Consider the following 70,770-nt stretch of genomic DNA (forward strand, 5'->3'; position numbering starts at 1 on the left):
GTCTAAGAGTTTGACTGCTTTAGATACCTCTTGTAAGCAAAATCATGAAATGTTGGTCTTTCTGTGACTGACTTATTTCACTTGGCATCGTGTCCTTAAGGTTCACTGTGTCATAGCAGATGACAGCATTTTATTTTATTTTTTTCCCTGCAAGGCTGGGGAACAATAGTTTAGTGTATGCCTATGCCCCATTTTCTTTATCCAGTCATCAACTGATAAATATTTAGACTGCCTCCACCTCTTGGCTATTATTCATAATGCTGCAGCAATGAACACAGGTGATGAGTACCTCTTCCAGATTTAATTGCTTTGGCAACCCTGACTCAGAGTAAAGTGAATGACTAAAGAAATTTCTCGATGTGGTAATATTGCCATTTGGGGTTGAGAACACTGTTCCAAAGAAACACTCAAGGGCCAGTATAGGTAGGACTCAGGCTGCTGGGCTCTGGAGAAACACAAAGTCTGGCGCGCTCTATAAAGAATATCCTTTTAAATTCTCAAAAATGGCAGAGGTCAGATAGATGCCATCCAGCATAAAGAAGAGAACTAGACCAAGAAACTGCAAAGCTTAAGGTTCCCGCGATGTAAGCAGGGTTCTGAGGTCCGGCCGCACCGATGCCCCGCCCCTCCTCAACGACTTCCCCCGCCTCCCGCGGGACCTCGCAGTGCATGTTGGGGCTTGCAGTTCCGGCGTGAGGGGTCGTGCGCGCGCATCCACCGCCGGGCGCGACTTCCTCCCTCCGCCGCCTGCCGTCGCTCCCGGAAGCTGAGCAGGTTAAAGTTTCAGCCCTTCCTTTCCCCTCCCCTTAGTCCCGCAGACTGCCAACCCACGTAGCTAATAGGTGGCCGGGCTCGCGCTTTCTCTTATCTGATTGGCTTAGAGTCTTGTAGCGTCTAGACAAACTCGCCGGGGATTGGTCGAATCTTCAGTTTTGAAATTTCGGAGGTTTCGCCGCGCTGCGCGGCCCCATTGCGTCTCTGAAGCGGTGAGCCCTGGAGACCCAGAGCCGAGAGTTTTGGGCCGGCCGGGGGCTCTGCTAGGGAGGCCGCCGGACTTGGATCGGAGCAGCCCTTAGCAGACGCGGTGCAGTCGAGTGAGTGCGCGGGGCGGCCGGCGGGGCTGGGGGTGGTTGGCGGTTCTCTACCCTCTCGCCAACTCCGGACCGGGGGTGTGACACCCCCCGCTTCGCCCCGCGGCCTGGAAATGCACGGGCCACTTCTTCAGGTGGCGAGGTGATCTGCCTTGGTCCTGGGGCCCGAGATGACCCCTTATCCTCCGCCTAGGTCATCGGATTCCGAAAGAATAATATTCCTCCCCCTTTCCGGTCGGGTGCCTTGTTTTGTGCTTGGAGACCCTTTGTTGACCTGCACGCACATGAAACGCACACCAACCCGGGATTATGCCAGATGGCATTTCTGTACAGTTAACCCTCGCTCAACACCTCCCCCACCAGCCAAGCCACGTTTTAAATTGGCCATTTCCGGAGGCCAGGGCCGCCCCTCATTTGTCCCTCCGCAAGGACTTTCGCAGTCAGCGAGCGGTTCGGTTCCATCCCGCCGCCGTGGTCTTCCCTGCGGGTGTCCAGGCCCAAACCGGGCGCCCACCCTTCAAAGACTGAAATCGAGCCGGCGGCATAGATTGTGGTCAGGAGCACGGTTTAAATCCAGGCCCCGCCCCTGACTTACTGGGGGACTTCGACTTCTCTTTGCCTCAGTTTCCTCATCTGCACACGGGTGTCCTTGAGATCATGGTGGGCGGTAAATGGGATGATGCTCTACCTGAGCACTGAGGCAGGGCTCAGTACGTGGGAGCAGCTATTTATGATCGCTGAGGTGTGGTAGACGGTTAAGTGCTCCACTTCCTGCACCTCAATAAACGGGCCCCTGTCTCGTGGGTGGTGTGAGGGAAGCACTGGGAGAGGAAGGTGCGCTCCCTTTTCCCTTGGTGGGATGTTGGCTGCCCTGATTTGTGCACACAGGTTCTTCACGGTCAGAAGAGATTTTCTTACTGTTCTTTCCAGGAGCCTCTGTGGTACACTGATCCTTTCTTAGAGTCATCTCTCTGTTCTAACTTACAGTGACCCTTTTTAAAGAGCCAAGCTGAGGTCTCAAAAAAACACAAAAAACAAAAAACAAACCACCTTTATCATGGAAGAAGCCTAAATAAACACCTTTTTTGCACGTTGTGAAAGAAGCAATTGCTCTATTTTGAGCAATTACTTAAAAAAGAAAAAAGATAGTATAATGTTGCTTGCTGTGGCTCTTCAGCGAACCTTTGTTTTGGTTTTGGCTTCTTTAAACAATTTTCTCTTTCCTGGCCTGGAACTGGGGTCCTGCAGTTGGCCAGGGCTGAGCTCTGGGACAGAGGGTCTGAGGGGAGGGATGGCAGCACAGAGGCCATGCCTGTGATCGGCTGGCTTCAGAGCTGTTACTGCCCAAAGCTTCTGCAGTCCTTCCTAACTGGCCCTACCCTGATTAGGGCTGTTCCTGGCATCTAGGAGCAGGAACCTAACCTGTGTATGGCGTGCCCTAACCTGTGTCGAATGGTGTCCCTGTGTGTTGCCTGGGCGGAGAGGTACCTATAGGACGTTTATTTCTAGGTGTAGAACTGACAGATGAATTAATTCATTCAATAAGTAGTCCGTTTATGCCAGGCACTGTGCCAGGCTCTGGGCTTTCATCTGCAAGCAAGACAGACAAAGGCTTACAAGTGGGGGAGCAAATGTTTAGTGGGCAGAGACAGGCAGTAAGTGAACAGGTAGATACACAGTTACCCAAGTGCCCTGCAGAGAACTGAAATCTTTAGATGGGATCTTGGTGGTGGTCGGGTCCTGCCTGTGTTGCTGAGATGCAGGTACAAATCGGAGACAGAAGTTTCCAGACGGAGGACAGATCTTGCTTGAGGAACAAAGGCTAGCGTGCCCTGGAAATCAGGCCCCAGGAAGTCTTGTGAAGCTGCAACAGGGCCTGGTGTTAAGCTCTATGAGGTGTCAAGGGATCAGTGATTTAGAACCTTCTTCTGGGAGCTTCAATTTTTTTTTTTTTTAATATTTATTTATTAGAAAGAGAACTTGTGCAGAGTGGGGGAGGGGCAGAGGGAGAGAGAAACTCTGGACTCCCAGCTGAGAGCAGAGTGACCCTGGGGTCATGACCCAAGCCAAAACCAAGCCACTTAACCGACTGTGGCACCCAGACGTCCCAACCAGGGGCTTCCATCTTCAGTGGGAGGCTGAGCTCTGCAGTTTCTTGCTTTTAGGGGTGTAGATCAGGGTGGTGGGTCATTGTCGTGGCATGAGACAGGAGACATGCCGTCTGTTATGATGGCTGATGTCCATCTCTCATTCATTCCCCTGTAAGGATGTTTACTGAGCGCCTGTTGTGACTGTAATGAACACTTCTTCCTGGCCTGGGGCTTTGATGATGATTTTATAACTGAGCCTTAAGGAGGATACCTGAGTTGCTGGTTTGTTTTAGAAATGAAGAGACATTGAGTGTGTGTTTTTTGTATTTTCTGAAAATTAAGATATTGTTTATCCACTCCCCTCATTCTCTCTCATTCATTTCTAGGGCATTTCAGTTTAAGGGAGAAGGTGGTAGGGGGCTCTTTGGAGAGGAGCATGTCTCTGAACCCCTACTTTCTTACCAACTCCCGTGGAATGCAGAACCCTCTGTTCACTGACCTTTTGAAGAAGCTGTTAGAGCTGATGTTCTTTGGCCTGATGCCAGGGGTCAGCTTGTGTGTAGCTCAGGGTGGCTGTGTCTAGCCCTTGCTCACCCCTAGGTAGTAAGAGGAGAGCCCACAGGCCTGAGGTTGTGCAGGTAGAGAGGGGCCCTGTGCTGCCTGCAGTTTCTCCCTGATCCAGGAAAGCAGTTGGCCATGTCTTGTCATTCTAAGCCCCAGAAAAGGCCACTTGTAAGGACTGTTGCTACCGGAATTGGCTGGGAAGTGTGGACTTAAGGGGATAGTGGGCCGGGGGTTGGGGAGTCAGCTGGGAAGGCATTTGAACAGCAAGAAGGGGGGCCCTCCTTTTTGCTAAAATGTGGTTAGTGGATTGGCATTTGGGATTTTGCCCCTGTGGGGGTGGCTGTGAGCAGGAAGGGGATCTGATTCAGTTATTGGGTGATTGTGGCTGAGGATGGGAGCTGGGCCCGGGCAGGCTCTTCCCCTGGGGGAGCTCCTAGCCTCCAACCCTGAGCCCTTGGGCTTCTTGTTCGCTTTCACCAGCCAGCGCCACCATGGGGTCGACAGCCCCAGGGCCCATTCACCTGCTGGAGCTATGCGACCAGAAGCTCATGGAGTTCATCTGCAATGTGGACAATAAGGACTTGGTGTGGCTGGAAGAGATCAAGGAGGAGGCCGAGCGCATGTTCACCAGGTAAAGGCAGGCGTGTGCTGGCAGGAGGAGCCTTGGGAGCACAGCAGCCTTCATCCCTACCTGACCCGCAAGACAGGCTGCCAGGGTTCCCTCCAGAGTGCAAGGTGTGCTGGGGGCTCCCCTAGGATAATGGGAAGAAGGGGAGGTGGTCCTGGGCTAGGCCTCAGGATGGGGCTGCAGAGGCTCGCCTGGGAGCCTTGCTCCGCTCTGTGTCTCTGGAACGAAGCCCCGAATGCCTGGCAGGGGGCTTGCAGGTGGCCTACAAAGCGTGGTGTGGGTCACCCGGGCTCAACCTGTCCCTGCCAGGAAAGGGGTGGGGCCAGGCTGGGTCAGGGAGCTTGTGGTTCTGGGGCAGCTTCAAACATCATTGTCCTTGTACCAAACAGAGAATTCAATAAGGAGCCTGAGCTGATGCCCAAAACACCTTCTCAGAAGAACCGACGGAAGAAGAGACGGGTTTCCTATGTTCAGGATGAAAACAGAGACCCCATCCGGAAAAGGTGCGAGGAGGGTCAGCTGGGCAGGTGGGGTCTGTGGAGGCTTGGCACCCGCCGGGAGGCATTGGTTCGCGGGCATTGATGGGGAGCAGAGGCCGGCAGGGGTAGTGGTGGATACCATGAGGGCCATGCTGGGGGGTAGAATGTCCCAGGGAAATAAAGCGTGACCGAAGACCCCTAGACTGTGGAGTCCAGAGTGTGTGTGTGTTTGTGTGTGTTCTGGGTCTTGGGGGATGGGAAGGATTTCCAGAGGTGGGAGAAAAAAGAGAATCCAAACTTCTCTGCTTGGGAGCAAGGAACCAGAGGTGTGCACCAGGGTTCCTCCTGTTGCTGGGTTTGACGATGCCCATGGACATGACTACGGACTGCAGAGTCCTGGGGGAGAGAGGCTGGGTCTTGGGGTCAGGTAGTCCCTCACGCACACACCCTAGCTCTGCCCCTTCTCGGCTGGGTTAATTTTCTACCTTTGAGCCTCAGTTTGCTTGTCTCTAAGGTGAGGAGGGTGGTCCCCGCCTCTCAGAGTCTTCTTGTGGATTTAGCGACAGCATGACTAGATGCGTGGCACAGTGCGATCTCAGTCAGCGGGAGCTTTGTGTGAGTTTAATCTTCCCAGCAGTTCTGTCCGGTCTGCCATTGTCCCAGCTTTATAGGTAAGGCGGCTGAGGCTCAGAGAGGAGCAGCTGGCGGTCTCGGCTGGTGTTTGGCCTTGGTCTTCCTCCTGCCAGCCCTCTGAGTCATACTCCATGCAAGCTAGTGGCTCTTGGGGAGATGGGTGTGCCCCTGCTCGATTGTGGGGTGCCCCTTGCCGTGTGGGGTTGTCTCAGCTTCTGCTCCGGCTGCCTCCGGCAGGTTGTCCCGCAGAAAAACCCGAAGCAGCCAGCTGAGCTCCCGGCACCTCCGCAGCAAGGACAAGGTGGAGAAGCTGGCCACGGTGGTGGGGGAGAACGGCTCTGTCCTGCGGCGGATGACCCGCGCCACGGCCGCAGCGGTAGCGGCCACCGCTGCGTCCGCTGCCCCCTCGTCCAGCCCCGAGTCTCCCACAGCGCTGACCAAGAAGCCCGCGAACAGCCCGGCCGAGGGCCAGCTGGTGCCGGTGGTGGAGATCAGCGTCAGCGAGCGCCGGAGCGCCGAGCAGCACCTCCGCGGGATCAAGTCTGCCCAGTCGCCTCCTGGGGCTCCGTCCCCTCCAGCCGCAGCTCCTGCCTCCCCTAGCATCTCGATGTCGGAAGAGGAATCAACCCCCAAGAAACCAGAGGCCGGGAGACTGGAATCTGTCACCGTGACCTCCCTAATGGCCACACCCCAGGACCCCAAGGGCCGAGGGGTCGGAGCAAGCCGGTCAGCCTCCAAGCTCAGGATCGCGCAGGCTTCTCCCGGCCCGCAGGACCTGTCGGGCTCTCTGGCGTCCCCGTGGCAGGAGCGGGTACTGGCTCCCATCCTGCCGGACAACTGCTCCACGCCCACGGGCACCCGCGTGGACCCGCAGTCAGTGCGGCGCAGCCTGATCGCGCCGTCCTCCCCTGGCTGCCAGGTGTCGCTGGCCGAGAAGTACTCGCTGGTGGACCGGAAGGAGAAACCCGTCCGCAGGTCTAGCAGAAGGATTGGCAAGAAAGCGGCGGAAGAGCCGGCGGCCTCGGCCCGCATCATCTGTGAGTCTGGGGCGTGGGGATCCGCAGCGGGTCAGGGCGCAGTGGAGGGTCCTTGATGCCTGGCTCAGCCAGAGGAGCTCCGGGGAACCATCTAGCAAGGCGCTGTCCCTAGAGCTTTCCTCAGCCGAGTAAATGTGCCATGTCTGCTGTCCCCTACCATAGCTGCTGCTAGCCCTATGTGGCTGTTGAGCTCCCCCAAAAGTGGCTAGTGTGATTGAGGAACTGAATTTTCAGTTTTATTACATTTTACTTAATTTAGATTTAAACTAGTGGCTCCCATACTGGAGAGCGCCAATCTTGTCTGACACTCTAATTTTACAGATGAGGAAACTGAGGTCCAGGGAGGTTGGCCCCAGTGTCCCTGTGATTAATGGCCAATGTTGAGGTTCAAACCTAGGTCTTTTATCCAGAGCCAGTGTGTTCCACTTTCTTCCCACAGAGGCTCTAGAGCCGGGACGGGGGTGGGAGAGAGACTCTAGACAAGTCTTCCGCACTCTGAGTGCGGGGCTGGTCCACCTTGACGTGGGAGGAGGAGGGGAAGGAGGGAGATGGGGAAACCTGGCAGGGAAGCCCTGGAGTCACACGGAGCCTCGGTGACTTTGGGCACAGCCTCTCAGGACCTCAGTTTTCCCGTCCGCTGAATGGTGAGAACCACTTGCCTTGAGTGTTGGACCTCATCTTAGTGCGAGGGGAGGGTACCGGCTCCGTCAGTCTTAAACCGTAAGACCGCAGAAGGCCTGTGTTCCTGAAGCTCCATCTGGGTGTGGCAAGGCTGACCTTGACCTGAATTGGGCTGCAAGGGTGTGGAACAGTGAGGAAGAGAGGCTTCCTGGAGGCCTTCCTGATGCCTAGGCTCTGGGGCTTGGCTGACAGGCAACTTGCGGGGGGTTGTCTTAGTTTGTGTTCCCCCAGAAGCAGCCTTGATGTCAGGATTTGAGTGCGGCTTGTTAATTTTGGAGGTGCGGGAAATGCCTGCAGCGGGCTCGTGGGGAAGTGAGACAGGAAGGCCTGCCCGTGAAGGGGCCTGGTGCTGCCGGGGGCGGGGTGGGGGGCACCCCTGGAAGTCAGGTGGGGCACTGAGGCGAGGGGCTGCCGGGCAGGGGCATTCATTCCCTGCGCTCTTGGCCTGGTGCGCGTTGGCCAGAGGGAGCCACTGGGCTGGCGTGGGGGGGTAGGGGGGGTGGGACGTAGTTAGGCAGAGCCTGCTTCAGCGTGTTTGGAGGGTCCTGCTCCTTGGGCCAGGCTCCTCTTTGGGGTCCCCCAACCACCGCTGTGTTGGGGAACAGCCCATCCGTCCCTTGGCCAGGACTGATGCCCTCTCCCTGCCACCACACCTGGCCCGAGGCCCGAATGGCTTGGAGATGGCACTTAACATTCCAGAGGAGTCCTTGCGCTGGCGGAAGTTGCATCACGTGGTGTCTCCTCATCCCTCGGCTCCCTCAGCGAGCGCTGAGCTGGGATGGGAGACGAGGAGGGGAGCCATAAGGCTGCTGGCCCCCGCAGGTGGCAGCAGGCCCCCCCTGTGACTGCGGGCGGGCTCTGTCCCAGGCCCCGCTACACTCCCGGAAGCAGGGTCCTGCTGCTCTTCTCTCCGTGCCTCAAGTTTGCTGCTCCAGCCCTTTGTTCTTCTTCCCGCCTTCCCTTATGCCCATGGGCACTGCCTGGCCTCGCTTCGACTGCCTCTCAGCGTCACCTCAGGAAAGTCCGCCCTTTCGGGCCTCACGGCCTTCGCAGGTGCTGTTCCTGCCGCCTAGACCAGCAGCTCTCAACTTTCGGTCTAAGCAGCTGCTTCCAGTCTTAAAAATTATGGAGGACCCCAAAGAGCTTCTGATGATGAGGGTTCTTTCCATTGATAGCTACCATATAAGAAACTAAATCTGAGGGATGTAAAATGTTTCAGTACTATTGAATGTTATATTCTCTGTAGTCCTATTACTTATTTCGACAGTAAAGATTAAGAATATTATTCAATACTTTGATATGAAAAAAAGCCCATTGTCTATTGATGTTAGATTTTTTTTTTAATGAATAGAATAAGTAACTCTTTTCTAAAACAACTGTAAGGAGGAGACTGGGCACGCTCTACGTCTTGCAGATCTTTTGCATGTGTGGCTCGAAAAGATGCATCTGGGTTCTGTACTCCCATCTGCTGGCTTGTGTTGTTTGGGTTAAAGCCTATGAAGAAAAGCTGGCCCCACGCAGATACGTAGTTGGAAAAGAGAGGAGTACTTTAAAAGTCTTTTCAGATAATTGTGCACATTCATTTTTTTTTTTTCCAGATAATGTTGTGCATTCTTAACACAAGTGGTGGCTTCTTAGAAGCTCATTGCAGTGGAGAATCAGAAACTATCCTTGATCCCACCCTGGTCTGTCTTCCACTTTGAACGGAACTTTTAGCCATGTCTGATTTTGTAACCTCGTGCATCGATCATTTGGATAATACTGTGTTACTGAGTTATGTGGATCTTCTAAATGTTGACACCCTTTATCATCTGTTTCTTCAAAAGGAGCATATTTGCTTTCTGATCTTACCAGAAAAGTCTTTAGGTATTGGGAAGCTATGAAGCTCATGGTAGTGCATACATATTTTCAAAATTCTATTTTTGGCCTTTTTTGGGGGGGCCTTGTTTTTTGAATTGTTGGCAACAAATATTTATTGTTTCATATTAAGTGACAGGCTCACTTCATTTTTTAAGATACACCCAGCCGGCCTGGGTCCTCCTCACAGGAGCCCCTCCCTACCCCATCAGATGCACTGGCCTGGGTCACAAACCCACAGTGCCAGGCAGGCCAGGAGGACAGTAGCCAGAGCCAGCAGCTCCCTGGAGTGGCAGTACTTGGGTACTGCCAACTATCCAAGACTGAATAGCCATGGTTTGCCAGTTGCCTTTTCAATGAAAAATAGTTCTGTGAAAAAGTGGCTAGTTGAGCTGGGTACTTAAACATGGGCACTTTCCGCAGAGACAGGGCTGTGCACTAGAGGGCACTGTGCAGACTTTCCACCCTCCACACAGAGGGTTCAGAAGACACACACTTAAGTTTAGATTTGATAAAATTTATAGTTTTTACTCCTTCATTGAGGACATTCTTAAGGGAAACATTTCTGTGCTGAGTGTGGCGTACAGCTGGTTTCGTGACTTCCGTTGAGCGCTCACGCTCCAGCAGTCTCACCTAGTATTGCTTTTGCTCTTTCAGGGCAAACCCCAGCATAGTGAGAAGGGAAAATTGTTTCTGTGTTGCAATGGAAACAGGACTTCACGGATCCTGGCTGAAAGGGTTGGGCACTTGACTTCCAGGGATCCGAGAGTACGCTTTGGGAACCACTGACCCGGACATCCTTCTCCCTGCCAACCCTGCCCCGTCGTGTCCTTGTTTTCCTTCATGTCCCAGCCCCTAGACCAGCTCAGGTCCTGGCCCCCTTATAGTCTTTCAAAATCCTCTGCTCTTTCCTGTCGTCACACATACCACCCGTCTTTCACTGCATTGTTTGATGGTTCTGTAGACCGGAGAGTGGCTCTGTTTGTTTTGTTCACCATTGGGTCCCCAGGGCCCGGCTCAGGGCCTCGTACATAGTAGGCCCTCAAAGAATAATTGCTGAATGAATGAGCCGCTTTTTGTTGGGCCCCATGCTGGATGTTGGGGGCCTGGAATCAGATAGTCACTAGATACTCCTAGGCCTGTGAAGGAGCCAAGACTTGCCCTCAGATGGGCAGGTTGCCAGCTAGGGAGTAGTAGGAGACATAAGCCAACAGCTCTACTGAGGGCACTAGGAGCAGGGAGAATGTGCTCAGGACCTCTGCGCCCAGTGAAGGCTGGGGTCTCTGGGATGGAGAGGGTCTGTGTTTAGTGAGAAAGGTCTCTGAGGTAGAGAGGGCCTGGGTCTGGTGAAGAGAAAGGTTTCTGAGGTGGAGAGGGTCTGGGTCTGGTGAAGGGAAGCCAAGCCCCAACCAGCACCTGGCTCTCTGGGCCTATTGGAGTGGCACCTGGCCAGTTTCTGAGGCATCATTCGTTCTTTGTTTTCCCCTCAGGTCACAGTTACCTGGAGAGGCTCCTGAATGTTGAGGTACCCCAGAAAGTTGGGTGAGTTCAGTTCTAGGGCCTGGGGACCTTTCCAGGGCTGGGCAGGGTACATGGATTTCTGTGTACGTGAACTCCAGGCTAGAAGCATTTCCTGTGCCTGAGCTTTCCCTCCTGGTGGGGACAGCCTATGGCTGTAGCCGCACACATTTGTCAGCCTTGGCCTGGCCTTGACTCTTCCAAGCCTTACCCTAGGGGCGTGGGCTTCATGGGTTGGCAAATCCAAAGGGTCTGCCGGCCCTTCTGTGAATGGAAAAGTGGCCTCACAAGACACAAGAGACAGTGGCTTATTGGGACATGCGGGATTAGGGTAGAGCCGGGAAGGGGCTGACATCCCCAATGCAGCTGAATTCGGAAGCTGACCATCCTCGTCTGCCCAGGCGGCAGCCACTCCAGGGAGCTGCTGTCTCTGGCTACTGTCCTCCTGGCCTGCCTGGCACTGTGGGTTTGGGACCCAGGCCAGTGCATCTGATGGGGGGGGAGGGGCTCCTGTGAGGAGGACCCAGGCTGGCTGGGCGCGTCCCACATGCTTCTTGCTCTGCTTTCAGCCCTGAGCAGAAGCCCGGCAAGGAGGCTGAGCCCGTGGAGACAGCTGAACCGGAGGTAAGGCGAGCAGGCCAGGGAGAGGAGCGCTCAAGGGCCTGGGAGTCCCAGGTGAGACCCCAAAGCCTTGGTTTCTCCCTCAGGTCCTGAAGAACGCGCCCCGCAGTGCCACCAAGATTGCCATTAGCACACCTGGCTCGCGACCTGTGGCTGGTGGCCAGGAAACGCCCTCTGAGGGGCAGCAAGGTGAGTCTGACCTGCCAAGTACGTGAGCTCCAGGGCCGCGTGCTGGTCCAGCTCCAGCACGAGACCAGGACCATGCTGGCCTTGGTGGCCTTGGCCTCACTCTGTCTGTCTGTCAGAGTCTTGTGCCCCCCCTCCTGGAGGCAGTGGGGGGAACCCTGTGCTGGGGTGTGAACACCTGGCCTTGTTATGTCTTGGCCGCTGGCTCACTTCTCACCTTTGTGGGTCCCCTGTGTGAAGAGGACAGGAGAGCTCTGGGCTCTGGCACCCCCAGACTAGCTGCCACGGGCGTCCAAGGCCTGGCTTATGTCTTCTCGGTGGGAAGAGCATGAGAACTATGAGGTCTTTGAATATGGCTTCCCAGCTTTATGCGGGGGTCAGGGACAAGGGCCGTGCCAGCCCTGCAGCCCATGGGTGAGCTGTAAGGTCCCTTTGGGGGAGAGTATTAAGCAGGAGGGGGAGATGCTTGTTCTCCTTGGGCAGTGAAACAGAAGGTACTACCCCCACACCGCGTGTGAGGAGCCCTTCCCTCCTCCCGGCATGCCAGCCCCGGCCCACAGGCCCTGGAGGAGTGCGGTTTCGAAGCCGGGTGAGGGGTCTGTTAGAGTTTCCAGTTTCCACAGGCTTCTGCTCCTGAAGTGTACCCACCCCCACCAACTCTCAGTGTTGGAGGAGAGACATGGTTGGGGTCACCTCGATAGGACTGTCCTGCCGTTCTTGTCACAGGGCCAGGCTGGGGGGTGAGGGAGTCCACGGGCAGGGCATAGCATGCTGGGCTCCGGATGTCCCCAGATGTCTTGAGGCCATTCGGTGCTGAGGCTGATGGTGTCTGCCACTGGCCACCTTGGGGTCTTCCAGGAAGAGAGCCTTGCCCCTGTCGTGGCTTCTGCTTGGGGCGGGGGGTGGGGGGGCTGGCCCCTCCAAGCTGACCCTGCGGCCTCACCAAAATTGCTCTCTTCACAGAGCCCAAGACTGACCAAGCAGATGGCCCCAAGGAGCGCCCCCAGAGTGTCAGGTTTGCATCCAGTCAGGGCCTTGCAGGCAACAATTCTGAAGGGCCCAGAGGGGCATGAACCTGGAGTCCTTGTTCGGGAGGGTGGGCATGGGGTTGGGGGCCTCGGTTTCCTCTCAGCGGGGAGGTGAGGGGGCCTAGTACTCTGGCTGAATGAAGGAGCTGGCTCACTGCGATGACACAGACCTGGTCCGGGAGTGGATGACCCGATCCCAGACCCTGTCCTCTGCACCCTCCTGGCTGTGTGACCTGGGACAGGCCACTTCCCTTCCTCTGGGCAGCAGAGAGTTGGTCAGGGAGACCCCACCTCAGCAGAGCTTTTTAGTCGGGCACCCTGTGCTGGGCCCACTTCTGTTCATGGGGGACCTCTTACAGGGTGAGGTTGGGGCTCTGGGGAGGGTCCTGGGCTCAGCCCTGCGCCGCGCCTCTCGCCCCGCTGCGGCAGGAGGAAGCGCAGCTACAAGCAGGCGGTCAGTGAGCTGGAGGAGGAGCCACAGCTGGAGGACGAGGAGCTGCAGGCCCCCAGGAGCAAGACCCCTTCCCCGCCCTGCCCTGCCAGCAAGGTGAGCAGGCGCCTGCCTACCCTCCCTCCCTCCCTCGGTGCCCTGCCCCCCCGTGGCCTTGTCCTTACCTTGGTCCCCTCCCGAAGGTGGTGCGGCCCCTCCGGACCTTCCTGCACACCGTGCAGAGGAACCAGATGCTCATGACCCCGACCTCGGCGCCCCGCAGCAGCGTCATGAAATCTTTCATCAAGCGCAACACTCCCCTGCGCATGGACCCTAAGGTGAGGGAGCCGGTGGCCCTGGCCGAGCTTTGCCCCAGCCGGCTGGTGCGGCCGGAGGCTCCAGTCCCCTCGGCTGCCGGGAGGAGCATGGGTCTGGACCAAGGCAGCCGAGACCTGGCCCTGGCCAAGGGCCAGCTCCCTCCTCTATGGCCACTGGAGGACTGTCCTTGCTCCCTGGGCTCTGCACCTCGGCTTAGAGGCTTAGTTGGCTGCTCATGATACCCGGGCCTTGGCTGCGGGGCTGAGAAGTAGTAGAAGTGGCGTAGCTGGCCATGGCCATGACCATCCATCCCCACGCCCACTCTGGGGGCTTGAGTAGTTAAGGTGAGAGACACACGTGGACGCTGTGCTCGCTGGGGATGGGGGCTGCTGAGGAGAGGCTGCGGGCCCCACACCGATGCTGGCATGGCCAAGAGGGTGGCCGGCTTTCAGGGTGTCCCCCAGCCTGCCATTAACTCCTGGCTTTTTCCTTGTCTCCTCTTCCCCACAGTGCAGCTTCGTTGTAAGTAAAGCCTTTTCCTGTCCCGGTAACCTAGCTCCCCCTAGCACTTACCTGCTTAGCCCTCCTCCTGCAAACCCACCAGCGTGTGTAGAAGCACTAACTGGGAAATGGAGGGGTGCGGCCGAGGGGGTGGGGGAGCCGGAGGCGCTGGGTGGCTGCCTGGAGACGCTCAGCCCTTCCGGGTGCCCTCCCCGTGCAGGCCCCATCCTCTCTGCCCTTGTCTCTGCTCCCGGGAGGACGGACGTTGATCTCAGAACCTCCCTGAAGCCGGGGGGGGGCAGAGGGGGTGCGGCCTGCGGCCGTTGGCGGGGGCCACAGCTTGGATTTCCCCACAGCACCTCCCTCCCTACTCCCCAGCCCTGGGCTCCCCCTCAGGGTTTGGGGCTGTGAAGAGAACAGATAGGTTGTCTCTGGTCCCCAGAGCCACCAAGATGGATTGGGTCACAGACCTTCGCTACTGCCCTGAGGGGCGGAGCTATGGGGGAAGCCAGAGCTCAAGGCTGAGTATTGTGGGCGTAGCCGTGGAACTGCCAATAGCAGCCTCTGGAGAGAAGGCCACCGAAGCTGTTCTCTTCCCAGATACCTCAGAGTTGAGCCGGGCCACGGGCCCTGAGGAAGGAGCCCCAGATAGCCAGGATCGGCTTAGCCTGGAGTCTTGGCTTCCTGGGGTCTCCTTGGTTCCCACTGGTGCTTTGAAGGGCCTACTGCTAGCAGGGCTTCTGCCTCTTAGCAGAGGGCCTTGGGCTAGACAGATCAGGGGGCTTCCCAGCAGTTAGACAGGTCGGCCCTGAACTTGCCTCTCCTGCGAGGAAGCTGGTCCCCTTCAGCTGAGCATCTGGGGCTGGTGGGCCGTTTCTATGTTCGGAGACAGTGGGCATAAGTGGGTCACAGGGACCTCGGACTCCTTTCCTAACCTTTGGCTGAGTTTCCTTTGGCTACAGAATGAGATCAAGGTCGTTTCATAGAAATGGATGTGCCAAAGTCCTGTGTCCCAAGCACCCAGCACAGGGCTTGGTACGAAGTGATTTTGAGTAAAAGGCAGAGAGAATGCTTGGTTGAGGCTCCTGGAGGCAGAAGGGGCTCAACAAGCTTGGTTTTCTCCCCTGCTGCCTTGGCCTCAGTGCGGTCTCTGGGAGCAGGGACAGCCCAGCCCACGTTGGAGGCATGGGACAGAGGGCACACACGGATTCTATGACACGGACAATTCTTGCTTTCTCCTATAAAGTTCACAATGCCCAGAACAGTTTCCCTGACCTGTGTTTGGCAATTTTAGCACTCAGACTTCCAGAACAAAACTGGTTTTGCTGAGCCCTGTGGGAAGCAAGAGTCTGCTCAGCCCCTGGGGCAGGAACAGAGGGTGGTGGGTGCTCCAGGTACCACGTGAACTTTGCCTCCCAGGTGTGTTCCTCACCGGACAGCTGGGGATGGGAGTTGACTTCTGCCTGGGTGACCTTGAACCTGCAGAGTTACATCTTTGACCAAATGTGGAGTGTTCGCAGCCACTGTTGCTAAGAAAGTTTTAGTATTACGTCCTTTCTCTCCATCGTGGGTGGCGACGACACCCATGCAGGCGGCAGGCCTTCCTGTGTGTCCCGCAGTACTTTGGGCTCCATTCGTTTCTCTTCATTTCTCTCTGTTTGGATCAGATGGCGTTTCATTGACTTATTTTCACGTTTATTAATAACTGCTTATCTTTGCCATTCTGCTCTTGGACCTAGGCACTGAGTTTTTATTTATTTTTTTTTTAATCTCCGTTACTGTATTTTGAGCTCTCAAATTCCCAATTTCCTTTTTTTCTGGATCTTCTGTCTGCTGAGATTTTCTGTTTTGCCAGTTGTCTCAAGAACCTGACTACTGTCGAAACATTTTTAGAAGAGCAGTGTGATAGTCAGGGTCCTGTGTCTGCGTTTGCCTCTCGCAGCTGAGCCTTGGCATTCGCACACAACCTGACAGTATTGTTTTCTCCATCCATACTGTGCGTTTCCTGTCTCTGCGGTTCTCCCTCTCGGCCTCCCAGCCAGGAAGCTGAGGCTTTATGACCCTGCCATGCCTCGTGCTTCCACAGCCGCATCGGAGTCAGCTGCTGGGCGGGAGAGGCAGGCAGCCTTGTCCCAAGCTTCCGGGATCACAGCCCCGCAGTAGGGAGGGGAAGCTTCTCCTCCCTCAGGGTTTTGACGCTGCAGGTTCTTCTAACTGCGGCTGTCCCCACTGTCACAGGGTTTTTCATGGCCTGGGGCACGAGAGGACGAAGAAAAGGACAAACCAAGATCGGGCTTCCTGCATACTCTGAGCATTAGACGTCCCCTTTCCGCCCCGAGCCAGAACGAGAGGGCCTTTCCCACACTCTGTCTGTCTGCACTGCACAGGGCCCTTTGGGGTTTCAGACCTCATTGAGTTTAGATGAGAGGAAAAATAATAAACTTCCTGTGGATTCGGTGATGCTCTGAAGCCTGCTCTTCCCCCTCTGTCTGCCCGCATAGCCCTCACACAGCTGCTCCATGCAGGCGTTTATGGCCACGTTGAGTGGGAGAGGCCGCGCGGAGTGTCTGCTCTCAACTGGGAGGAGCCCTGCTCTCCATCTTTAGGGCCGTATTACGTTGGGCGCAGATTTCTAGGTGGGAAATTTGCAGTGAGGAGCAGAGGCCAAGGGGAAATGGACAGTCACTCATGCAGGGAGAGGGGCCTCTGGGTGGCCGAGCCCAGAGGTGAGAGAGCCTGATGGGAGGCAGGAAAGGGGTCCAGGTCCCAGCCACCACCCTCTTGCCCTGGCCGGCAGGGAGCAAGTACCACTCTTGTCCTTGGCCAGGGAGTGCTCCGTGTCCCCACCTGTGACCTGTGCTTGCCCCCTGCTGTGCCTCTGGGGCTTTCGGGGGGCACGCGGAGGAGGAGGGTCCCAGCACTGTTCTGCTGAACAACCAACTAGTACTTTAAAAAAGTGGCAAAAATCATAATGTTCCTGTATCACAGAGACTGCCATCCTTAATTTTATCTCCCCAGCCTATAGTAATCTTTGTTAGCATTTGGCTGTATTCCATTTTTTTCAAATATTGAGAAACACAAAAGAGTCTGTGTGTGTGTGTGTGTACACATAGCATAAAAGTGACAGCCTAGTACTAATAGATGAACATTGTGTACTCACCATGCCCTGTGTAGAACGTTAACCGCAATTTCTACAGCTGTCTGTCTCTTCCTGATCTTATCCTTCCTTCGCTTCGTAAGTGCACTTTAACATAGTTGTAATCAGAACTTAGATCCAATTTTGAGCCCGATTTTTGTGCTGCTGCGATGTGGCAGGTTTTAGTCAAGGGCAATCAGGAGGCCTTAGGGCCCCCCGGAAGGACTGTGCAGACTTCAATCTGATTGGGGAGGGAGGCATGTTTGGGGGCAGCTCTGCCTCTCTAGCAGTCTGGCAGGGGCCCGGGGGGCACCCCTGCTGCACCAGGGCCTCACTTACCCCCCCACCCCGCCTCATCCCGCCCCACCCCACCTCGCCCCAGGAGAAGGAGCGGCAGCGCCTCGAGAACCTGCGGCGGAAGGAGGAGGCCGAGCTGCTCCGCAGGCAGAAGGTGGAGGAAGACAAGCGACGGCGGCTGGAGGAGGTGAAGCTGTAAGTGCTCTGCCTCCCGGCCCCGGCCCGGCCCCGGCCTCGGCTCCGCTCGGCTGGGCTCCCCACCACTGCCCTGTGCCCGCAGGAAGCGCGAGGAGCGCCTCCGCAAGGTGCTGCAGGCCCGGGAACGGGTGGAGCAGATGAAGGAGGAGAAGAAGAAGCAGATTGAGCAGAAGTTTGCTCAGATCGACGAGAAGACTGAGAAGGTGCGAGCCTCGGGCTGGTGGGTGGCTGCGCTCTGGGCTGGGCTGCACCCTGGTGGGCCCCAGCAGGGTGGTGGGGGGGGGGCTTCCGGGTGCCCCTCCCTTGGGTCGTGGGGAGCAAGCATGTCTTGCAGGGGCAGGGGGCACAGAGTTCGGCGCCCGTTCTGCAGGGCTGACTGAGGAGGGGTGTGCTCATGGACACATCTGGGTGGGCTCTGCAGGCCAAGGAGGAGCGGCTGGCTGAGGAGAAAGCCAGGAAGAAGGCAGCAGCCAAGAAGATGGAGGAGGTGGAGGCGCGCCGGAAGCAGGAGGAGGAGGCGCGGCGGCTCCGGAGGCTCCAGCAGGTATGAGGGCAGGTGGGCCGCCGGGCTCGGGCTTCAGGAAGGGAGGGGAAGGCTGGCATGTGCCTCAGTCCCCCGGCACCGCTGGGCGCACCCCACTTGGTTGGGCTGGTCTTGGGGGCTCCCGTGGCTTCAGCCCCGGAAGAGGTTCAGCAAATGCCTGGGAGACGTGGATGGTGACAGACACTTCCCTCCTGTTTGCTGTGGAGGTGACAGTTCGAGAGTTAAGCGTACAGACCCTGGAGCCAGACTTCCAGTCTTGGCTCTGCCACTTAGCTGTGTGACCCTGGGCAGGTCACTTGACCTTGCTGGGCTTCAGGTCCTTCTGGTAACAGTGGTATCTACTTGATAGGGTTGGTGTGCGGATGAACGACAGGGAACCCAAATCTGTCACTAGGGGGTTAAGTACAAATAACTATAATTTATTTTTTATTTTATTTTATTTTTTTACAGATTCCATTTATTTATTTGACAGAGATCACAAGTAGGCAGAGAGGCAGGCAGAGAGAGGAAGGGAAGCAGGCTCCCTGCGGAGCAGAGAGCCCAATGTGGGGCTCGATCCCAGGACCCTGGGATCATGACCTGAGCCGAAGGCAGAGGCTTTAACCCACTGAGCCACTCTGGTGCCCCAAATAACTACAGTTTAGTTATTATCTGCTACATGCCAGACATCGAAGTATGTTCGGTGTATGAACTCGGCAACTTCCTGAGGTTGTGGGTATTACTATTGTCCCCATTTATTCATGAGGAAACCGAGGCCAGAGAGCTTAAGCCGCTTGGCTGGGGTCAGACAGCGGGTGGGTGGTCTGGCTCCGGTCTCTGCCCCTGACTGCCGGCTCTGCTGCTGCACAGCAGGCACTTTTCCTGGTGATTCTTGGTGGAGCTCTGCCCGGGCTCTCGCCGCTGGGAGGGAGCAGCGCTCCGCCCACACTGTCCTCACTCCTGCAGCCCCGTCCCCTCGCCGGCCGGAGGCTGGCCCGAGGCCGGCCCGAGGCCCCCGACCTTGCTCTCCCTTCACAGGAGGAGGAAGAGCGGCGGCACCAAGAGCTGCAGAAGAAGAAGGAGGAGGAGCAGGAGCGGCTGCGCAGGGCGGCCGAGGCCAAGAGGCTGGCGGAGCAGCGGGAGCAGCAGCGGGAGCAGGAGCGGCAGCTGGCCGAGCAGCGGGAGCAGGAGCGCCGGCGGGAGCAGGAGCGGCTCCAGGCCGAGAGGTGAGGGGCCCACGCCCCGCTGGCCCAGGCGGCGTCCTGACCTCGCGCCTCCTGCTTTCTGGGAGCGTGTGGAAGGGAGACGCGCGCAGCTGTCACCAAGGTGGCTGCCCCCTTCACTTGGGGTCTGCGAAAGGGCAGGCTCTTCTGGTACTGGGAACTGGGCCAGGACTCGGCTTCCAGCCCTGACAGGCTCTCGTTTGGTCCTCAGGGAGCTGCAGGAGAGGGAGCGCGAGAAGGCGCTGCGGCTGCAGAAGGAGCAGCTGCAGAGGGAGCTCGAGGAGAAGAAAAAGAAGGTAAAGGAGAGCGGGCCTGGGGCTCCTGTGGGGTCCCTGCCAAGCTCCGGGCCGACCTGGGGGTCACCGGCGCAGCAGATGCCTCGCCTGCCTGGCTGTGTGGGGTTGGCGTGGGGGAGGGGGCGAGGGCACGCGGCTTGCACGCGGCTTGCACGCTCGGTCTCTGACACCGGCCTCCATGCGCCCCAGGAAGAGGAGCAGCGCCTGGCCGAGGAGCGGCTGCAGGAGGAGCAGCAGAGGAAAGCCAGGGCAGCGGTGGCGGCGGCCAGCAAAGGCCTGAATGTGACTGTGGATGTGCAGGTGAGGCCGGGCACCCGAGTAGAGAGGCTCTGGTCCCTGGTCCTTCCCTTCCCAGTAGCTGGAGGCACAGACTATGTACTAGGACCGGAAGAAGGAGGAAGGATACAGGTGGCCCAGTTGTTTTTACCACTTTCTTACTCTTAAAAGTGGAATTTGTTATGAAAAGAAAAAAAAAAAAAGAAGAAACTAAATTCTTTTAGAGAGTATAATGTGAAAGAAAGGTACCCTTACAGGAGAGAGATCATGACTTGAGCCAAAATCAAGAGTTGGACACTCAACCGACCGAGGCAGCCAGGCGCCCCTCGTACTAGAATTTCTGTAACGAGCCCTTGTAACAGTATAATGCTCTTACAAACAACGTACGTGGAAGGGTTTTCATTGCAGTATAGCTTATGAGGATGCATTGAGCCAAATGTTCATCTATAACAGATGGTTAAAGTAAGCACCAGTTATGGGGTTCCCAGGGGGATATTCCTGGCTGCTGGAGACACACTGACCAGGAAGAATGTTTGCAAAGCACTTTAACTTGAAAAAGGAAGATACAAAGAATGAGTTCTGGAGTACTGAAAAGAAAGAAAAGAAAATAAAATGGAAAAAAAATTTTAAAAAGGAAAGGAAAGGGAAGATACAGTCATTGTGGTATGACTTTTTTAAAATTAAAAAGTGAGCCCCTGAACCTATCTTACTCCCCATGAAATGAGAGGTGCTGACTAGAGCCCCAGCAGCCCTCGGCGGTGAGAGAGGCAAGAAGGCGGGCCCGGGGAACTGACAGCCATGTTCGTCTTCTCCAGTCTCCAGCTTGTACCTCCTATCAGATGACGCCACAGGGCCACAGGCCCCCCCCCAAGATCAACCCAGATAACTATGGGATGGACCTGAATAGCGACGACTCCACCGATGACGAGGCCCATCCCCGGAAGCCTATCCCTACCTGGGCCAGAGGTAAGCAGGGCTCAGAGTTCCTCAGGAGACCTAGGTCCTCTCTTGTGACATCTTGGATCCTGGACATAGTGGCCTGCCAGCTGTGGGTGCCAGGAGGCTCTTGTACCCATGAGCTGGCTACTCGCCCAACAAGCCTGTGGTGGACCTTGGGATGTGCCAGGGGAGGGCGGGCACTGTATAGCCAGTGGGCTTATCTGAGGACCAGTTGGGGACGGTGGGGGGCGCCTCTCTTCTCAAGAAATGAGTTAAATTATGGCTGGCTGCCCGCAGGCCTGGTGCTGGCTGTTTCCGCTTGGCTCTGTGCCCCCCCCTTGGAGCCCTACCCAATGGGCCAGCTGGAGGTAGACCCAAATAAGCAGCTTCGAGTAGGAGTAACACCAAGATGGGCTAACAGGTTTTAGGCAGCACCCCAAGAACTGGAGCTGGCAGTTCCGGGCAGCTGGGGAACACCTGAGGCAGGGACGCTTGAGCAGGATATGGTCCCGGAGTAGACAAGCTGCGATGTTTAGACAGGAGCGTGGGTGAGGGTGACCAGGCCACTGAAGACTGGGGTGCAAGGCCTACTGGGAAAGGGGCGGGGCCCGTGCGTACCGTGGGCACTTTATCGAGTGAGCTGAGCTGGGCTGAGGGTGGAATGCAGTCTCACTGCCGGGAGAGAAGGACCCAGAGCCCCATAGGGGTGAGCTCTCTCCAGAAGACAGCTTGCTTTGGTGGCACCTTGCTTGAGCTCCATGTTGGCTAGAATCTGATTTAGTCTCCTTAACGTCTGACATCAGGTCATTTGGGAGGTGGCAGCAGGCAGGGGGGTCAGCATGCCCGAGGGGCCCCTAATGGTGCTTGACCTTCACCAGCTTAACCTGGCTCGGTTTTCTCATCTGTGAAGTGGGGGTGATGCCTGCTGAGAAGGGTTATTTAGGATGAAGTGAGTTAGTGTTTATAAGTGCCAGGCGCATGTTTCACTTCCTGACCTCCCCCAGGGACCCCCTAACAGGGCTGTGTGCCACCCATAGCCTTGGCCCAGGGGCCCCATTGGTGAGCTCCCTGTGCCACGGGACGTGGCAGTGGTCGGGGGAGGGGGGAGAAGCACCCGAGCACAGCGGTCGGGGATGGCAGTATGTGCTTACGTTCTGGAGCTGGACTGGTCTCCAGACCCCAGCTCCCCCCAGTCACTAGCCGTGGGCCCTTGGGCAAGTCTCACCATTATCAAATGGGGAGGATGAGGGAGCGGCCTCCCTGGTGGCTGTGGGGATAACGAGGTCATGCAGTGACCCAGGGCCTGGCCCACATGAGCACCTGGGGACCCGTGTTCAGGTGACGCTGCCAGAGGATGGCGGTGGGAACAGGCAGGAAGAGCATTTTCAGGGAACGAGGGCCCCGAGAAAGGAGCCAGTGTGGCAGACCTGGGGGCATGCTGGGGCGGAGAAGGAGAAGGCGACAAGGGGCCGGGCGTTGGAGAGACTCACGAGGAGCCCCAAGGCAGTGACCTGACCCTCCGTGTCCCCCCGCAGGCACTCAGCTAAGCCAGGCCATCATCCACCAGTACTACCACCCCCCGAACCTGCTCGAGCTCTTTGGAAGCATCCTCCCGCTGGACTTGGAGGACATCTTCAAAAAGAGCAAACCCCGCTACCACAAGCGCACCAGCTCTGCTGTCTGGAACTCGCCGCCCCTGCTGGGTGCCAGGGTCCCCAGCAGCCTGGCCTACAGCCTGAAGAAGTACTGAGGCCCCCGGGCCTGCTCAGCGGTCTCAGCCCCTGTGTGTGTGTCTGCCTGTCCGCCCCTCTGTCGCTCGGTGCCATCCTGCCTGGTGTTCTGTCTCGGGGGGTTGCCGTGTGTATATAAATGTCCTCTGTGTGCTGCAGGCAGAACGGGGCCCAGGCCTGTTTAGAGGCTGCACTGGGTTGGGGGTTGGGGGAGAACCAGCCCAGCCCCGCCTGGCCTGCACACAGCACTCTGTAAATAGGTTGGTAGAATTCAGCGGAATTTTAGCCTCTAGTGTTCGAGAGCTAGAATAATAAAGTCTGTTCCTTCAAGCCTGCTGTGGGTATTGTGGGATGGGGGGGCTTGGCAGAATGTCCCAGACCCTGGCTCTGCCGCCCCGTGTCTCAGGCCACTGGTGGGCTGGGGGCCAAGGCACTCTTCTAAGGGCTGTGCTTCCAGGTCAGCTGGGTCTCCCATGTCAAGATGCTGACACAGTGGGTGATTCTGATTCTGTCCTTGGGCAATGCTGAGACTCAAGTCAGTTACCTGCATGATGGGGCAGGTGAAGCTAAAATAAGCTTTCTTATTTTCTGGGGAGCTCCTTCCTTGTAAAGGGAGGCTTGTTCAGTGGGAAAGACGTGGAGGTTGAGGTCACGAGGACTGGGCTCTTTACACAGCTCTGCCACCTAGCCCCACAGGCTCCACCCTTGCTGCATGGATAGTCAAAGGACTTGACAAGGTGTGCACACTGCTAAAGCAGGAATTCTGATTAGAAAGATGTCTCCGGAAACCACGCTGGGACCAGTGCTTGCAAGCTGTTGAGGTTTCTCCAACAGTCCAGGCAGCTACTCGTTCATTGCTTAGTGCTTGACACTTGGCGGCTGTGGTTGTGCCCCAGAGCTGCCTGCTCAGCTCCTTCTCATCTGTTCCAGCCTCTAGGACAGGGGTTGGTGAACTATGGCCTCATGGGCCAAATGAAACCTCAGGCAGTTTTTGTAAAGTTTCACTGGAACCCACCTAATAGAAACAAATATCTGTTGTCTCCGGCTGCTCTGCTGAGGGCAGAGTTAAATAGTTGTAACAGAGGCCTTATGGCCCCCCAAGCTGAAAATACGATGGCCCTTTACAGGAAGTTTGGTGACCCCTGCTCTAGGATCCCTGCTTTGCTGACCCCCTTGAATAAAGGCTAAATTCAAGAGCACTTGAAAATGAGGAAATAGTGAGCATACACAATAGACTGAAGTTCAAAAGGACTCCACCCATTTAAAAAAACAGATAACATTGGATGGTTCATTCAAATACCGTGCACAGCTCAAATTGGTTCCATATACTCTTGGACTAGAAACTTGTGTGGAGTCCGTTGGCGAGTGTGTCTTTACCTAGGACTGATCAACTATTTTGCTTTTATGGACTGAACTTGTGTCCCATCTTCTACATCTTTGTCTAGCCCCAGTTGTCAGAGATTTCCCTTATATTTTCTTCTACATGTTTTATAGTTCTACCAATATTACATTTAGGTTTATGATCTACTTTGAGTTAATTATTTTTGAAGCATGAGGATTATGTTTTTGGTGTATTTGGTTTTGGGGGCATATGGTTATATGTTCAGTGGTTCCAGGACCATTTGTTGAAAAGACTTTGTTTTCCTCTGAATTTCTTTTGCATCTTTGTCAAGAGTCCGTTAGCCGTTTTTGTATGGGTCTATGTCTGCACTTGTGTTCTCTTCCACTGATCTGTGAGTCTCTCCTGTTACCAGTACCACATCATCAAAGTTACGGTAGCTTGTATCCATCTTAAAAATCTGTCAGTGTGACTCCTCTAACTTTATTCTGCCTTTTCAAAATTATTTAGACTTGTCCATCAATTTTGCCTCTCCATCTAAATTTTAGAATGAGCCTATTTATACAAAAGCCCTGCTAGGACTTTGATTGGAATTACATTAAATCTATAGATAAATTTGGGGAGAATTCACATATGATAGTGAGTGTTCTAAACCATCACGTGTCTTGTCTCTTTGTTTATTTGCATCTGGGGCTTCCGTCTGTGGTTCGTGGTCTCAGCATACAGATTCTGTATAAGTTTTGTTGAACTTACAGCTTAGTATTTTATTTTCTTGGAGCTACAGTAAATGGTATTGTTTTTCTAATTTTTGTTACCAGTTGTTCATTCCTGTATATAGAAATACAATTGATTTTTGTGTGTTGACCTTGTATTTTGTGATGCAACCAAAGCAGTATGTGGGGGGACATTTATAGTACTAAATGTCTGTTAGATAAGAGGTGTTGAATCCATAACTTCAGCTGCCACTTTAAGAAATTAGAAAAAGAAGGGCACCTGGGTGGCTCAGTGATTAGGTGTCTGCCTTTTGCTCAGGTCATGATCAGGGTCTCTGGGCCCTGAGATCAAGCCCTGCATCAGGGTCCCTGCTCGGTGGGAAGGCTGCTTCTCCCTCTCCCACTCCCCATGCTTGTATTCCCTCTCGCTACCTGCCAAATAAATAAATAAAATATTTGAAAAAAAAAACTAGAGGAAGAAGACCAAATAAAAGTAAAAGCAAAAGAAGGGACAGAACAAGGGTGTAACAGAAATCTATGGCACTGGAGAAAGATAATGGAGAAAATTTAACTAGACCAAAAGCTGAGTCTTTGAGAAGCTCAAAAAAAAAAAAAAAAAAATCATAAACCTCTAACTAGATTGATCAGGAGAAAAAGAAGAAAAATGGCCATTGTCAGGAATGAAAGAGGTACAAACCAGTATAAAGTCTATAGATAGTAAAACAACAGAATATTACAAGCAATTTGTAATAAATTAGACAATTTAGATGAACACAAATTCCTTGGAAGATCCAAATTATTTTAGTTCACTCAAGAAGAAATAGAAACCTAAATAGCCCTACTTAGGAAAGAAATTGAACTTGTAAGAAGAAACTGAATTTAAAGAATTTGAATTTAAAATATCAATTTAAAATTCAAGAAATTGAATTTAAAATCTCACAAAGGGGGGGTTCTGGGTGGCTTAGTTGGTTGAGCATCTGCCTTTGCCATGAGTCTGGGGTCCTAGGCACCAGCCCCATGTTGGGCTCCCTGCTCGGGGGGGTGGGGTCTGCTTCCCCTTTATCACCCCCACCCCAACTCATGTTCTCTCTCTCTAATAAATAAAATTTTAAAAAATCTCACAAAGAATACTCTAGCCTAGGTCACTTTAGTGGTAAATGCAACCACATATTCAAGTAAGACATAATACCAATTCTACATAACCTCTTTCAGGAAATTAAAGAGGAAAGAATACTTTCTCCCTCCATCAATGAGGCCAACATTGCCCTGATCCCAAAACCAAACAGACTGCAGAAGAGAAAATTAGACACCTATCCCTCATAAACCTCAACACAAAAATTCTCAACAAAATTGTAGCAAATTAATATAAGTTCTATAAAGACAATAATACAAATTAAACAAATAGGGTTTTTCCCAAGAATGCAAAGTAGTTTTACCATTTGAAAGCCAACTAATGTAATTTTGTCATATTAATACAGGAGGAAAATTGTGTGATTAATAATAGATACAGAGAGTGCATCTGACAATTCAGTGCTAATTTGTGATAAAAGCTCTAAGCAAATTACAAACTTTTTTGGTATTCTAATCAATTCTGTGCCCAAGCTGAAGGTATGGTCAATAATATGACTTAAAGTATCTCAAAAAATAAATGAGTGAATGAATTAAAACAGCAAGTTAGAATCTAGAAGGAACTTTCTCAGTTTGATAAACCACATCTACCAAAAAAAAAAAAAATCTCCAGCATCACGGTCAATGTCTTCCTAACACGTCTAGTGCAAAGATGTCCACTGTCATTACTTCTGAACATTTTACTGGAGGTTCTAGCCAGTGCAATAAGACAGAAAAAGAGGCAGGAGAGAGGAAGGGTTACAACTATATTCAGAGATGACTTGTGGAAAATCTGGTAGTGTCTACCAGGATTAATAAGTGAGTTTAGGGACGCCTGGGTGGCTCAGTTGGTTAAGCAGCTGCCTTCGGCTCAGGTCATGATCCCAGCGTCCTGGGATCGAGTCCTACATCGGGCTCCTTGCTCCACAGGGAGCCTGCTTCTCCCTCTGACTCTGCCTTCCACTCTGTCTGCCTGTGCTCGCTTTCGCTCGCTCTCTCTCTGACAAATAAATAAATAAAATCTTTAAAAAAAAAAAAAAGTTTAAAAAAAAACAAGTGAGTTTAGCATGGTTGTAGGATACAAAATTAATATGAAAAATCACATGTATTTTTTAAAAAGATTTTATTTATTTATTTGACAAAGATCACAAGTAGGCAGAGAAGCAGGCAGAGAGAGAGGGGGGAAGCAGGCTCCCTGCTGAGCAGAGAGCCCAATGCGGGGCTCAATCCCAGGACTCTGGGATCATGACCTGAGCAGAAGGCAGAGGCTTTAACCCACTGAGCCACTCAGGCACCCCGCATGTATTTCTTTTAAGTTCAACATTTTAATTGGAAATAGTTCATATGGCCCATTCAGTGTAAGGTCAGATAAGCCAAGTGTAATAATGAAATATGAAAATTTACCCTAGATATCTGAAAAGGAAAAAAAAATATAAAATAAGTACAGTGAGTCCTTTGTGAAACTTTTTTCCCCTTAAAGTACGTAATAGTATTTTTTTAAAAAGATTTTATTTATTTATTTGACAGAAAGAGAGACATCACAAGTAGGCAGAGAGGCAGGCAGAGGGGGGGGGGAAGCAGGCTTCCTGCTGAGCAGAGGGCCCTATGCTGGGCTGGATCCCAGGACCCTGAGACCATAACCTAAGCCAAAGACAGAGGCTTAACCCACTGAACCACCCAGGCGCCTCTATGTAATAGTATTTTTGCAAATATTGTTTTGTAATATAAAACAAAATTGATGATAATGTTCAAAACATGTACTAAATCACTTAATCAATGCATTTCTATATACTTACCTTGCAAAATCAGAAATCAATATTAAGAAACATTGCAATTTATGACAATGCCAGAAATTATCAAAATCTTAGGAATAAATATGACAAGAGATGTGAAAGACCTATACATTAAAACATTAAAACTTTCCTGAGAGCAGTTAATGGAGACCTAAATGGGACATGCATAATGTTTGTGGATTGGAAGCAATTTTCTTAAGATGTCAATTTCCTCCAATTTGACCTATAAATTTAATGCAATGCAATCTCAAAGCTCAAATAGGATTTTTTTGGGGGGCAGAAGTTTATGATAAATTCAGTTTCAAAATGTATATTTAATTGCAAAGGACCTGCCATAGCCAAAACATCTTTGAAAAGGAAGAACAAACTTGGAGGTATTGCTACATACCTTCGAGACTCACTATACAGTTACAGTGGTAAGAACGGTATTGGTGTTGGTGTAAGGATAGACAAATCAGTGGAACAATACGGAGTCCAGAAACAGAACTACACACATGGGATCATTTGGTTTTTGACAAAAATGGAAAGGCAGTTCCGTGTGGGAAGGAAAATCTTTTCACAAATTGTGTTGGAGCATTTGGATATGTTAAAAGAATCTGCAACCCTTCCTCACACCATATATTAGATTTAATTCATGATAGATCATAAGCCTAAACGTACCACTCCCCACAGCTGCGTGTAGTTCTGCTTCCGGACTCTGTATAGTTCCACTGATCTGAACTTGAGGAGTGTACTTGTCTCTGAATTGCAACTTGAGAGTAGAAAGGCAGGGGTCCTCTGAGGGGCTCTTATCACATGTGCACCTGGGATCCCTGGGACTCTAACGAAACAAGCATAGGATCACCTGTGAGGGCTCCTCTACCTGCTCAAACTCAGAAGCCCCATGAGGTGCTGGGGTAGCAGCAAGGGCTGAAGATTCAGTCAGTTCTGAAGGAATGCAGGAAAACAGACATCAGCTTGGAAGGCTATCGCACGGGGGACATTGTCATGATGTTATTTGCATGTTTATGATGCCACTGGACTAAAGTGGACCGCAGATGCTGTGGCCGAGAGTGAGGTTTGAGGAGACGCAGGGAATTACAAGCTCGGGCAGTGACGGTGGCTTCATTCGGTCAGCATTTCATCAGCGATCCCCTCAGGGCTAAAAAGGACCCGTTTTAATAGCCACGTGGGCACCCCCGGCTTGATCTAGGTGCCTACCATCTTCCCTGGATGGACAACTTGTGTGGCTCCCAATCCTCTCCCTCTTACCCCGGTACCCCTGATTATTTCAGCCGCCATGCCACCCTCTTCCACCCACAGCACCCAACCCTCACTGGCTCCACCTCTGTAGGAGAACCCAGCGGGGAAGAGCCTTGCCAAGAAAGCAGTTGCATTGTTTTTATTGAAAGGAGCTGAGAAAAGGTGGCAGTGAAGTGTGTCCAGAAGAAGATCGTGGCCCTTGAGGGAGCAGGACTGTGTCCCCACTCAGGACCAGCCTTAGGAGCTCCAGTGGGAGGTGCATTTTCTGCGGAGCTGCTGTCCTTAGGACTGGGTGCCACTGCCCCTTCACCAGCTGTGTCACATTTTGCTGTAATAGACCAAGAAGAGAGACTCAAGTGGAGAACACAACATGGCAGTAACTCATCCAGTAAATTCACTCTGTCGGGGCCCAGGACATGGGGTTTTCATCCAGTCTCACCTAACTCCTCCTGGGGAATAGTGTAGGAGTGTGGATAATAAGGCCCCTACTGTGTGTGAGGCAAAGTGCAAGGTGCTTGGACTTGGCTATGTTCTTCAAACACATCTGCTCCCCAAGTTGGGGGCGGGTATTATTTTCATCTTCCTCTTAAGCTCACGGAAAGTGAGACTGAAAACGTTCGTCGCTCGTTCAAGGCTACATAGTGCGTGCAACGCCCTGGGCAAGTTATAGGTTTCAGTGGGGACACAAAGGTGAGGTTGGCCAGTCCTACCCCCTGTGTCCTATCCCCCCCCCCCCGCAAACTACCTGGGTAAATCAAGGCATGCTTTGGTGGGGGGGGGGTTCCTTGAGCTGAAGCTTGAAGAATGCATCGGAGTGGGTCAGGTAGGTGAGGTGGGGAGCAGCATGTGGGTGTACAGGGGTTCTGACCTGCACAGCGGATTGGGTGAGGGATATAGGAGTGGTTCCTTACCCTCCAAGCAACCTCTGTGAGCTTTATCTGTCAGATGAATGTAAGAATAGCGCTCTCACAGCGAGAATTAAGTGAAATCCCATCACCATGCTTCCTGTAGAGCTCAGCATCAAGGACTTTGCTCATTCTGTGTTTATGGATCTGGAATCTGAGGAATGGGGGCTCCTGCTTTCTGGTTTGGGGGTACTTCCAGGGTCTCAGAAGAGCCATCCATATGCAGTCAACAATTGTCACTTTTTGGCTGCTCAGCATCTGGCCCCTTCCTATTTGATAGGAATCTGAACACAGGGGGGTGACAAGACCCACTCCCCCTCCCCTTTTGGAAGCTTGAGAAGTGACAGGGTCATGTTTCCTGCTCTCTGGCATAGAGTGCTTAGTTAGACACGTGGCCTGGGTTTGCCAAGGGCATGCTCTTGTCCAAGACTTTCAATTTTGAGGGAATGACAAGAAGATTCCCGAGCAATATGATGATTCATGGCGGCCATGAGCATAAGAATCTGGAGCCCATGAAATCCCGTGGGGTGACCAGGAACATTTGATGATGCCATCATCAGGGGCATGCATAACCCTAACCCAGCCTCACTTGTTCTGGTGTGTAGTAAATCTAATCCTTCCCCTTCTTTAGGATTTCCCTCTTTCTTTCTAAACAGCTTTTGGGGAATACAAATCACGTACCACATAATTCACCCATTTTTAAAAAAGTAAGCTCTATGCCCAGTGAGGGCCTTGAGCTCACGATCCTGAGATCAAGCGTCCCATGCTCTATTTACTGAGCCAGCCAGGTGGCCCACCATTCAGCCACTTAAACTGTAAAATTCAGTGACATTTAGTGAATTCAAAATGCTGTGCACCTAGGGCTACTAATACATTATATGTTAATAAAAAATAAAAAAATTTTAAAAATAAGAAAATATAATGCTGTGCAACCACCACCTATCTCTGGTTTCAGAATATTTTTGTTGCCCCAAAAAGAAACCTCATACCTGAATCCATCTCCCCTCAAGCTTTAGCAACCACTACCTTGCTTTCTGTCTCTATGAAGTCTCCTATTCTGGATATTTCATATAAGTGGAATCAGGCCCAATATGGTCTCTTCTATCCGACTTCTTTCACTTAGCATGTTTTCCAGGCTCATCCATATCATAGCATAGCATGTGTTAGTATTTCATCTTTTTATTGAGGTATAATTGACATTTCACATGATATTAGTTCCAGGTGGACAACCTAATGATTCCATATGTGTACATATTGCAAAATGACCACCACAATCCGGTTAACAAGTCACCATACACAGTTAGAAAACTTCTTTTCTTGTGGCGAGAACTTTTAAGGTCTATTTTCTTAGCAATTTTTCAAATATGCGATACAGTACTACTAGCTAGATTTACCATGCTGTATGCTATTTCCCCATGACTTATTTATTTTATAACTGGCCGTTTGTACCTTTGGGTCCCCTTCACCTTTTCCTCCAACCCCCCCCCACCTTTGCCTCTACCAACCTGTTCTCTGTATCTTATGAGTGGTTTTTTTTTTTCTTCTGATTCACAGGTAAGTGAAATCATACAATATTTGTCTTTTTCTGTCTGACTTATGACTTATTTCACTTAGCATAATGCCCTTAAGATCCATCCGTGTTCGTTGCAGAAGGCAAGATTTCATTCTTTTTTTATGGCTGAGTAATATTCCAATTTATATATTTATCTGGAACAGATAGAGAGAGAGAAAGAGAAAGAGACTTCTCTCAAGTTCTTTATCCATTCATCCATCAATGGACCCTTAGGTGGTTCTATATCCTGACAACTGTAAATAATCCTGCAATGAACATAAGGATATAGAGAATCTTTTCAAGTTAGTGCTTTCATTTGCCTTGGATAAATAACCATAAGTGGGATCACTGTATCACATGGCGGCTATACCTGTAACATTCTGAGGAATCCCATACTGTTTTCCACAGCACCAATATACATTCCTACAAACAGTGCACAAGAGTCCCCTTCTCTCTACATCCTCGCCAACACTTGTTGTTTCTTACCTTTTTGATGATAACCATCCTAATAGGTGTGAGGTGATAAATCATTGTGGTTTTGATGAGCATTTCCCCAGTGACCAGTGATGTTGAGTATCTTTTCATCTTTTTGGTCACCTGTATGTCTTCTTCAAGGAAAAAAAAAATGTCTGTCCAGGTTTTTTTCCCATTTCTAAAGGAATTACTTTATCATCATCATCATCATTATTATTATTATTATTTTTGCCACTGAGCTATAGGAGTTTGTTGTATATCCTAGATAGGAAATCTCTTATCAGATATGTGATTTGTAAATATTTTCTCCCATTCAGTAGGTTGCCTTCCATTTTGTTAATGATTTCCTGTGTTATGGAGAAGTTTTTAGTTTGGTATTGTCCCATCTGTTTATTTTTGCTTTTGTTGCCTTTGTTTTTGGAGTCAGATCCAAGAAATCATTGCTGAGGCTGTTGATTCAGGGCTGCCATAACAAAGTACTATTACCTGGGTGGCTTAAACAGCACAAATGTCTTGTCTCCTCATTCCAGAGGCCAGAAGTCTGAAATCAAGGGGTCAGTACAGCTGATTCCTTCAGAGGCTGTGAGAGGGAATCTACTTTGTGCCTCTTTCCCAGCTTCTGGTAGCTTGCTGAGAATCCTAGGCTTGTGCTGCTTCATTGCAATATCTGCTTTCAGTTCCCATGAGGTTCCCCTTGTGTGTGTGTGTCTGCCCAACATTTTCTCCTTTTAAAGACACGGGTTATATGGATTAGGACCCATCCTAATGTCCTCTGACCTCTACAAAGGTCATTATTGATTACCTCTATAGAGACCCTATTACCAAAATAAGGTCACATTCTGAGGTACCAGGAGGTTAGGACTCCATCACCTTTTTTTTTTTAATTAAAATATTTTTATTTATTTATTTGACAGAGAGAGAGGGATCTTAAGTAGGCAGAGAGATGGGCAGAGAGAGAGTGGAAGTCGGCTCCTCGCTGAGCAGAGATCCTGATGTGGAACTCGATCCCAGGACCCTGAGATCATGATCTGAGCCGGAGGCAGAGGCCTAACCCATTGAGCCACCCAGGTGTCCCGCCTTTCTTTTTTTTTTTAAGTGGGACTTGAACTTATGACCATGAGATCAAGGCCTGAGCCAAGATCAAGAGTAGGATGCTTACCCGACTGAGCCATCCAGGCACCCAAGACTCCATCTATTTTTGAGGGGACACAATTCAACCCATAACACACCCTATCATGACATTTGCTCCTCTGAGGAGGATTGTGGTATAATCATCTCTATTTTAGAGGTGAAGCAACTGAGGCCCAGAAAAGTTGGATAACACGTCAAGGTCACACAGCGTGTGTCGGCTGATTTGAACAGCAGCTGGCCAACTCTGAAACCCAGGCTCCTACTCACTATGGTGTACCATATTGGCCAAGTTACTGGAACAGGAGCGTTGGTGGAAGCAACAAGGATGAGGGCATTTGGGGTGGGTGTGTGGGATAAGCATGGGCATAGCAAGTGGTAGGGAGTGAGGAGAGTAGATCACCTGAGGGACAGAAGAGACTGGGCAGTGTGGCCACTTGTATTATCCATGGCTTATGGTGGTCTGAAGGCTAGGGAGAGGTATTCGGGTTTGATGAATAAAGGCATCAAGTACGTGTATAGGTTCTGGAAAAAGGGGGTGCCCAGATGAGAGGTGATCTCCAGAAGCATAAGTTGTATCCAACTAGAGGTCAGGTCTGCTTCATTCATCTCTGTATCCTTAGGACCCCCTCCTGGGGGCAGCCCAAGGAAAGTTCTCGATTAATCCTGTAGGGTGAATCAAAGAATACAGGCACAGTATCAGAGTGGGTTAGGACATGAGGCAGGAGGACATCCAGAGATGCTGTTGCGTTGAGATAGGTCCCGCCATTTTTGTTTCCTGCGGGGATCTGCACCCTCTGCCCCACTCACACTCTCAGTCCCAGCACTGGCTTCCATGAGGGGAGGAAGAGGCGGGCAGAGGCACCTGGCCCAGACCTGGCCAATTCGAGCATCATATTGTCAGTTGGCACTATGCATGCTGAAGTCTATGGGACTCACTTGTAACATTTTGTTTCAGCTCCTGGGAAAGACTTTCTCCTTGGACAAAACAGTGCCAGATGTGAAGGAGCTGCAGGGTCATCGTGGGAGAACAGGAGACGTTGTGGGACAACCAGGCAATGGCAAGAAAGCAGAGCAGAGACATGGAGAGATAGAGAGATAACTGGGCCCTGCTGCCCCTGGACTCTGAACCAACATGAGGCAATGAAGTCCCTTTGTGCTGGCCATGCATCCTGGACCACAGGAACCAGGAGGGGGCTGTTTAGAGAAGCAGGAGAGCAGCATCTGTGTCAACCCCTCTTGAGTATGGGCCATGGGGAGCAGGCTGGCCCCTTGAGCTTGGCCCTATGATGAAATCTTGCTCAAGAGCACTGGACTCACACAGAAATCAACGCTGGCCCAGAGATCCCTCAGCAGGGTCACACTGACTGACCTCTTCCACAGAATCACAGGGCTCTTGGCAGTCAGACCCAAGGAGGTGTGTTGTTCCTAGCATTTATTTCCCACCATTTTTTGTTTGCTGGTACCTTGGGGCCTCAGCTTCTGACAAGCTGTACCTTGTTGCCCCATCCACATGGGACAGTGACTTGGCTTGGAGGGTCTGATTTGCTGAGGGTCTCAGCTTCAGAACTTAGGCCTGAGGCTGAGAAAAACCCAGAAATCTTGAATCAGGCCATGAGCACATGGCTCGCTGTGGTTACCACCCTTGACCAATCTCCCCCAAGGCTCACCATCAAATTACAGTGCACCCCATCACATCGATCTTCCTGGACCCCATCTGCTTGCTGAGCACCTGTGAGCGTCCTCTTCCCCCCACACACACACACTCAGACACAGACATGCACAGATACTTGCAAACACACATGTAGACACAAACACACGGGTTCACACACAGACATACCAAGAAACACACACACACACACACTCAGGTTCTTCATAGAAACAGGAATAGGACTTGGCTGCCAGCCTCACTCAGGGAAGGCCCCTTCCCCTGCTTCTCTGTGAGGAGCCCCAGGGAAGCTCTAAGAGTTTAACTCAGGAGGCACCTGGGTGGCTCAGTGGGTTAAAGCCTCTGCCTTCGGCTTAGGTCATGATCCCAGGGTCCTGGGATCGAGCCCCGCATCGGGCTCTCTGCTCAGCAGGAAGCCTGCTTCCTGCTTCCTCCTTCTCTCTCTCCCCCTACCTCTCTGCCTACTTGTGATCTCTGTCTGTTAAATAAATTAATTAAAAAAAAAAAGAGTTTAACTCAATCTGAGTCTACATTTCCTGTTCAGTGTCCTCTTGCATCTGCCCTGTGACGCCTGGAGAAACTGCCACCCACCCGGTGATGAAGCTGACAATGGCTCTGGGCTGGCTTCTGGTAGCTCTCTTGTTGGTCAGCCCTGCTGCTCATGCCTCCTTGGAAGGGAGGGCTGGGCTCACCCGGGCCACCACAGGAGCCAACTCAGGGCCAGGTCTGTGCTGCTGCAGGGCAGAAGGCCTGGCACTATGTCTGTGGCGGACCATGAGGTGTGGTGTGCCATTGGGATGGTGAGAGAAGAGGGCACAGGCAGAGAGTGTGTCCTGGCCCCAGGGCTTCTGTAACAATACCCACCAAGGGAGGTAGCTGTAGAAAGGGCATTGAACCAGGAATCAGGCATCCTGCCTCCTGGTCCCAATTTTATCTCCAAGTGGCATTGTGGCCTTGGAAAGTCACTTCTTTTCTCTGTGAATATTTATTTCCTAACCAAGGATGTAAAATGAGATGTCTGTAGAGCCTTTTCCAAATCTAAGTTCTGAAGAAATCTGATTCCTCCATCTCTCAACTGAATGCATGTAGGTGACTGTGTGTGTGTGTGTGTGTGTTTGTGTGTGTGTGTGTATGCATGCCTGCTAATCTTCTAGCTAATATGTCCAGTGTATTCAGAGATTTTCTTCAGAAGGGATAAGGTATGGCTACCCACTGCTCTTTACTGGCTCATTTGCTCTGAATTTATTCAACCTGATATGGTGGTTCTTCAATCCGTCTATTCTGTGCCTGAACAGGCCATGAAGACTGACTTAATCTGCCTGAGGGCTTCTTAGATGATGCAAAAGAGACATTAGGGACCAACTGGTGAGTTCCATTTTCTTGCCTTTTTAATTGGGAGAAGGGTAGGAGGGAGGGGGAATCAGGTGAATCTGTGTCTCTTCATCTTGTAGTGGGTCAGTCTTGAGGGTGGGCTTGGGGAAAAGGAAAACTGGGTACTCAGAGCCCCTCCCCTGGTTCAGGACAGGTCAAGTATGTTTCTTGTTCCCAGTGGAGCCATCAAGCTTGGACTCAGGTGAGGACTCAATGAATGCTATCCAACCAGATTCTGTGTGTGTGTGAGTGTGTGTGTGTGCGTGCACACTTATAACTCCCCAAATCCTTGTGTGTCTCAGAAAAGTCACAGACTTCTCCTCCCAGACTGTACCAGTTCCTCAAAAGAGATATACTGAGTGGCTGATGGGAAAACACACTGTGCTCTATTTCTTTTCTATAGCTTGGCTCCCACCCACCAGTTTGTTTTTTTCCTCTGTGTGAACCAAAGTTATATAATAGGGCACCTGAATTTAGCCAGTTGAGGAATTGAAATCTTCATATTCAAGTGGAGTTTTGTCATGTGGTGTGGTAGGTTGGATAATGGTCCCCGAAGATATCTATTCTCAATCCCTGGAACCTGTGATTCTGTTGCCTTATAGGCTGAAGGGACTTTGCAAATGTGACTAAGTTAAGGGTTTGGGGATAAGGATTATCCTGGATTATGCAGATACCCAATAGATCACAAGGATCCTTGCAAAAGGGAAGCAGGAGCATCATAGTCAAAGAGCCATAAGGTCAGAAACAGAGACCAGAGAGGAGGGGAGCAGCGGTGCTGCTGACCTTGAATGTGAGGAAAGGGGCCAAGAGGCAAAGAATGCAGGCAGCCTCTAGAAACTGGAAAATGCAAGGAAATGAATTCTTCCCTAGAGACTTCAGCGGGAATGCTGGCTTACTGCTACCTTGATTTTAGCTGAGCAGAACTGATTTTAGAATCGTAGGGTAATAATTTCATGCTGTTAAACTTTGTAATTTGTGGCAGTCTGTTTCAGCAGCAATAGGAAACTAATACATGTGGTAAGCACTAAGTTTTAGTCATGCAGAGTTGGAAAAATCCCCTGGGGCTGCATCACATTGGGCCTGGGACCCAGGGCAGAGCACCATCTTCTTTCTTTATCACCGTGGCCTGCACATTTCTCTATCACAAATTCCAATGCAGTTGTTATAACAATGTAAATGCAGTCTGAGAGACTTGGCTCTGTCCCTAAGCCGAGCTTCACGCCAGGAGCTGCTGACCCCATCAAAAAGAATGAAATCTTGCCATTTGTGATGACCTGGATAGAACTAGAGATATTACACTCAGCAAAATAAGTCAATCAGTCAGAGAAAGACAAATACGGTATGATTTCACTCATATGTGGAATTTAAGAAACAAAACAGATGAACATAGGGAAGGAAAAGAAAAATAAAATAAGATGAAAATAGAGAGGGGGGCAAACCATAGAAGATGCTGAACTCTGGGGAACAGACTGAGGGTTACTGGAGGGAGGGTTGGGGGGTGGGTAATTGGGTGATGGGCATTAAGGAGGGCACTTAATGTAATGAACACTGGGTGTTATATGCAACTGATAAATCACTAAATTCTACCCCTGAAACTAATAAAACACTATATATTAATGAAATTGTATTTCAATAGAAAAATAGTGTATGGAATAAAAAACTTGACTATACCTTGCTGCAGAGGAAGCAAAAGGTCTGGTTGAAGAGGTGTCAAAGCCCACTCGAAAATGGCGTAGAGTCCATGAGTCTTCAAGCAGAAGCCCACACGATTTTACTAATAAGGCATCAGTGTAGATCTCCCTAAAATTTTTAATTCACCACACAAGTCTGAGTCTGTAAATGTGCTCGGCGGGAATTGCCAATGTCACTTCTGCCTTGAAACTGGCTCTCTCTGCATCGTGTTGCTTGGCTTTTCGACATCTGATACCTTGTCTTTCTGGAAACTGTCAAGGGTTTGAAGGGGAAACATGGTATAGAATGTTATGCTCATTTCTCTGTAGCTCCCCCTTTTCTAGAATCTTGACCCTCAGGTCATACTGCTTTGGTTGCTCACCAACCCCTTCAAACATCCGATTTCTGTATTATCTAGATTTCCTACTTGTTTTTGGAGGAAGTGTTGGTCTCTAAAAGCTATACCATCATATGTAGGAATGGAAGTTCATAGGACTTTTCTTCTGGCACTTGATGTCTTCCATCATGTTGGAAATTTCTCAGGGATTATCATTTCAAATATTTAATATGCCACTATTTTTACTCATTTCCTTGTGGGCTATAAATATTCATGTGTTAAATTTTTAAGTTGACCACAGAGTAAGGAATGGGACAGTCAGGTCAACTGGTGGGACTCTCATATAATATAGGAAGTGATCAGTGAGATTTTCTTAAACTAAACACAACTCTAAGGTTTGAAACTTCAGGTGGTGCCATTTTGTGTCCAATCTGGGATCTCCTGTAACATTTGCAGAATACCGTTGGCCACCAGGATGAGTCCTTATGTGCAATTCCCGGATGAAGTGATCCAAGTGACTAAAAGTGAGATTCAGTTGGATTTGTGCTAGTTCATGAAAACTAAGCAACTCTTTTTTTTGATAAAAGAGGGCTCTGCACAATCATGCCAGGTGTATTTAATGACTATCTCTTCAGATTTTACACCCACAGAACAGGACATGAAATTATGAGCCCCAGAATAGACCTTTAAGTTGAGGATTGACTATTGAAGGTAGAAGTAATAGATAAATGATCATCTTGGTGGTGTGTGGAAGGAAAAGGGTGAGAGATTTAGGGAATAAAGATAGGGAGGAAGTGCAGATGACTCAAAGTACCCTTTTGGAGGGGAATGACACTGTCTGGATCTATGGTTCCTCTTAAAGGGGTGATCTGAATAAGACACCATACTTCATGTTTTACATGGATACTATTATTTAATTTCTATAATTTTCTTTTTTTTTTTTAAAGATTTTATTTATTTATTTGACAGAGAGAGAGATCACAAATAGGCAGAGAGACAGACAGAGAGAGAGATGAGGAGAAGCAGGCTCCCTGCTGAGCAGAGAGCCCCATACGGGACTCGATCCCAGGCCCCCGGGATCATGACCCGAGCTGAAGGCAGAGGCTCAACCCACTGAGCCACACAGGCGCCCCACTATAATTTTCTTTTAAAGGAAGAGTGGTTTCCACATACTGAAATTTAAAAAGATTAAATGACTGTCCGAAGGTAACATAGTCCATAAACCCTAGAGCGGGAGAAGTAGATTTATGCTTCAAATCCTTGATTTACTCACAAGTCTCACTGCATCTGGCCTCTTGATGTTGGGAAGGCATCAGGACACCCAGGTCAGGCTGTCTCACAGGTAGACAGATTGAAAATTGTAATGATGGACCACTTTTCTCTCTTTAATAATACTGAACGATTTCCCTGCTGTTGCTATACTCCTTTCCCTGGAATTATCTTTATCTTTGTCACTACCATCAAACATAAGAAATTAAGATTTCTTATGTCAGATGTCTGATGTCAAGAAGTTATATTGGCTTTAAAAAAGCAACTCTGTCACCACAAGCCTATGATCAAGTTCATCTGTCAGTCAAAGCACTGTCCATAATGGAAATCAAATATATCACTTGAAATTGGATCAAAAACACAGACTGAGGGTGAGTTTAATCACTGCCTATCCTTTACAATCCCCCCAAAAACCAAAAATGATGTTAAAATAACAAAAGAGCAAAGCAGTAAACTCAACAGTGTGGGTGAGGGGAGTGACAATGTTTGATTACAAGTTTTTAAGACATCCTGGTCAACAGAGAGCAGATAGGATAAAGTCTACAGAGAAATGAATTCAGAAGAGACTGAAGTCCAAGCACATGCTGGAGAAAAACCCCATAGAGCGAGGTGGTTTTTGTACAAAAGAGGAATCAAGACTTACAGTTAGATTTGAATAATTATTAAAGCAGAAAATAGGAAAGGATGAAAAGTAGAGACGCATGACCAGAATGGGACAACTACTTCACATCCATTCTCTCTGTCTTTGTCCAGCATGTGGTGTTTCACCAGAGAAGACAGAAGTAAAAGTTGTACAGTTTTCTTTAGGTAAAGATTTTCTTTAGGTACATTAATTACAAGGGCAGCTGAGGAGGCTGAAGTGATATAACATCACAAAATATTGTGTAGATCAATTTCCAATGACTCGTGAGTTAGCAGAATTTCTGGCCAGTGGTAATGGTGTTGGTCACATGCTTTTGAAGATGTTGAGAGCACTCATGAAGAAAATGTAGAATACTGGGACCTTAGAGTTTGTTGACATTTTAATTTTTTTCTCAATATGATGGGGATTCTCTCTTACCTTTGTAATTCTGCAAGTTAGACATTTTCACACATACATCACTTAGCTATAAATAGACTTTTCTAGTGTTTTTCAGTATCCAATAAAGGAAATAGAAAGCATTCTAGGTATATTGGACAAAGAGAACTTCATCCAGGAATTGGTAATAAAGGTGTTTGAAGGACTAATAAGCAGGGAATACATTACCCGCAAAATACAAAAACAGTAATTACAAGGGAGAGATGCACCCCTATGTTTACTGCAGCATTATTTACCCTAGCCAAATTATACAAGCAGCTCAAATGCCCATCAATAGATGAATGCTTAAAGAAGATGTGGTATATATGTATACAATGGAATATGATTCAGCCATAAAAAGAATGAAATCTTGCCATTGGCAACAACATTGACTGACACTAGAGGGTGTAATGCTAAGCAAAATAAGTCAGTCAAAGAAAGACAAACTCCGTGTGATTTCGCTAATTTTTCATGGTTATGTATAATTTAAGAAACAAAAGAAATGAGCAAAAGAAAAGAGAGGGAGAGAGAGAGTGAAACCAAAAAACACTCAACTATAGAAAACAAACTGCTGTCGCCAAACTGTGGAAAGAACCAAGATGCCCTTCAACGGACGAATGGATAAGGAAGATGTGGTCCATATACACTCTGGAGTATTATGCCTCCATCAGAAAGGACGAATACCCAACTTTTGTAACAATATGGACGGGACTGGGAGAGATTATTCTGAGTGAAATAAGTCAAGCAGAGAGAGTCAATTATCATATGGTTTCATTTATTTGTGGAGTATAACAAATAACATGGAGGACATGGGGAGATGGAAAGGAGAAGGGAGTTGAGGGAAATTGGAAGGGGAGGTGAACCATGAGAGACTACGGACTCTGAAAAACAATCTGAGGGTTTTGAAGGGGTGGGGGGTGGGAGGTTGGGGGAACCAGGTGGTGGGTATTATAGAGGGCACGGATTGCATGGAGCACTGGGTGTGGTGAAAAAACAATGAATAATGTTATGCTGAAAAGAAATAAAAAATTTAAAAAAATTTAAAAAAAAAGAAAAACTGCTGGGGAGGTGGGTGGGGGATGGGAGAAATAGCTGAAGGAGATGAAGAGTGTGTACTCATCACAATGAACCCTGAGTATTGTATAGAATTGTTAAATCATTATATTGTATACCTGAAACTAATACAACACCCTATATTAACTTTAAAAACTTAATAAAAAACTTAATCAATTAAGTTTTAATTAATTAAACTTAATTAAATTAAATTAATTGGATCAAATTAAATTCATTATATTAAAATCAATTGGAATTAAATTTAAAAACTTAATTAAAAATTAAAAAAAAAAGAAAGTAGGGAATACAGAGTATCCATTGACTGAAAATTGCAGGAAGATGTTTCCACCCCTAGAATTGGAAGAGAAAAAGGAAAACGGTGTTGCCCAGACCTCATGACTTCAGGTGAAGTGTAGGCTGCTTTTTTTGTTACCAAGTGAGAACTCAGGAGCCCATCCATGACAGCCACCATTGCAGACACTGCCTTCTGCCTTCTTCCCTCCTTCAGATTCCCATCAGTGCCTTCCATTGGAGATCAAATCGACATGAGGCAGCACTGGTAAGAGAGACTGGGATATGTAACTCACAGGCCTTCGGTTCTAGCGATAGAGACACGAGTAGTACAAAGCAACTGTGGAACTAAGAAAACATAGCTAACTGAACATAATAAAAAAATTGTAAAAAAATAAATGTGTATAAAAAAAGAGCTATTACATTGGTTGGGGTTGGTATTTTTAATCAAGTAGCAAACAGGTACTCTCTAATTTTGCTGTCAGAATTGTGAAGTGGTACAATGCCTTGGAGAGGCTCTGAAGGCGGTTACAAATATTAAAAATACAGATGATCTATCTCTGGGGTACCTGGCTGGCTTAATCAGTAGAGCACGGGATTCTTGAGCTTGGGGTTGTAAATTCAAGCCCCATGTTGGGTGTAGAGATTACTTAAAAAATTAAATATTTTTAAAAGTATAAAAAAAAAAAGAGAAGAAGACATAGAGACTATCTGCCACACAGTGATTTAATCTACAGAGTTCTTATCTCCAGCCTGCTGGAAGCCATTTGTCCGATCCTTCAAAGAGTTAATATTAATAGTTTGTTCCCATAGATGATAAACAAACGTAATCAACTTGACAAATAAAGAATCTTGAGGACATTATGGTGAGTATTTGCTCATTAGCTTCCTGGCACCTCTGAAGTCCTGAGGTTAACTTGGCCTCCTTTTTCATGCAAGGCTTCCAATATTTAGACACAACTTGATGCCACAGGGTAACTATTTCCTTCCTAGGCTAGAGATGGAAAAAATCTGCTTACTAAATCTGCTGACATCATCCTAAGCGGCATCTGAGTGCCATGCACCTGAGTGTTTGCAGAGGACTCAAACACCCCCTGACTGAGAGGTACCTTTGGTGGGTTTGTGACTTGCTGTCCTCGAGTTTCCTGTTCCCATGTGGGCCTGACTTCCAGTGAAGAGTATGTACCTCAGGCATGGACCAGCACACCTGCCTGACTCTGGGGATGGTCAAGAAGAGTTGCTAGCTCCTGGCTTGAGGGCGACAAGGCAGCTCCCCTGGAATTGCTTTATGTGAAAACAGTTCCCAAGGAAGAACAGTTGCATTGACATGAGTCTCACCTTGGTCTGGTAACCTTGACTCCATTTTAAAAGGAACTTGGGATGACAGGAGATTCCTTGACATTCAAATGTGTTCTCATGGATGAAAATCACTGGAGGAAAGTCTCATGGGTCCATGACAGTTTCCTACAGACAGAGCTCTGCGATCACTTCAATGAAGCCTGCATGCCATCATGACATTGAGAGGACTTTAGGCCACATTAGGTCTGGTCACTGCAGTTTTCTTAGTTTTTGTTTGCCATTGGTTTGTGTATAACCTTGTCAGAGCTCTGGAGCTGGGTTGGAAAATATGGATGTAAATTGATGTTTGACTTTGCATATCTATTGGGAAATGTGTCCCATAAATTGAGGCCAGCCTGAGTCATTGTTGAGTAGAATTCTCCAGAAGAGACCGTATACTAAAATAAATGGACCAACATATAAAAATAAGAGGATCTGGGCAAAGGTGAAAGGTCTTCTTCCAGTGGATAGGTCGTTGCAATGTTTCTGTAAGTTTGAAGTTCTTTCTTTTTTTTTTTTAAATTTATTTTAAAATTTATTTATTTGACAGGGAGAGAGACACAAACAGGGGGAGCTGGAGAGGGAGAAGCAGGCTTCCTGCTGAGCAGAGAGCCCGATGTGGGGCTCGATCCCAGGACCTTGGGATCATGACCTGAGCTGAAGGTAGGCACTTAACGACTGAGCCACCGAGGTGCCCCTTGAAGTTATTTCTAAATACAAAAGGAAAACTGTGCTCCTAAGGCAAAATGTGTTGTGTCTAACACAGCTTCTGCCTTTTCAGGAATGGAGGCCTTAGGCCATCCAGAGCGTGTTCATGACATAGCTGGGCTATGGGAGTACCTACTGTTGGGAGATGATATATGAAGTCAGTTTACAGGTAGACAAAGCCTCCCTAAACTCTTGTGTCCCAAATGGTACCTGGGCTGGATTCCTAGCATTATGAGTTGTGCAAGTAGGGGAGTGCACACAATGAGAAACTGTTATGGAAAATTCAGGAGCAAACCAAGTATTTCTGATATTTTCCTACCTTCCTTCTAGGTTAGGACACAGAAAAGACATGGAGACATCATGGGACTACCACTTCATGGCAAGTGTTGGTACATAAGGTGAAAAAACCCCACCGTCTCTGATGCCCAATGGCCTTTCCCATGGCATGGACCTCCCTTTGCAGGTCACAGCTTGCAGCAGGAAGTCTGAGTATGCATTATGGGTACGTGGTCTTCAGTAAGTAGTAAGTGGTGGTACATAAAATCGCAGATTTAGTGCAATTAATCGCACATGTAGGCTCCACCATGCACAATGGCAAGGGAAGAAGTAACAAAATGGCTTTGAAGAGTTTATAACACAGAGTATGGTGTGTGCCAGTAGAGATGCTTATACCTTTGGATAAAGATCCAAGGTAAATTTTTTTTTCTTAAATATATAATATAAACATTATTGATAAATTCTTCCCCTATTGAGCAGAAAAATCCCTGATATTATGTGTTTATGCAGAATATCATTTATTGTTAAAACGAGATAGTTTTATTCACAGTTTTTATCTTTATAAATGTAAATTCTGAAAATATTCACCACTTCTCGCAGATGTGAAAAGAACGAGTTTGTGGTAATGATGGCACTCTCGCCTTTGAATTCTTATGCCACTGTAATATAGCACTTAAAATTATTTTTAATGATTCTTCACTCCCAGCTAAATTAGGTTTGATTTTATAAAAACAGAGAATTAGAATCAATTTCATATATAAAAATGTTTGTGTCCACAAAATAGTTTAAATTGGTTTTTTTTTAGGTCTGCAGATTTGCACAGGCACAATCCAGGTTTTATATGAAGATTTTGATGGATAAAGATATGTCTTCTGTCTTTGGTAATTGAAACAGGAGGGATCGTGGAAGCGGATGTGGGAAAGAGGGTCTGGGTGATCACATGTATGTGTGTGGTTACAGTATATATGGACGTTATGATCTCGATGTGACCATTACAAGTCTTATCCTGCTGGTATGTGCTTGCCAGTTGAAGACTAAAGTCCTAGAGAATCCCTGGGATTTCAACCTGAGCCAGAAGGGACATGTGTGACCAGCACTTCCTGCTGAGGACAGGAGACCAGGGACTCTGTGGGGTGTGTGGATAACTAATATCTAATCCCCACCACCACCCTCCTGTATCCTGAGTTCCAATAGTCATCACTTAGGATTTAAAAATCACACTAACAGCCACTTAGACATGACCATAAACCAGTGAATTAAGTGACTGAAAAGTAGTGAAATAAGTCCATCAGAGAAAGACAGTTATATGATTTCACTCACATGGGGCATATGAGGAAGAGCCCAAAGGACAACAGGGGAAGGGAGGGAAAGGAGGGAAGGGAGACTCTTAACTCCAGGAAACAAACTCAGGGTCGTGGAAAGGAGGGTGAGTGGGGGGATGGGGTACCAAGGGGTGATGGGCGTTAAAGAGGCCACGTGATGGGATGAGCACCAGGTGTTATACGCAAGTAATGTATCATTGAAGGCTATATCAAAAACCAATGGTGCACTATACATTGGCTGATTAAATTCAAATTAAAAAAATAAAAAAGGAAGAAAAATAACGATCCTAAGTGAGAGGTGTCGGGTTGACCTGGAGTCTGAAATGGAAGCACACTCTGTTACCATTTGGAATAAATAAACATTCCTTGTTGGCAGAAGCAGTTAGAATCAGTTTCATATTTGATTTTGGGAACGAGGTGATCTATTTTGTTTAACATTCTACTTTTATTTCCCCCTTTCTTTACACAAGTGTAATAGCTGACATTTACTGCCAAACACTATGCTGAGCATGTTTCCTGTAATAATTTGTTTGTCCTCACACAGACCACCTTGCTGAGGTCCCCACAAGTAGAAAATGCCAACGCTGAGCTTGAACCCAGGTAGTCTGGGCTGAGAGTCAATCTCCTCCCCATGACTCAATAAATGACAACTTTCTAATTTAGAATGATCCAAATAGTACTTCAGATTCAAAACAGAACATAAAACTATCATATTATGATTCTGGTTGGGACAGCATTGAATTTTTAAAATACTTTAAAAATAATTGACATCTTTAAATTTTTTAAAATATAATTTTATTTTTTCAGTGTTCCAAGATTCATTGTTTATGCACCACACCCAGTGCTCCATGCAATACGTGCCCTCCATTATACCCACCACCAGGCTCAACGCAACCCCCCAACCCCCCTCCCTTCCAAAACCCTCAGTTTGTTTCTCAGAGTCCATAGTCTCTCATGCTTTGTCTCCCCCTCTGATTTCCTCCAATTCACTTTTCCTCTCCTTCTCCTAATGTCCTCCATGTTATTCCTTATGCTCCACAAGTAAGTGAAACCATATGATAATTGTATTTCTCTGCTTGACTTATTTCACTCAGCATAATCTCCTCTTGTCCCGTCCATGTTGATACAAAAGTTGTATTCATCCTTTCTGATGGAGGCATAATATTCCATAGTATATATGGACCACATCTTTCTTATCCACTTGTCTGTTGAAGGGCATCTTGGTTCTTTCCACAGTTTGGCGACTGTGGCCATTGCTGCTATGAACATTGGGGTACAGATGGCCCTTCTTTTCACTAGATCTGTATCTTTGGGGTAAATACCCAGTAGTGCAATTCCACGGTCATATAAATTTTTAAATATTTCCTTTCAGATACCTGTGCATTGTCTGATTTTACCCTTAAAAGAGCTTGCATATTTCTGATAGGTATATGTCCATATTACGTTGCTACTGTAGTTCCTACTGCCAGTGGTATCATTTTTTCCATAACATCACGGAATGGTAATAGCTAGGTTGTGGGAAAGGAGTAGATTCTTATAGTTGACAATATATTCAGTTAATGTTATGAATTCTTACCAGTTCTACCAGTTTTATTTTGTAGATTCTCTTAGATTTCCCTGACAGTTGTTGGAGTATCTATAAATAGTGACCTATTCATTATTTTGCTTTTCTTATATGGATGTTTTCTTCATTTTCTGTCTTTACAGGAGTTTATTTATATTTTTATATTTTTATTTAATTTAAAAAATATTTTGTTTATTTATTTGACAGACAGAGATCACAAGTAAGCAGAGAGGCAGGCAGAGAGAGAGGAGAGGAAGGAGGCCCCCCACTGAGCAGAGAGCCCGATGTGGGGCTCGATCCCAGAACCCTGGGACTGGAATTTATTTTTAGAGTGGTTTTAGATTCACAGCAAAAATGAGCAGAAAGTGCAGAGAATTCCCACATGTCCCCTACTCACATATATGCCTGGCCTCCCCCACTATCAACAGTCCCCAGCAGATGGTACGTTAGTTACACTGGATGAGCATCTATGGATACATCCTTATCACCAAAAGTCCACAGTTTATAATGGGGTTCATTCATGGTGTTGAACAGTCTACGCCTTTTGTGAAATGTATGTGATGAACACCTCTCTTATAGTACCAAAGAGTTTCATTATACTTAAAATCATCTGAGATCTGCCTATACATTCCCTTTCTCTCCCAGTTTAAAAAAAGCATTTTACTTATTTATTATGTGAGAGAAAGAGAGAGAGAGAGAGAACAGAGGGAGGGGCAGAGAGGGACAAGCAGACTCTGTGACTGAGCCACCCAGTTGTCCCAAGGACAATTCTTTTTATGTCCTCCTTGTTTGGACTCTTCCAGAATTTCTGCCACTGAATGCAGAGATCCAGCAGAACTCTAAGTCCCTTAGAGATGACAGAGCCACTCAATGGGAGAAGCCAGGGCTCCTGAATGACCGGATGTGGTCAGGATATATCATGGACTTCCCCAGTGGGGAACACCCTGCTCAGGGTCAGTGTAACAATTATTTAGGATTCCCAGCAAGGAGGGGCATGTTATCCGTGATGTCATGTAGAAAAACTAGCTCATAGTGATCATTTAAAGCCGTTGACTTTTATTCAATTTCGTTGTCATTTTAAAACTCTCCACAAAAAGTGTACGCGTCACGGAGCATCACCCCTGCCCTGGCCAACTACCTTGCACTGAGATATATTAATAATAACCCATTATTTTTTAATCCACTGAGATAAAAAAAATAAACAGGAAATGGAAGTATATTTGTATTTTGGAGGTAAAGGAAGATCAGAGGCTCAGAAATAACTTCTGCAACCAAATGGAATAGATTGCCACTTGGCCTTAATTCCGAACAATGTATTTTCCAAAAATACACAGTCCAACAACTGAATAATGGTTTTTAAGAATTACTTTTATTGCATTTTTAACACATAGGACTACGCAGTGTATCATGATTCTTGAATTGTCTTTTTCTCTTCCTTCAGTATTTCTCACTTCTTTAGTCTCTATTCAAATGTCTTTTTCTCACTGAGAAGAGTAGGGTTTTTAGACTTTTACAAGTCTGTGTGTCTGGCTCAATAGGAGACAGCTGGTTTTACATATTTGTTTCAGGCTTAAACATTACAATATCACATGTCATGGAACTTTTGAAAAATTCCACCATACATTTGTGAAAGAGTGAGAGTAACCTGGGAAAAGAAATCTTAATATATTATTACAATAGGTTTTCCTACCAAGATCCCTGAAAGACTGCTGGGGTCCCCTTAGCAGTTCCTGGAAGCACTGCAGTATGTAAATGTGTGTGTATATATAATAAAATTTCTCCTCTGCCTATCAAAAAGTGAAAGCCAGAGAGGACTCTTAACTTCAAAGGTTAGGCCCATGTAGAGGATTCCAGAAAGAACACAAAAGTGTTACTTAACCTTATCATTATTACTCAGCAAATGAATAAAGAAAACCTCATAGATATATGAATAAAGTTATTTGATAAAATCTGGTGAGCTCTTAGTAAAATTTCTAAGTAAATAAAGAATAGAAGAAAACTATTTAGAACCAAAAAAATCCATTTTCAAAGTCAGCAGCAAATGTCATTCCAAAATAATGAGTTCTAAGGATACTTCCATCAAAGTCAGGAAAACAGAAATGCCTGGTATATTCATTGTTAGTCAACATTGACATGTAAATCCTAAGTGTCAATTAAAATAAGAAGGCAAAATGATAATAAATATTTCCAAAGTTGAGATAAAACACTTTCATTTGCAGACAGTGAAATTCTTTCAACAGAAGACATGAGACATGCTCACAAAGTACCACTGGAAAATGTATTAAATTAATTATTAAAATTATTTTTATTTTAAAAATAAATTTAATTAATTAATTATTAAAATAATTAATCTATTAAATTATTATTAAAATAATAAGATGAGATACTTTGTAAGTGGCTGGATACTTACTCAATGTATAAAAATATAACAGCTTATATGTTGGAGAGAATGCATGAGAATTTTACATGGAAGAAGATACCCCATTTGCAAAAGTAACAAAATCATAAGATACCTAAGAACAAATCTAATAAGTAAATATACCATGTATTTGGACAAAGTTATAAAAATGTCAGTCTTTCCAAAACTGATATATAAAAGTAATGTAATTTAAATCTGATCCCACTGGAATTTTAGCAGAAATTGAATAAAATTATTTTAACATTCATGGGGAAGAATATGTGTCTGAAAATGGCTAAGAAGACTAAGAAGAACACTGAGTGGTGATTTGCTGTATTGGATACTGAAACCTACTGAAAAAGAACTCACCTTGATCCAGGTTATTGTTGGCAGAGAAATAAACAAACATAAAGTGGAACATAATGGAGAGCTCAAAATTGGATCCACATTTTCCCAACATCACTTAGTGAATAAGGTTTCTCTTCCCTATGATTTGAATACCACTGTTATCTCTGATCTGGAGAATTTGGGGACACTCTCTCATAACCTGTTGGTTCTCTATTTTTAAGCTGTTCCAATGAGATTGATTCGTGGTTTTTTAATTAGATAAGGCTGCTTCTACCTCATTCATTCTTCTTTTTGCAAAATGTCATGGTATTTTCTTTTTTTTTTTTTCTTGGTGAACTTTGTATCATTTTGTCAAATACAAACAGAAATGTAGATAAAATGTCAATCCACTGAATTTATAGATTGATCAATGTGCAAACAAAATAGATTCACATGTACAGGTAACTGAATATATAGCATAAACAGTTGTATTAAATAGTTAAAAAATGATCTTTGGGGCAGACACTGCTAATATCTATCTGTGAGAAAGAAAACATGACTTCCACCTCTTATGATGTAAAAAAAAATGGAATTGGTTTAAGATTAAAATGTAAGAAATTAGAAGTTTCAATTAAATGGTTGGAATGCAAGTCAGATTGCTTCTGGATGAGGAGTGAATGGAAGGTGAAAAGTCAACACTCTCCAGGGTCTTGTGATAGTTGTTCCATATGTTGGTCAACAGAGCAGAATGGTTCTGTTGTAACTAGGAATATTGTTCCCTAGAATAATTAAGGACAATATGTGTTTATATAAGAGCTAAGAGAATTGTCTGGCCAGACCCCGTGGAGTCATTCAACTAGAAATCCTCACCTCCTAGACACCTCACCCTCTCTCTCTCACCTCCTGCAGATCTGGGATGAAAGGTAATCTCCTCAGTGAGTTTTTTCCTGTCCACCCCAATTAAAATCATGACCCCTACCACTACTTAAATTTTTCTCCAAGACACTTACTCCCTTCTAATATACCACCTATTTTATCTCCTTATTTAGTTTATTTTTTCTCTCCCCTCAATAAAATAAAAGCTTCATGAGAGCACAGATTTTTGCCTGTTTCCTTTACTGAGGTAACCACAATACCAGAAACAGCGCTGACATGAAATTGAAGGGAAGGAAAATTTTTCCTCTACCCTTTAGGTCTTTTTTTTTTTAATATGTTATTCAAAAAATTCAAACATGAATGTTTTTTATTTTTAATTTATTTTTTAAAATTTCTTTTCAGTGTTCCAGAATTCATCGTTTATGTACCACACCCAGTGCTCCATGCAATATGTGTCTGTCTTACTACCCACCACCAGGCTCACCCAACCCCCTGACCCCCTGCCCTCCAAAACCCTCAGTTTGTTTCTCAGAGTCCACAGTCTCTCATGCTTCATCTTCTCCTCTGATTTCCCCTCAACTCCCTTCTCCTCTCCATCTCCCCATGTCCTCCATGTTATTCCTTATGCTCTACAAGTAAGCGGAAACCATCTGATAATTGGCTCTCTCTGCTTGACTTATTTCACTTAGCATAATCTTTTCCAGATATGTTAAGTGAAATAAGTCAAGCAGAGAGAGTCAATTATCAGATGGTTTCCCTTTAGGTCTTTTAGCTGGGCTGGCAATGGAATTTACTTAAGACAGATTACCAGGGGAAAAAACAACAAACTTTTATTATATATGTGGAATAAATATACCCAGTAATAAAATTGAGATCTAAAGGAATAAACACGACTGACAGTTTTATAAATTTTAAACAAAGAGACAATAAATCATTGAGGAATTTTCAGGACAAAGAAGACAACTTTGGGAGCTACAAAATGCAAAAATTCTCAACAGAATTCCACTGGAGTAGTAAAGTAGTAGAAAGTAACAAGGATTCTATAGCCTTCTAGGTCCACATTTTCTATCTTTGGTGATAAGGATGTCTTCTCCTGACTCAGAGATCTTACCTTACATGGGAAGATTTTTTTTCCTGCTTTCAGGGCAACAGAATGGTCTGAGTGCCCTTATGCACTGATTGCCTCTCAAGTAACTTTTATTGAAAATAATCTATTGGGCACCTGGTGGCTCAATTGGTTAAGCATCTGCCTTCGTCTCAGGTTATGATCCCAGGGTTCTGGGATCAAACCCCACATCAGGCTCCCTGCTCATTGGGGAGCCTGCTTCTCCCTCTCCCAGTCCCTCTGCTTGTGTTCCCTTTCTTGCTGTGTCTCTATGAAATATATTAATAAAATCTTTAAAAAATAATAATCTATCAAATCATCATGTTGTACACTTCACGTATATGACAATTTTATTTGTTAAACTTTAATAAAGCTGAAAAGAATTTTCTTTACAGAAAAAAAAGAGAAAATAATCAATATGCCAAAGTGTCACATTTTGAGGCAGCTTGCCCTTGGCCCCTACAAAATGCAATTTCAACAAGAGGTTTGTGAGTGAAAGACCCTCATATAAGAATCGGTCAGTGGGAGCACCCAGTCAAGGGACGATCAAAGAGAGACATAGTTCCCAGGCAAGTCCAGATCAGAGATGATGAGGAAGTGGCAATAGAATTGAAGAAAAGAACATTATAGATGACAGTACAAAAAGAACCATCAGCACAAAAAAAAAAAAAAAAAAAAAAAAAAAAAAAAAAAAAAGGAGCTCCAGCACGATTTGACTTGCAGTGTGTCATGTATTTGGGTACTGGAGATTACGGTGACATGTGGGGGTCAGGATGGCAACCAGAAACACTGAGTATGACAGCATGTAAATGATTCCCTTCAATGGGGGCAGTGAGCCCTCTCTATATGGGGACCTAGCAATCCCACTGCACATGAAGCTCTCGGCAATATCACTCTAAAACATTTGTGTCCCCCTGGGGATGGAGATTCTCTGTGGCTTATGATGAAGGAAGGAATTATGAAATTTCATTTAAAAGCCAACATGGGTGGAGAAGCAATAGATGTGGAGAACGCCAAAGAGATGAAACAGATGCTTATGAATCCTGTTCATCGGTTGGCATATAAATGAGCACAGACAAACAAGTGTTTTCTGAGGTGTAGGGTTATGGACAGAAAGGGGTAGGGCAAATGTGGATGCTCAGCTTTCATGGAATAGGTATAATTCCCAGGGAGGACACGAGATGTCTCCCTTCCAGTGGGAAGGGCTTAGGCTCTGGATCCTTCTGGATAACTGCACCCACCTTGATCACCAGGACAAGTGTTGATCCTTCAAGTCTCAGTTGATCACCAGTTACCTTGTTTAGAAACCCAGGACTGACCTCCCTGCAAACATCAGTACAGTCACCGTCTCTTGCCTCCAAGTCCCTCTCCTTGATGAATCGTAGTGTTTACTAGAGAATTTGACAGGTGAGGAAGGAGGCAGACACAATTTTGGTATCAAAGCACTTAAGAAATGAAGCAATAGGAGGTTAGATGGTGAGAGTTGTGATTGCTTTCACAGTCTTTATTCTAAGCCCTCTGGGTCCATGGGAGATGCTCCAAGGCTGTGCTTGGAAAACTGAATGGACCAAACAGACCACCTAAATCTTTGCCATATTTGAACCTCAGCAAAGCAGTCAATAAACATTCTCTCCTATTTCAAGTATATTTTCCCAGATGAGAGTGAAAATGTTTTATTCAAGACCCTGTTAGACTTCCCTTTCAAACAAATGACTTAGTATTGTTTTAAATCTCATTTATGTTACTAAAATGGATCTAATTTTTACAAGCTCCTCTCTGTCTCTTTAAATCACCACACTCTGCACATCTTGAGTGGAGGGTGCTTGATATCTCCATAGCCATTTTAACTGCCCCCAAGTAAGCACAGATCATGCACTCAATCATGATAAATTAATAGAATCAGACTGCAGGATCAGTTTTGCTGGTAGAAATTGGGAAGTTGCATTATCTAACTGGGGATGGTTTCATCTCTCACTGACTACTCATTGTTCCTAGACATTCAATAAACTCTGATCTCTGCATCGCCTACCCAGGGAATGAGACAAAAGAGGAATAGAATTAAAAAATCCCCAAAGACAATTTGAAATCACTTGCAGAGAGGATTCCTGCTCATGGGTTGAAGGAACCCAGGCATTGCAGTGGCTTTAAACTCCCAACAGTGGCTTCCACTGGAGAACCACACATGGCAGCTGGCAAGAGTATCTGGGACATGTAACTCACAGGCCTTCCTTTCTAGTGATAGAGACATGAGTAGGATAAAGCAACTCTAGAACTAAGAAAGCATGAGCGTGTCTGGCACACAGCGATTTAATCTACAGAGCCTGGGTTTTATTTTTCAGCCTGATGGAGACCGATTGTCTGACTCATAGAAAAGTTAATGGCTGGTAAATTTGTTGCCTACAACATAACAAACATGACTTATTTGCATAATAAATAACTAACCCACCCCTTAGCTTTATTGGTCAATACAGGTGTACTAGGTAACACTGAGATAAGAAAGGTCACTTAGGGTCTTCTGTTTCACACCCAGAGGAGCAGATGTATAATCAGAGATTTGGAGAAGATTTAAAGCTACATGTATGTTTAAAGCTATATTAGAGCATAATGGAGATTAAAGAGGATCAATGCCCATAAGGCACAAATTACTTTTATTGTCCATTTCACTACAAAAGACTATTCAAGAAGAAAGGTCTTTGTAGTAAGCAATGTATAAAGGTCAGCAAAGCAAATAGTCTTGAGAATCCTACAGTGGGTATTGCTTCATCAGTTTCCCACAACCTCACGAGTCCCGAGGTTATTTGCCTGCCTTCTTCATGCAGTGCTTCAAAAATTTAGAAACAACTCAACCTGTTGTTGATGGCCATGGGTTAACTGCTTTCTTCCCTAGGCTAAAGATGGAGAAAATCTGAGTGGTGTCTGAGTGTCATTTACTTAAGTGTTTGGAGAGGATTCTAACTCCCCCGTTTAGGAGGTACCTCTGATGAGGTTGTGACTTGCTGTCTTCGAGGTTATCATTCAAATGGGAGGCCAACTTCCAATGAGGAGCACATACCTCAGGGATGGAGAAGCACACCTGCTTGACTGTGAGGACAGTCAAGAGGACCTGTTGGCATCTGGCTTGGATTCCACAAGGCGGTCCCTCTGGAACTACTCTTGGTAACATCAGTTACTCAGACAAAACACGTGTTTTGTGACAGAGTCTCCCCTTTGTCTGGTAGCTTTGATTCCAGCTTAAAAGGAGCTTGAAATGAAAAGAGAGTCCTTGACATTCAAGTGTCTTCTTCTCATAGCAGAAGGGAATTGCTGGAGTCCTACTTGGAAATCTCCTGGGCCCGTGACAATATCATACGTGCAGTGCTTTGCAGGTCATTTAAATGCAGACTGTATGTTTCCTGCATCAGTAAGCTTGTTGCTTATGATTTATTTAGTCTGTAATGTGCCTGGATTTGGGAATGATCTTGCCAGAGCTCTGGGATTAGGATATGATATGTAGTTATAATTTGATGTTTAAGCCTTTGCAAATCTGTGGGAAATTTTGTTTCATAAGTTGAGACTTTCTTATTCTACTTTTGAACAGAATTCCCATAAAGAGGCTGTATATGGGGCAAATGGAGGAACTCATCCATAATAAGTGAATCTGGGTAAATGTGAACCTGTGTTCCTATAGGGTACATTGCATAATTCCTATAACATTGCATAATTCCTATAAATTTCTAGTTATTTTCAAAGACAAAGTTAACACTTGTATTGCTGAGGCAAGATGGTCTGAACAAACTTCTGCTTTCCTGGAAAGGAAGGGTCAGATCATCCTGGGAGAGTACCTGATACAGCCGGGCCATGGGAGGGCCCCAGTGATGGGTGATGGTATATGAAGTCAATGTGCAGTTGGACGAAGGGTCCTCAAACGCCAGGTTGTGTCTGAAATGGCACCTGGACAGGGTTCCCAGCATTATGAAATGCACAAGTAGGGCAGTGCACACAATGATAAATGGTTATGGAAAATTCTGGAGCAAACCAAGCTCTTCTGAATTTTTTTTAATTTATTTTTTATTTTCAGCATAACAGATTCATTATTTTTGCACCACACCCAGTGCTCCATGCAATCCATGCCCTCTATAATATCCACCACCTGGTACCCCGACCTCCCACCCCCTGCCCCTTCAAAACCCTCAGATTGTTTTTCAGAGTCCATAGTCTCTCATGGTTCACCTCCCCTTCCAATTTCCCCCAACTCCCTTCTCCTCTCTAACTCCGCATGTCCTCCATGCTATTTGTTATGCTCCACAAATAAGTGAAACCATATGATAATTGACTCTCTCTGCTTGACTTATTTCACTCAGCATCATCTCTTCCAGTTCCGTCCGTGTTGCTTCAAAAGTTGGGTATTCGTCCTTTCTGATGGAGGCATAATACTCCATAGTGTATATGCACCACATCTTCCTTATCCATTCATCCGTTGAAGGGCATCTTGGTTCTTTCCACAGTTTGGCGACTGTGGCCATTGCTGCTCTAAACTTTGGGGTACAGATGGCCCTTCTTTTCACTACATCTGTATCTTTGGGGGTAAATACCCAGTAGTGCAATGGCAGGGTCATAGGGAAGCTCTATTTTTAATTTCTTGAGGAATCTCCACACTGTTCTCCAAAATGGCTGCACCAACTTGCATTCCTACCAACACATGTTGTTTCCTGTCTTGCTAATTTTGGCCGTTCTAACTGGTGTAAGGTGATATCTCAACGTAGTTTTAATTGGAATCTCCCTGATGGCTAGTGATGATGAACATTTTTTTATGTGTCTGATAGCCATTTGTATGTCTTTATTGGAGAAGTGTCTGTCCATATCTTCTGCCCATTGTTTGATATGATTGTCTGTTTTGTGTGTGTTGAGTTTGAGGAGTTCATTATAGATCCTGGATATCAACCTTTTGTCTGTACTGTCATTTGCAAATATCTTCTCCCATTCCATGGGTTGCCTCTTTGTTTTCTTGACTGTTTTCTTGGCTGTGCAGATTTTCATTCTCTTCCCTATGTATGACACAGGAAGAGGTTTTTTTTTAAAATTTTTTATTTTTTATAAACATATATTTTTATCCCCAGGGGTACAGGTCTGTGAATCACCAGGTTTACACACTTCACAGCACTCACCAAAGCACATACCCTCCCCAATGTCTATAATCCCACACCCTTCTCCCAAACCCCCTCCCCCCAGCAACCCTCAGTTTGTTTTGTGAGATTAAGAGTCACTTATGGTTTGTCTCCCTCCCAATCCCATCTTGTTTCATTAATTCTTCTCCTACCCATTTAAGCCCCCCATGTTGCATCACCACTTCCTCATATCAGGGAGATCATATGGTAGTTGTCTTTCTCTGCTTGACTTATTTCGCTAAGCATGATACGCTCTAGTTCCATCCACGTTGTCGCAAATGGCAAGATTTCATTTCTTTTGATGGCTGCATAGTATTCCATTGTGTATATATACCACATCTTCTTGATCCATTCATCTGTTGATGGACATCTAGGTTCTTTCCATAGTTTGGCTATTGTGGACATTGCTGCTATAAACATTCGGGTGCATGTGCCCCTTTGGATCACTACGTTTGTATCTTTAGGGTAAATACCCAAGAGTGCAATTGCTGGGTCATAGGGCAGTTCTATTTTCAACATTTTGAGGAACCTCCATGCTGTTTTCCAGAGTGGCTGCACCAGCTTGCATTCCCACCAACAGTGTAGGAGTGTTCCCCTTTCTCTGCACCCTTTCCAGCATCTGTCATTTCCTGACTTGTTTATTTTAGCCATTCTGACTGGTGTGAGGTGATATCTCATTGTGGTTTTGATTTGTATTTCCCTGATGCCGAGTGATATGGAGCACTTTTTCATGTGTCTGTTGGCCATCTGGATGTCTTCTTTGCAGAAATGTCTGTTCATGTCCTCTGCCCATTTCTTGATTGGATTATTTGTTCTTTGGGTGTGGAGTTTGCTAAGTTCTTTATAGATTCTGGACACTAGTCCTTTTTCTGATATGTCATTTGCAAATATCTTCTCCCATTCTGTCAGTTGTCTTTTGATTTTGTTCACTGTTTCCTTTGCTGTGCAAAAGCTTTTGATCTGATGAAATCCCAATAGTTCATTTTTGCCCTTGCTTCCCTTGCCTTTGGCGTTGTGACACAGGAAGAGTTTTAAACACCATTGCACCATTAAGTTGTGACAATAGTTGGTGACTAGGTGAAGGAAACAATCTGATATGCAGTGGCCTTTTCCAAGTCATGGGCTTCTTTTTGTAGTTCACAGCTTATAGTAATGAAGTTTGAGCATGATCTAGGGGTTGTGGCAGGTAATGTGTGGGAGTGGTGGATGGCTTGGTCAGTTCACACATTTCCCCTGAGGGCCCTCAGGACAAAAGCTTCAGAGGCTCAACAGTGCACAATGACAAGAGAGGTAATAATAAAATAGTTTTGAGGAGAGCACAGATAAGCCACAGGGGTGGCTTTGGGTGCCATCAAAGATGCTTGCAGCTTTGGATAAAGACATACATATTTCAATTTTTGATACTTCTTAAATCTATGATATAAAATATTACTTATAAATAGATGTGCCCTCAAGTAGAAAGTGTAAGAGCTGAGCTTGAACCCAGTAGTCGGACCCTAAAGTTGGGTCCTTACACACTGCTCACACTGCTCAATGAGTGAATATATTCTACTTTGAAAGACCCAGCACTTCAGAATTCAACACACAATGTAACACTGCCTGATGAGGACTCTGACGTGGGCTGGACAGGACTTGTAAAATAATTTGGGAAGAGTGGACCTTCTTGCTGTTCTAAGATTTCCTTCAGGACCAAAGCGTGTGCCTCTATTTTTTCAGATTCCTTTTTATATCTGTAAGTAAAACTCATGATTTCATTCTAAAAGTTTTGCGTATCTCCATTTATATATATTCCAACATAGTTTTGTTGCTGGTATTGTTCCATTGCCAATGACCTCTTTTTTTTTTCCATGATGTCATGAATGGTCACAGGAGGTTTATAGGAAAGTAATTGATGTTTATGTGTTGATCTTATATTCTGCTACATAGTGAACTTTTATCACCTCTCATACTTTTTTATAGTAGATTATCTTAAATTTTCCTGAAAGCTGATCAACTATCCATCTATATGTGGTAACAATTCCATTGCTTCATATTTTTCTGATTGCTTTCTTGCTGGAAGGCAATATTTTTAACAAGATGTTTCTCTTTTTTTATTTATTTTTTATTTTTTTAATTTTTAATTTTTTATAAACATATAATATATTTTTATCTCCAGGAGTACAGGTCTGTGAATCGCCAGGTTTACACACTTCACAGCACTCACCAAAGCACATACCCTCCCCAATGTCCATAACCCCACCCCCGATGTTTCTCTTTTTAAAATAGCCTTTATGGTTTTAGAGAAGTGTTAGTTTCACAGAAAAATTGAGCAGAGCATACAGAGTTCTGGTGGGCTCCTCACCTTCACAGGGCCACAGCTTCCCCCACCATCAAGAGGCCACCCCGATGGTACATTTGTTGCAATTGGGGAACTTATACTGACATACCCTTATCACTCAAGGTCAGTAATTTGCATTAGATTTCACTCAGGTTGTACATTTGATGGGTTATAACAGATATATAATGACAGGTATCCAGCATCATAGTCTCATACAAAATAGTGTCCATGCCTGCAAATCCTCTGCACTCTGCATACTCCTTAACCTTTCTTCCCCAGCTCACAGAAAGCATAGCTATTTTACTGTATCCACAATTTTGCCTTTCCAGGATGTCTTAGGGTTGTAATCATACGTTAGAGATCTTCAGGTTGGCTTCTCTTACTTAGTAATATTTATGTAAGGTTCTTCCATGACTTATCATACCTTACAGCTTATCATTAAGGGATCAATTCCATAGAATTATAGAACTCTATTACACTGTCTGGAGGTACCACAGTTTCTTTATCCACTGATGTGCTGAAGGACATCTTGATTGCTTCCAAATTTGGGCAACTATGAGTGAAATTGCCATGAACATCATGTACAGATTTCCCGTGGACCTGCCTTCAGCTCCTTTGCATAAAGACCAAGAAAAGCAACTGCTGGATTGCACAGCTCTTTCCAGCTCTTGGCTAGTGTGGATAATGCTGCTATAAACATGGGAATTCAAATATCTGTTTGAGACCCTGCTGTCAATTCTTTTGCACAGGTACCGAGAGGTGAACTCGATTGATTGTATTAACTTTCTTTTTAATTTTTGGAGGCACCTCCAGGCTTTTTTCCTCAGAAGCTGCACCATTTTAGACTCCCACCAAATGCACAAGGGTTCCTATTGCTCCACATCCCTGCCAACACTTGTTATTTCTTTTTTTTTTTCCCCCAGTAGCTGTCAAAATGGGTGTGAAAAATCTGTGATTTTGACACGAGATCTGAAACCCAGCACCACAGCACTAGTGCAAATAAACCTGGGTGTGTCTTTCTCCATGCATCATTCTGCCCCCACATCCCGCAGAGTACAAGGGAAGTGCTCCTTGATTTGGCCCATCCTGTCTCTCCAGTCACAAAACCTTCCCTCTGCCGCCAGGCACTGTTGTAGTTCGTGTATGTTTCAGGGAAAGCTACGTGCCAGATACTCCCAAGTATCTTCTCCCCTGCACTATTCCCTCAGGATCTCTCCTCAGCCACTTCTTTTCTTTCTTTTTTTCTAAATTATGTTCAGTTAGCCAATGTATAATACATCATTAGTTTTTGATGTAGTGTTCAGTGATTCATTAGTTGTGTATAATACCCAGTGCTCACTAGCCATTTCTGTCAGAATTCTGTATACCCTTCAATGGCTCTCCCATATGCTCCTCTGGATAACCAGACTGGCATCCTAATGCCTTTAGTAAGAATTTTCCATGCCTCCCCTCTAATTCCAAGAGCATGCTAGTCATACTTGAGGAGAGGTAGAGGAAAAGCCCCTTTGGGGAACTCTATTGCCTGGACCTTGCTGACTACGAAAATGTGACTCTGCCAGTGGACAAGCAAAACTAGTGAGGAGTTTCTTTTCTCCATGTAGAACCTGGTTCGATTAGAAATATCTTCAGATATATATATATATATATATATATATATATATATATATATATTTTTTTTTTTTTTTTTTTTTTACAATACTAGCTTAGAATAAGAAATTAGTGGTTGGGTAGGTAGCCTCCCTTGGCATTTTCTTTTCTTGGGATGCCCAAAACCACTCATTTCTCTCACTGGGGTCACCATGCTATTAGTATTTCTCCCTCACCTGCCCAAAGGGAAACTTGGCATAACAGGTTATCATTTCATACCGAAGATACACTCCAGCCAAGTTTAGTGCTTTGTTGCTTCATATTCATTCATTTATTCCAAGAATATATGCTTTTCCTTTCCTGTGTGCCAGGCACTATGATAAGTAAAGAGGAGCAAAACCAGAGGTTACCCCCTGTAGTTCAGGAGCTAATGTCCAGGACTAGGGGGCTTCAATAAATTAATTGACTGTACAATTGTAAAACTACAACCTCAGTGTTTGCTACAAAGGAGAGCTAAAAGTGCCAGCAATGCCTGTGAACAGGAACTTTGACCGTGCTGTTGGGGACTATGACACCAATGGATGGCATGAGCCCTGAGAGAGGAATGAAGGGCTGGAAGCCAGGCCCATGACTTGATCACATGTTTATTTGGGCAGTACAAGGGAGGCTTTCTAGATATAAAGGGAGGATCCTCAGTTCAGCTCCTAGTAGCTCACCTTTCACTAAAGCTGAAAACCCGAAGCAAAATAAACCATGAGGCTGTCCCTGAGTGTCCTGCTGGTCACTCTGGCTCTTTACTCCTATGAGGGTGAGTAGCATTTCTCATCAGATAGGACCAGCCCTTCTCTGAAGTAGGTGAACTGAAGTGACTTTCTTCTTTTTCCTCTCCTTGTGAGCTAGTCTCCCACCCCTCACTCCCAACCCCAGGGCTAATTTCGTGAGTTCCCAACACCCTGGAAGTTGTACAACAAATTATTGTAGGCAAATTTTAGGAGTTTTTCTACTGAAGCCTCTCTCCTTATCTGTGATCTGTGCTTCAGAAGCGAGAGGACCTAAGATTTAGGTGTGAATCATTTCTGTCACTCTCCAGTGCTTTGACCTTGAACAAAATTCTTAATCACTCCAAGTCTTTTCTCACCCTTGAGTTTGACAGATACCACAAGAGTACATGTAGCAAGGAGTGAGATTAGCTGTGCCAAGAGGCCAGCTATGGCTATCAAGCCAACTTCTAGCAGTTCCCAGATATTCTCCTTCCCAGAGTTTTTCAGGTGGCAGTTGAGTTCACAGCTTTTAGTTCTTGGGTTCAGTCTGAAAAATGTTACAGCTGGAAAGTTTGGGGGAAAGTTCTAACTTCCAGAAGATCCAATGTTGTCTGAATCCTTTTTTTTAAGATTTTATTTATTTATTTGACAGACAGAGATCATAATTAGGCAGAGAGGCAGGCAGAGAGAGAGGAAGGGAAGCAGGCTCCCTGCAGAGCAGAGAGCTCGACATGGGGCTCGATCCCAGGACCCTGGGATCATGACCTGAGCCGAAGGCAGAGGCTTTAACCCACTGAGCTACCCAGGTGCCCCTTGTCTGAGTCTTTTAATAATAAATCTTCAAGGTGGCCCTGGGAATAAGCAGCCCTCACTCCATCTGCTAGTGAGTGTATCTTGCTGTATCTATTTGTGAGTAATTGTAATTGCTATGAGTAATTGTAATAGAATTAGTACATTCATAAGGGTAGGATTTCTGTTTGTCTAGATAAATTCTTGTCATTCATTCAACAATATTTTTGCATGTCTTCTTATCCATGTTACTGACCCTAGTTTTCTACAGTTGTTCTATCTCATCTGACTTTCTAAATGTCCTCCTCCTGCCCCCATTTTCCTCTGGTTTGAATCTCTCATGTCCCTCTCACAGTCTGACATATGATCAGGGGTCAGATGGAGACTGGTAGGGTACCTCGAGACTACAGCACGATTACAAAGACTTGAAGTGTACAAGAATCTGCACTAGAAAAATTGGTCCTTTCAGGTCACCACACAGTTCCAGTGGGTCCAGACAGCCCAGCCCCTGCCTCTCACCCTCTCCAGGGGATTCTGCAGGAATAAAAGAGCCAGTCGTAACTTTGTGTGTTTTTAACTTCAAATGTGTTTGCACGGATTACCTGGGGCATCATGTTTGTGTGTGCGTGTTTAGCTTTTTAACCATGTCTGCCTCCAGCGACACAACCTTATTCTTTAGTCTCAAACTGTCATCTTCCAGCACATAAAGAGTACGACTTCTCTTCTCCCTCTTCTGCCTCTTCTCCTTCTCTTCTCCCACTTCTCTGCATTCTGGAAAGATCTCACTCTACTATTCACTTAAAAATTGATTACTCAAATCTCTCTTTGATATCCAAGACAAAACCAAGGTGTCACTGTGTTCAGGCAAAGCTTAATTGTTTGAAATATAAAAAAGTAATTTTAGCAAACCAGGAAAGTCTTGTTAAAAAGGGGATGTGCTTTAAAAAGGATTAAAATCTGGGGGTGCCTGGGTGGCTCAGTGGGTTAAAGCCTCTGTCAATCAGGTCATGATTCCAGGGTTCTGGGATCAAGCCCTGCATCAGGCTCTCTGCTCAGCAGGGAGCCTGTTTCCCCCTCTTTCTCTGCCTGCCTCTCTGCCTGCTTGTGATCTCTGTCTGTCAAATAAATTTTAAAAAGTCTTAAAAAAACCAAAAAACATAAAACTGAACCAGTGGTCAGCAAGCCTATATCCTAGTCCTGGCTCCTCTGATTGCTCTGTGAAATGAAGAAACCACAGCTTCCACAGTCAGTCATTGTCCTTGGCACTATAATGGGATGAGATCCTAAAACCTTAGGGTTCCTGTCTAATTATAAGATTAGGGAGCCAAGGAGAAAAGGTGATTTTCCTTATATTGATTGTATTCCTTTTTCTTCTCCAGCCAATGCCACAGTCTGTCTAGACTTTGTAAATGTTTCGAAGGGCTTCCTCTTTCAAGATGCAGCTAGCTTCAAGACTACCATTCAGGGAAAATTTAACCCACCTCAAGGAGTCATTGAGGACTATCTGGAAGTGAAGAAATGCACGGATCAGATCTCAGCAGGGAACAGAAAAAGATTGGGAGAGGCATTGGTAATTCATTCCTTCTTTGTACATCAAAGCTTCTGCTTGTAGAGAAGCCAGTAAGGGAGTCCGGATGCGGTTCTGTCAAGGGCATAGGGGGTATAGGTCCCAGCTTCCTTGCTCACTCCTGATTGGGTGAAAGGTGGCCACAGGTGGATGACATTATACCTGGGGAGCTACATGAAGCACGCACAGAGAATCATGATTCGTTCCTCCTTCACAGGCATCAAGTTACCCATAGTGTCCTGAGGAAGGGAAAAACTGGGGTCCCAAGCAGGGGTGTTGTAGGGCCAAAGTGAGGCTTTGTTCTTGCCTAGGAGCTTTCCTAGGGCAAGTTCCCCCTTCTGAGTGGACACCATCACAGCAGAATCCCATGAGGGTGTTGGGAGTAATGAATGGGGAGACAGCTGGAAAGGAGGGAGCCCAGCCCTCTGTCAGCAGGAAGGGCAGCTGCCTGGGCACTCTGCCAGCTTCTGCTGAGCCAAGATCTAGCCCTCCTACCTCAGTTGACTTCACCACTCCCTGCCTACAACTCTCTCCCTTATTATGCTCCTGTCCAGCGACCCTCCCTCCTCTTACCTCCTGTAGTCTCATGTGAGGGTGAAACACTTAAATTACATCTTTGTCTAGAAATAAGATACTTACTTAAAGGTGTCTCTCAGTCCATGCACTCACTGCGGGTTTTAGGTCATAAGATTCAGTCATAAATGCCCATGGGGGGCTGGATTTTCAGTGCTGAGAAGACATGTGCCATCTGGTTGAATTTCTACAAGTGAACCTGGGACTCTCCTGAAAGCTGCATCCCAAAGTCCCCTCCCATCCCTATTCGAGTCTCTCACACCTGTATCCTCACTGCAGTGAAAAATTAGAGTCCACCCCCCTGGCATGGCAAGAAAAAAATCCTGGGCTTCTCCCCTTTCCATTAGAAACCTGAGTGTTACTCTTGGGTCACCTCAGGCTTTGTTTGCCAGATGATGAAAATGGATTTTGCCTGACTTCCATTGTTGGTTGTCATTGTGTCAGGTGTCATTGTTGTCATTGTGTCACCTCATTGTGTGAGGTTTATAACCATCCTCACTGGTTTGCTATCTTGTGCCCATTCTACTTGCCTTTTGTTGGTTGAAACTTCACAGACAACTCCTTGTAAATGACAGTCTGGGTGAAGGCGTCATCCCCAGGAGAAGCATGACTGACCTTCTCTCTCTTTCCTTATCTGTTTCAGGGGAAAATTGTGTTGTCTTGTACATAGCGGATCATATATCCTAGTATCTCTGTCTACCAGTATCTCTGTCTTCTGGAAAATGTAAAGATCTCAACATCTTGCTTCAATAAATCAGCTTCCCTGCACCTCTCTATTGTCTTATTATTATCCCACAGTCTCTGGCCTTGAGTTGGGATGTTTTTTGTCATGAAGTAGTCACTGGGTATGGTCAATAGTAAATTTTGGAAGCCCAATATCCAGTTACCCATAGCCACCTGAGGAGCAGGGACCACAGGAGGAAATATTTGCGCAAGAATCATCCTGTTTCACTTTATAGATTTCCCATTCACAGGGTCATGAGTGAAAATAAAGTTTCAGGGTAATGTGCGATTAGAATGTTCCTGTGATAGTTTTGTATGAAGGATACCCACAGCCAATCTGTCTAGGCAGTTGTGTGGTTCCCATGAGCAGCATCATTAGTGTTTTGTCCCCATCACAACATTTTTTTATTAGTGTAAATGCATTTCATTTTTAGAAAACCTACATGACATGTTTTTTTTTTTCTTAAAAACAATGCCTCCGCTCCAAATAAATCAGGGTCAAAACAAATGAATAGCTCGAGATGACATCAGTCCCATTTGTCTAAGTCCCAGTGTTGTGGGGATGGAGAGCAGCAACTAGTTATGACAAGAGGTGACACATGCGAAGTAATGGCCAGATGCAGGAACACTTCTCTATTTCTAAACCATCCTTAAAGAAAATCATATATGGGGTCACACCCTCCTCACAGTAGGCCAGCAGAGCAATCATGCCATCTGGATTCATGTTTTCACCAATAAAGAACTGGTAATTTTCGAAATCAGCAAGGATGTGCTTGATTTGTTCTGCGGCCCCTGTCATAGAAGGCTTTACTTTTTCTGGCCTCTGTTCTTCAAGTTTGCCTTTGATGGGTTTTATGTAATCTTTGATGTGCTTCTTGTACATCACACTTGGTTCTCACACCTCGCTCTGGTTTCGATCCTACGAATTGTCCAGTGTAATTTGTTTTCTACCTACTTCTCAAATTTAGCGAACCTCTAGGGTTCACCCTTCAGTGAAATCGTTTTGACTCTGCACATGCACCTGCTCCCTGACCTCTAGAACATTCATCAGTACCTCAGGATAATGCTTTCTTCCTCACATTCTCCTTAGAGCTCCAGAAAGAGCATCCAGGTGCCCTCTGGAAAACTCTATTCAAGCCTCCATTGTTATTTCAAGAGAAAAGTAAGAAACTCCACACTGCATGCCTGTAGCTTACTCTTACTTCCATGAGCCTCCCATTTTGGCTAATGCCCCAACCCATGAGGCACCTGATGCAGACAATTTGGAAGAGTTTCCACTGGCTGCTGCAAAACACTACCACCATACACTTGGTGGCTTACACCAATTATTTTTTCAAAGTTTAGATTACAGAGGTCCAAAATATGTAACACTTTGAAGAAATCATTGTGTCAGGAGGGCCATTCTCCCTCTGAAAGGTTGAGGTGAGAATCTATTCATGGCTGCTTCCAATCTTGATGGCTGGAAACCTTCACTCCTTGTCTTGTGTCCCGTCACTCTGATGTCTGCCTTCTCCCATCACACTGCCTTTTACTTTTCTATATTTATCAATCTTCCTCTATCTCCTTCAAATAAAATGTATGGGGTTGCATTTAGAGGACAATCCCCCCAAATCAGGATAATCTTCCCATATCAGAATCTAGATCTATATCTACAGAATCAGTTCATATCTGAAAAGTCCTTTTCTTACCATGAAGGGGAACATGGCAAGTAGCAGGGATTAAGATGTGGGTATCTTTGGGGCATTTTCAAAGTTTACTACATTTACCTTGCCCCTAACATCCAGCAATTCACTGAGTTCTGCTACCTCTGCTCCCACAGCCTGACTTCTGAGTTTCCCCTCCTGTCATCCCCACAGCCATCTCACACCAGTCCTATCCTGCCTGGCTTGGGTCAAAGTCTACTACATATTTCCCTGGGCTCTTTCTTCTTGCAATACATCTTCTTCATCAATGCCAAAGTGACCTTCCTATTGAACTGTGAATCTGATCTCACCCCTAGAAGCATGAACTAATAAGGTTATATGTTCCCAAGTCTTTTGAGTATGAGGGATTTTTCAAATGACAATCCCATATACCACGTAGGAAGGAAGGATGTATGCAGAGTCTTTTGACTTTGTCTTTGAGGCCTCTCTCTACTTGTTCCTCTGGGCACAGATCACGACTCTGTGCGCCCAGGGACCTCTCCTCCAATGGCTTTTCCTTGCATCTATCTTACTCTCTCGGACAAGGTCAACAATCTGAATGCAAAGCTCTGCTTTTCCCATGGCTTATTTCAAGCAAATCTTCAAAGGTTCTCCATATCCTAGGATATGAAGTCTAAATGTCTCCAATCTGATATCATATTCAGGCTTGTAATAATCAAAACCTCACATTGATTCAAACTTAAAACTTCTCCTTTCTTTCTCTCCTTTACTACTAATTTTCCTTTCCTGGATACTAACCATAGTTTCTGACAGAGTTATGGCCTAAAATGAGGAGAGACAAAAAGACAAGGAAGTTCTTAACTGACTCATAATTTTTTTGCCGCTTGTCCAAGTTTTCTGAGTCAGGCAGCTCTTTTTCCTCTGTTTCCTTTCATGAGTCTTCAGAAAGCCCAGATTACCAAGATCTCTTCATCACCTCATGGCTTAAAAACATTCAGAATAAAACAAAGAGCTCTGGAATAATTAAAAATCTAATCACTTGGAAAAAATAATTATGAGTTGGAAGACCAAGCAAAATCATGGCACAAAAGTAGTGTATCTATAGTGGAAAGGATTAAGAGCACAAATATGAAAGAAAAGAAAAGCATGTTAAAACATCAATCAATCCATGACACCCAACTAATAGGATTCCAGAATGAGACAGATCATGGTGGGAAGAAAATTATCAAAGAGATAATATAAGAAAATTTCCTGGAAATGAAGAAACCAGAATTTTATATATCACTCGCTCCTCACATCAAAACACATTTCTGTGATTCTTTTGAACAAGAAAAGTGATTGTTTTAGGAGGAAACACTAGGTCATATCCAAAGATGAGGAATAAAAATCAGTTCAACACAAGACTGGAAGATACAAGAGTTAGACTAAAAATTCAGAGGTTTTGAACTCTGAGTGTATATGAATGGACTTCTTTATGAAGTCAAATATCATTTAAGCATGAATATAAATGGAAATTTTGAGAGTACAAATCTTCGAGTGTTTTATCTCCAATGAGCTGTTCCTCAGAAGATATGGGAGGATATGATTTACTTAAAAAAAAGGGAGTAGATGAGGAAAGAGGAATGATAAGGCATGGAAACCAGTCAACTCAGTATATAACATTGGTTTTTATGGGTGAATCAGTAGAGAACAGTTTATTTCATTTTCATATTCATTCATTTCATTTAAATTCAATTAATTAACATACAATGTATTATTAGTTCCACAGGTAGAGGTCAGTGATTCATCATCTTATATAATATATAATCTTATATAATATTCCATGATCATGACATCTCGTCCCCTCCTTAATTTCCATCATCCAGTTTCCCCATACCCCAGGGCCCACCCCAATAGCAACCCTCAGTTTATTTCCTATAATCAAGAGTCTCTTATGGTTTGTCTCCCTCTCTGGTTTTGTCTTGTTTTATTTTTTCCTCTCTTCCTCTATGATCCTCTGCCTTGCATCTTAAGTTCCACATATGAGTGAGATCATATGATAATTGTCCTTTCCTGATTGACTAAATTCACTAAACATAATAGTGATTGACTAATTCACTAGGCATAATACTCTCTAGTTCTATCCATGTTGATGTAATTGGCAAGATTTCATGCTTTTTGATGGCTGAGTGGTATTCTACTCAGTTGTCTTCCAACTTCCATTGTGTGTATGTTGTCTTCCAACTTTCCATCGTATGTATGGAACCTAGAGAGTAAGATAGATGGATGCGATATATATATATATATATCGCAATATATATATCGCAATATATATATATATATATATATATATTCACATTTTCTTTATCCATTCATCTGTCGGTGGACATCTAACCTCTTTCCATAGTTTGGCTATTGTGGACTTTGCTGCTATAAACATTGGGGTGCAGATGTCCCCTTCAGACCACTACATTTGTATCTGTGGGGTAAATATCCAGTAGCACAATCACTCAGTTGTGTAGGGTAAGCTCTATTTACAACTTTTTAAAAAATTAATTAATTTATTTTCAGAAAAACAGTATTCATTATTTTTTCACCACACCCAGTGCTCCATGCTTTTTGAGGAACCTCCATACTCTTCCAGAGTGGCTGTATCAGCTTGCATTCTTACCAACAGTATAAGAGGGTTTCCCTTTCTCCACATCCTCTCTAACATCTGTCCTTTCCTGACATGTTAATTTTAGCCATTCTGACTGGTGTGAGGTGGTTTCTTATTGTGATTTTGATTTGTATTTCCCTGATGTTGGGTGATGTTGAGCATTTTTTCATGTGTTTGTTGGTTTTTTGTATATCTTGTTTGGAGAAATGTCTGTTCGTGTCTTTTGCCCATTTCTTTATTGGATTATTTGTTCCTTGGGTTTTGAGTTTGATATGTTCTCTATAGATTTTGGATACTAGCTTTCTATATAATAAGACATTTGCAAATATCTTCTCCCATTCTGTTGATTGCCCTTTGGTTTTGTTGACTGCTTCCTTTGCTGTGAAAAGGCCTTTTATCTTGATGAAGTTCCTTTCTTTCCCTCACCTTTGGAGACATATCTAACAAGACAGCTGAGGTCACAGAGATTGCTGCCTGTGTTCTTCTCTAAGAGTTTGATGGATTCCTGTCTCACATTGAGGTCTTTCATCCCTTCTGAGTCTATTTTTCTGTATGGTGTAAGGAAATGGTCCAGATTCATTCTTCTGCATGTGGCTTTCCAATTTTCCCAACAACATTTATTGAAGAGACTCTATTTTTTCCATTGGATATTCTTTTCTTCTTTGTCAAAGATTAGTTGATCATAGAGTTGAAGATCCATCTTGAGTTCTCTATTCTGTTCCATTTATCTATGTGTCCATTTCTGTGCCAGTACCATACCATCTTGATGATTACAGCTTTGTAATAGAGCTTGAAGTCCAGAATTGTGATTTCCCAGTTTTGATTTTCTTTTCCAACATTCTTTTGGCTATTTGGGCTCTTTTCTTGTTCCATACGAATTTTAGGATAATGTATGAAAAAACTTGATGGTATTTCAATACAGAATGCACTGAATGTATAGATTTCTCTAAGTAGCATGGACATTTTAACAAATTTGTTCTTCCAATCCATGAAGATGTATTGTTTTTCCATTTCTTTGTGTCTACTTCAATTTCTTTCATGAATGTTCTATAGTTTTCTGAGTATAGATCCTTTTCCTCTTTGGTTATATTTGTTCCTATGTATCTTATGGTTTGGGTGCTTTTGTAAAAGGGATCAACTCCTTAATTTCCCTTTCTTCTGTCTCATTGTTAGTATATAGGAATGCAACTGATTTCTGTGCATTGATTTTATATCCTGTGTGAGTTCTAGCAATTTTGGGGTCTTCTGGGTTTTCCACATAGGGTATCATGTCCAGCAATTTTGGAGTCTTTTGAGTTTCCCACATAGGATATCATATCCCCCTGCAAAGAGTGTGAGTTCGACCTCTTCTTTGCTGATTTGGGTGTCTTTTATTTCTTTTTATTTGATTGCTGAGCCTAGGACTTCTAATACTATGTTGAACAACAGTGGTGATAGTGGACATCCCTGACATGTTCCTGAAATTAGGGGAAAAGCTCTCATTTTTTTCCTTTGAGAAGTATATTTGCTGTGGGCTTTTATGCCTTTAATGCCTTCAATCAAGAAAGAATGCTGTACTTTCTCAAATGTTTTTTCTGCATCTATTGGGAGGATCATATGGTTCTTTTCCTTTTTTTTATCAATGAAGTATATCACATTGATTGATTTGCAGAACCATACTTGCATCCCAGAAATAAATCCCTATGTTCATGAATAATCTTTTCAATATACTGTTGGATCCTACTGGCTATTATATTGGTGAAAAATTTTGCATTCATGTTCATCAGGGATATTGGTCTGTAATTCCCTTTTTTGGTGGGGTCTTTGTCTGGTTTTGGGATCAAGATAATGCTGGCCTCATACTAGGAGTTTGGAAGTTTTCCT

The 70,770-nt window shown here is 46.1% G+C and overlaps 2 protein-coding genes across 5 annotated transcripts; both read left to right on the top strand.

Moving 5' to 3' along the window:
• The first annotated feature begins 840 nt into the window (after positions 1–840).
• Positions 841–24,481, top strand: LOC101672396 (inner centromere protein). Of its 4 annotated transcripts, none has more exons than XM_045063420.1 (19): positions 841–1,094; positions 4,226–4,376; positions 4,763–4,876; positions 5,720–6,522; positions 10,551–10,602; positions 11,148–11,202; positions 11,286–11,388; positions 12,349–12,400; positions 12,843–12,960; positions 13,047–13,181; positions 13,672–13,683; positions 17,181–17,290; positions 17,376–17,496; positions 17,715–17,837; positions 18,855–19,042; positions 19,251–19,335; positions 19,525–19,635; positions 20,427–20,577; positions 22,086–24,481. In XM_045063420.1, exons 2-19 carry the CDS (start codon positions 4,237–4,239, stop codon positions 22,298–22,300), a joined length of 2,688 nt encoding a protein of 895 aa, XP_044919355.1. In that variant the 5' UTR covers positions 841–1,094; positions 4,226–4,236; the 3' UTR covers positions 22,301–24,481. The 4 variants fall into 4 exon arrangements, with proteins under 4 accessions (XP_044919355.1, XP_044919359.1, XP_004770372.1 ...); XM_004770315.3 differs by having other exon boundaries at positions 899–1,094; positions 5,723–6,522; XM_045063424.1 differs by lacking the exon at positions 13,672–13,683 and having other exon boundaries at positions 897–1,094.
• Positions 24,482–60,932: 36,451 nt separating this feature from the next.
• LOC101672092 (secretoglobin family 1D member-like) lies at positions 60,933–64,671 on the top strand. Its single transcript, XM_004770311.1, has 3 exons — positions 60,933–61,021; positions 63,143–63,333; positions 64,547–64,671. The coding sequence occupies exons 1-3, from the start codon at positions 60,967–60,969 to the stop codon at positions 64,571–64,573; spliced, it is 273 nt and encodes a 90-aa protein (XP_004770368.1). The 5' UTR covers positions 60,933–60,966; the 3' UTR covers positions 64,574–64,671.
• The last annotated feature ends 6,099 nt before the right edge of the window (positions 64,672–70,770 follow it).

Source organism: Mustela putorius, unplaced genomic scaffold (genome assembly GCF_011764305.1).
Source record: "Mustela putorius furo isolate JIRA1106 unplaced genomic scaffold, ASM1176430v1.1 tig00000127_pilon_pilon_pilon, whole genome shotgun sequence".
Taxonomy (NCBI): domain Eukaryota; kingdom Metazoa; phylum Chordata; class Mammalia; order Carnivora; family Mustelidae; genus Mustela; species Mustela putorius.

Excerpts from the sequence above, each read along its gene's own strand:
- LOC101672092 (XM_004770311.1), top strand. The coding sequence starts at position 60,967 with ATGAGGCTGTCCCTGAGTGTCCTGCTGGTCACTCTGGCTCTTTACTCC. Across the intron at positions 61,022-63,142 it reads GGCTCTTTACTCCTATGAGG|CCAATGCCACAGTCTGTCTA; the intron begins GTGAGTAGCATT and ends TTTCTTCTCCAG. Across the intron at positions 63,334-64,546 it reads AAAGATTGGGAGAGGCATTG|GGGAAAATTGTGTTGTCTTG; the intron begins GTAATTCATTCC and ends TATCTGTTTCAG.
- LOC101672396 (XM_045063420.1), top strand. The coding sequence starts at position 4,237 with ATGGGGTCGACAGCCCCAGGGCCCATTCACCTGCTGGAGCTATGCGAC. Across the intron at positions 12,401-12,842 it reads GAGCGCCCCCAGAGTGTCAG|GAGGAAGCGCAGCTACAAGC; the intron begins GTTTGCATCCAG and ends CCGCTGCGGCAG. Across the intron at positions 20,578-22,085 it reads TATCCCTACCTGGGCCAGAG|GCACTCAGCTAAGCCAGGCC; the intron begins GTAAGCAGGGCT and ends GTCCCCCCGCAG.